The 62088-nt window shown below is 42.1% G+C and overlaps 6 protein-coding genes across 13 annotated transcripts in view; 4 read left to right on the top strand and 2 right to left on the bottom strand.

Moving 5' to 3' along the window:
* The first annotated feature begins 1523 nt into the window (after positions 1 to 1523).
* sh3gl1b (SH3-domain GRB2-like 1b) lies at positions 1524 to 18111 on the top strand. Of its 2 annotated transcripts, XM_024003834.2 has the most exons (10): positions 1524 to 1702; positions 10073 to 10141; positions 10853 to 10925; positions 11123 to 11266; positions 11362 to 11495; positions 11635 to 11793; positions 15349 to 15452; positions 16000 to 16139; positions 16393 to 16437; positions 17681 to 17969. In XM_024003834.2, the coding sequence occupies exons 1-10, from the start codon at positions 1658 to 1660 to the stop codon at positions 17872 to 17874; spliced, it is 1107 nt and encodes a 368-aa protein (XP_023859602.1). In that variant the 5' UTR covers positions 1524 to 1657; the 3' UTR covers positions 17875 to 17969. The 2 variants fall into 2 exon arrangements, with proteins under 2 accessions (XP_023859602.1, XP_023859604.1); XM_024003836.2 differs by lacking the exon at positions 16393 to 16437 and having other exon boundaries at positions 17681 to 18111.
* A 2433-nt stretch (positions 18112 to 20544) lies between these two features.
* On the bottom strand, positions 20545 to 27094 carry mpnd (MPN domain containing). 6 transcript variants are annotated; one of them, XM_070447557.1, is made up of 15 exons: positions 26677 to 26763; positions 26460 to 26569; positions 26076 to 26144; positions 24626 to 24828; positions 24198 to 24419; positions 23885 to 23996; positions 23689 to 23770; positions 23505 to 23601; positions 23316 to 23388; positions 23112 to 23188; positions 22821 to 22989; positions 22639 to 22709; positions 22451 to 22540; positions 21439 to 21531; positions 20545 to 21161 (listed from the first exon to the last, which is right to left on the bottom strand). In XM_070447557.1, the coding sequence occupies exons 3-15, from the start codon at positions 26077 to 26079 to the stop codon at positions 21075 to 21077; spliced, it is 1380 nt and encodes a 459-aa protein (XP_070303658.1). In that variant the 5' UTR covers positions 26080 to 26144; positions 26460 to 26569; positions 26677 to 26763; the 3' UTR covers positions 20545 to 21074. The 6 variants fall into 6 exon arrangements, with proteins under 6 accessions (XP_070303658.1, XP_023859596.1, XP_023859595.1 ...); XM_024003828.2 differs by lacking the exon at positions 26460 to 26569 and having other exon boundaries at positions 26749 to 26867; XM_024003827.1 differs by having other exon boundaries at positions 26460 to 26742.
* Positions 27095 to 27167: 73 nt separating this feature from the next.
* On the top strand, positions 27168 to 41428 carry LOC111975520 (signal-transducing adaptor protein 2). The gene is made up of 14 exons (XM_024003829.2): positions 27168 to 27646; positions 32589 to 32660; positions 32803 to 32922; positions 33005 to 33061; positions 33808 to 33965; positions 34119 to 34250; positions 34455 to 34524; positions 35122 to 35224; positions 35404 to 35502; positions 35845 to 35916; positions 36022 to 36096; positions 38609 to 38677; positions 40432 to 40575; positions 40760 to 41428. The coding sequence occupies exons 1-14, from the start codon at positions 27554 to 27556 to the stop codon at positions 40807 to 40809; spliced, it is 1314 nt and encodes a 437-aa protein (XP_023859597.1). The 5' UTR covers positions 27168 to 27553; the 3' UTR covers positions 40810 to 41428.
* A 113-nt stretch (positions 41429 to 41541) lies between these two features.
* Positions 41542 to 49333, bottom strand: LOC111975518 (fibronectin type III and SPRY domain-containing protein 1). Its single transcript, XM_024003821.2, has 12 exons — positions 49165 to 49333; positions 48091 to 48186; positions 47775 to 47906; positions 47043 to 47144; positions 46696 to 46718; positions 46128 to 46249; positions 45747 to 45956; positions 43939 to 44037; positions 43666 to 43819; positions 43240 to 43574; positions 42810 to 42898; positions 41542 to 42694 (listed from the first exon to the last, which is right to left on the bottom strand). Exons 1-12 carry the CDS (start codon positions 49177 to 49179, stop codon positions 42584 to 42586), a joined length of 1488 nt encoding a protein of 495 aa, XP_023859589.1. The 5' UTR covers positions 49180 to 49333; the 3' UTR covers positions 41542 to 42583.
* An 839-nt stretch (positions 49334 to 50172) lies between these two features.
* Positions 50173 to 54968, top strand: LOC111975946 (uncharacterized). Of its 2 annotated transcripts, none has more exons than XM_024004618.2 (5): positions 50173 to 50272; positions 50512 to 50889; positions 51061 to 51105; positions 53023 to 53124; positions 54342 to 54968. In XM_024004618.2, the coding sequence occupies exons 1-5, from the start codon at positions 50185 to 50187 to the stop codon at positions 54542 to 54544; spliced, it is 816 nt and encodes a 271-aa protein (XP_023860386.1). In that variant the 5' UTR covers positions 50173 to 50184; the 3' UTR covers positions 54545 to 54968. The 2 variants fall into 2 exon arrangements, with proteins under 2 accessions (XP_023860386.1, XP_023860385.1); XM_024004617.2 differs by having other exon boundaries at positions 52984 to 53124.
* A 6662-nt stretch (positions 54969 to 61630) lies between these two features.
* LOC111975866 (semaphorin-4E) overlaps positions 61631 to 62088 on the top strand; it is a 6129-nt gene continuing 5671 nt past the window's right edge. Inside the window, exons 1-2 of the mRNA XM_024004526.2 lie at positions 61631 to 61836; positions 61989 to 62088. The exon at positions 61989 to 62088 is cut by the window's right edge and continues 43 nt beyond it. Coding sequence (XP_023860294.1) covers positions 61728 to 61836; positions 61989 to 62088 — 209 coding nt within the window. The 5' untranslated portion in view covers positions 61631 to 61727. The remainder of the gene's footprint in view (positions 61837 to 61988) is intronic.

The following is a 62088-nucleotide window of genomic DNA, read 5'->3' as shown; positions in this document are numbered from 1 at the left end:
TTAAAAAACGTGTAACAGTATGCATTTTTTGTCAGGCAGGATCATACATCACTGGATGAGAGAAAATGTGACTTGGAAGTGTGTCTATTGAACAGCTACTGTCACAAGCCGGCTCATAGCCTGTGACAAAAATGAGGGGACACGAACAACAGGTATAGGCCAATTTAAAAGTGTTCTTTATTATAAACAAACTATTAACTTAAACTAAGAAAAAGGAATGAGGTGTGGAAGTATCATGATGTAAGGTGTATGTAAAGTGCATGGATGCGTGAATATGTGTGTGTGAACATGACTGAGTGAAAACTATGCAAAACTACAAAGGAACAAACAAATCATGAGCATACCTGGAGGAGCAGAGAGAGAGAGAGAGAGAAGTGATTAGTGACAGCTTTATACCCTGAGCCCAGGTGGCTCCAATCACTCACGACCCTCCTCTGCCTGCAGGAGGAACCGCCCCCTGCACTGCAGAGGAGGAGCCGTGACACTACCAAAAAGGGAAGTTCATCATAAATATTCATAGTTGATATTTCTGCTTATTCTATCTGTGTGTTTACAGGTCTATATTTCCAAGATGCATGAAGATATTCTAATGCTGTTTGTTTGTGTATGTAGGGTAGACAGCTGAATAGTTGTATTCCACATATGAGCAATATCAGAGATTGCAATATTGAGTTACATGTGTTTATGTGGCGCACCCCCCTCCAGCCAGGCATTATTCTGCACTGTTTTAGTTTGGTGGGTGTTTTATAGCAGATTACAATAGCCACAACATGGATGGTGATACTATATGTGTTTTTGTCAGGCATGACCATACAGCACTGAATGAGAGCAAATTTGACTTGGGAAGTTGTCTATTGAACAGCTACCAGCAATATTGGGTTACATGAGCTTATTTGGTCCACCCCACAATATCTATCAATTTAACCACTTTTGCAGTAAAATATTTTCACACAACCATCCATTTAATATATGGGAGACCTCAGAGATATAGAAAAATATGGTTCTGAATGGAATAAATGGAACGGTATCAAACAGAAACATTTGGAAACCACATGTTTGACTCCATTCCAATTGATTCCATTCCAGCCATTACAATTAGTATGTCCTCCTATAGCTCCTCCCACTAGCCTCCACTGCTCAAAATGTATCTCAAAACTAGCCTAAAAGTGCTTGAGACAACAACGCACGTCTAGAAAACCATCGAAGAACACTTCTGCCACCCTGTGGGGGGTGGAAAGTGAACATAGAACCTATTGTATTGATTGGCCTGTTCCTCTTCTGTGCGATAGTGGGCGCTGCGTACTTGTTTATGGAGAGACCATCTGCAAACTGTGGAATGTGCAGTGCAGGGATTAACCGCTTGGTGCAATTTTGCAAAAGTGTACACTGTGTGGATATGCTCATAGCTACGTATTACTAGAGGCTTTCAATACCTATCTGCATTTATAGAGATCTGCGTGCTTGTACAACCGCGGTTCACGTTTGGGAACCGCATGAAATCCTCGTTGACGTGGTCAGCAATCAGACATTTGGCGTCTCCTGACTGAACGACGGTAGCGCAATCTTATGACCACGGCGTACTAGTTAACAATTTTGCGTAATAGCTAGTTATTCTCAACTTTAATTTACTGCAAAATTGAAACAGTCCGGCTCCAAGATGTCAGTAGCGGGCTTCAAGAAGCAGTTTTATAAAGCCAGCCAGGTTAGCGAACAACTTTCCTCCCCTCAGAATAACTGTTACTGTAGCTAGTAAACATAGCTAGGTAGCATGTGGCCAGCTAGTTAACTTATCTAGTTACTTTTTATACACTTCTGAAGTTCTGTAATAGTATTTGTTTGCATGTCCGTCTATAACTAACACATTGGTTTAAATAAGTATTAACTAATGTTATAGCTATAACGTTAGCAATCAACGGGTTCAAGATAAAGTAATAGTTTGCTAAATTAACTAGCTAACGTTAGCTTGCATTTACTTGTATGCGTGTCTTAGCGGGCTAAATAGTTCTCTTGATAGTTATTTAGCTACTTCCCTTACACACTAGTTAGACAAACATTCTTAAGAAAAGAAAATAGTAAGCTACCTATGTCATTATGATTTCATTTGCCTTTCATTTGATTTAATTTGCCTTTCAAAATAATGCCTTGATAAACTTGACAGTTAAGTTAACGTTTAGCCAGCTAATTAGCTACTTTTTGTGTGCTTAGAATCACCAAGAAACACCTTTTTCAGGTATCCAATCCTAGTGCACAGCTGGGATACCTAGTCTCCCGTTAGCTACACAGTGCATGTGTCAAGGCTTTCACTCAACAGGCATGCTAGGGGTGGATGCACACCTTAAAGTAACACATTTGTCCTACAATGCCAGGGGTATTCAACTCTTGCCCTGCGAGGTCCGGCGCATGCTGGTTTTCTGTACTACCAAAAATAATTAATTGCACACAGTCTGGTGTCCCAGGTCTAAATCAGTCCCTGATTAGAGGGGAACAATGGAAAAATTGCAGTAACTGTCTTCGATGTCCAGAGTTGTTTGAAGGCACTAGGTTATGTATGCCCTGGGGATATTGATTTTGTGTAGCTTGGTGTTGGTAGTAACTGCCTTGTATGGCATAGGAAATCTCTTTTATAAAAGTATTGATCAAATAATACATTTTTACACATTGTTTCTCTTCTGTAGTTAATTTCATTTTTTTTTTTTTATCCTCAGTTTAGTTGGAGCCCTCCCTGTCAGATCTCAGTTCTGGTTGCTGATTATTAAAATAGACTTTTGAGTCACTCTTCCTGCTGATCTCTGCAGAAAATCCATTTGCTTTCTACCCCGACTTCCTGTTAGGAGCAAGTGTAGATCCCCGTAGGCGAGAGAAAGTGGGAAAAGAGTCAATCCATTGGGAAGATGGAAATAAAGTGCAAGAGAAAATGGAGAGGCAGAACTGCAGTGTTTGTGTGTGCATGTGCATGTTTTACAGGGGGTGAAGAGAGATGAACGAGGCAATGCTTTCCCAGATTGGATTGGACTGCAATGCAGTTGCAGTTTCTTGCCAAACTCCATAGGAGTCAATAATGCCAGATGACAACAATAAATTACGCTCCCCTGCAAGGCACAAAATAACATGCTTATTCAGAGCATGCAGGGACGTTACTACCAATGATGGCATGTGATTGGAAATAGGCCTAATTGTAGGATTATTATTGTTTTTTCAACAGCACTTTTTTCTGCTCTTATGGAATGCAGGAAGTTGGCTTTAGATAATATGCAGCACCCCACACGCCCATGTTTTTTTAACTTACTGCCCCCCTTACTTTGACACATTTCCAAAACATGGCCTAAACGTTCAACTTGTTTACACACATGCACCATGTATCATAGATAATACTTAATCTGACTTAATATCTGAATGAAATGCCTTTCATTGTCCTGCACTAGCAGCATACTTTGCAATATGTACAGGGAAGTTGGTGGGAATGTTAGAGGAAATGGTGGGTCAGAGTGGAGTCTGCAGATGGCTGATCCTATCATATTCACTCACAAGGGAGTGGTTAACTGAAGGATCATATGCAGCTCAAAAGGTTAAAGGGATACTTCAGGATTTTGGCAGAGGCCCTTTATCTACTTCCCCAGAGTCAGATGAACTCATGGATAGTATTTTTCTGCATAATCTCACATAGGTCTATTAGCAAAATACATACTTCATGATCCAAATGTATAGGTGTATCATGTCTATTTTGCCAGCAGTGTTACGAAGTCCTTCACTGCCTTTTCCCTTCAGGGTCAGTAGGGCCAGTGTGTGATCCATTCAGGTGTCAGACAGTTATGAGATCTTTTTCTATAATGTTGTGTAAAAGGAGAAAGCCTGGCAGTGGTTGGCCCATTGTTAAGGAGGCAGCTGACTCACTACAGCTGACTCACAGCTGTCTCTCTCCCAATAAATTACAATCACACCATTCTCTGTAAAAGAGATGCTATTTTCAGGCGTCAGTGTTGTGCTCTCCTCCCTCGTTATCTAGCTAGCAGTAGCCGGCACGTATGTGGCCTTGTGTGTTTGCCTCACTGCATAACTAAAATGTGACTACATTTCTCTTTGTGAAGATTTCTATTAAATAAAGCTACCGCTATATCTTTTTCAGGAGGAGATTTACGCGTTACTTTCAAGACAATCTGTGGCGGTTATGTAGTTTTTAAATATATACTAAATATATAAAACATTCAGCTGTAGGGTTACTTTTTCAAAATGTATTTTTGTGAATGTCTTTTTTATATTGTTTTTATTCAAATGTATTTTTATTTTAAATATATATTTTTTTACCTTTTATTTAACTAGGCAAGTCAGTTATAAAAAAAATATTATTTACAATGACGGCCTACACCGGCCAAACCCGGATGACGCTGGGCCAATTGTGCGCCGCCCTATGGGACTCCCAATCACAGCCGGTTGTGATACAGCCTGGATTCGAACCAGGGTATCTGTAGTGACGCCTCTAGCACTGAGATGCAGTACCTTAGACCGCTGCGCCACTCATTATTCCCCTCAACATATTTTAGGCCTATGAAAGCACAGCCACCATCCATGTTTTGCCACAGTAGCAGTTTTGTGGCTAGCAAGAGCTGAACACACCATTTCCCCACCTGTTGGTGTAAAGCAAACACATTTTTATGGGCTAACACCATTGCCTTAGACACTGATTTTATTAGCTCTTGCACTGTCATTGTGGCTCCTCTTCGTCCCCACTCAGATTCCTCTATATGAGTCACTTTCCCCATCCCTCAGTCAGTGGACTTTCTACCCCAGATACTGTGTATGTTTAGATGATCCATTCTCTGGCTTACACGTTATGTGGGGAATCGGTAGCGCGGCATGCACAGGAAGTCAGCACTCTATTTGCTGGGTGTCCATTTCTACTCGTCAGATCTGACACTCACTGTAAAAGCAGTGTACACGTCTGTAGCAACAACTGGTACTATGAAGTACATACACTGAACAAAATTTAAAACGCAACATGCTAGATTTTACTGAGTTACAGTTGATGTAATTAAATCAGTCAATGTAAATTAATTCATTAGGTCGTAATCTATGGATTTCACATGACTGGGAATACAGATATGTATCTGTTGGTCACAGATACCTTTTAAAAGATATGGGCGTGGATCAGAAACTGGAACATGCTGTTGTACACCTTGATCCAGAGTATCCCAACCAAATGTTTCATATTTTGGTGTACAGATCCTTGCAACATGGAGCCATGCATTATCATGCTGAAACATGATGTGATGGCAGCAGGTGAATGGCACGACAATGGGCCCAGGATCTTGTCACAGTATCTCTGCATTAAAATTTCCATCAATAAAATGCAGTTGTTGTCTGTAGCTTATGCCTGCCCATGCCATAACCCCACCGCACTCTGTTCACAACGTTGACATCAGCAAACCGCTCGCACACGTCTGTCATCTGCCCGGTACAGTTTACAGTGGATTCATCCTTGAATAGCACACTTCTCCAGCGTGCCAGTGGCCATTGAAGGTGAGCTTTTACCAACTGAAGTTACGACGCCGAACTGCAGTCAGGTCAAGACCCTGTGGAGGAGGACGAGCACACAGAGTAGCTTCCCTCAGACAGATTCTACAGTTTGTGCAGGAAATCGGTTGTGCAAACCCAGAGTTTCATCAGTTGTCCGGGTGGCTGGCCTCAGACGACCCTGCAGGTAAAGGAGCCGGGTGTGGAGGTCCTGGGCGGGCGTTGTTACACGTGGTCTGCAGTTGTGAGGCAGATTGGAAGTACTACCAAATTCTCTAAAACAACATTGGAGGCGGCTTTTGGTAGAGAAATTAACATTAAATTATCTGGCAACAGCTCTGGTGGACATTCCTGCAGTCAGTATGCCAATTGTACGCTCCCTCAACTTGAGACATCTATGGCATTCTGTTGTGTGATGACAATTACACATTTTAGTGTCCTTTTATTGTCCCCAGCACAAGGTGCACCTGTGTAATGATCATGCTGTTTAATTCGCTTCTTGATATGCCACACCTGTCAGGTGGATGGATTATATTGGCAAAGGAGAAATGCTCCGTGCGTATGGAACATTCCTGGGATCTTTTATTTCATCCCTTGAAACATGGGACAAACACTTTACATGTTGCGTTTATATTTTTTATCACCCCCATGTGGTTTGTATTAATGGGCACAGAATGTACCAATCGTGTCCTCCCCCCTGAAGTATATAGGTGTAACTCATTTTTAACTGTTTCAGTAAGTAAAACCAAATGCTACATCATGTCAGTAAGTTTACTCTCACCAACCTCACTTTCTGTGACTATAGTGAATGTTAATCAAATCAAATGTTATTTGTCACATGCGCCGAATACAACAGGTGTAGACCTTACAGTGAAATGCTTACTTACAAGCCCTTAACCAACAATGCTTTAAGAAGTTAAGGAAAAAAGTGTTAAGTAAAAAGTAACAAATCATTAAACAGCAGCAGTAAAATAACAATAGCGAGGCTATATACAGGGGGTACCGCTACAGAGTCAATGTGCGGGGGCACCGGTTAGTCGAGGTAATATGTACATGTAGATAGAGTTAGTGACTATGCATAAATAATAAACAGAGATTAGCAGCAGCGTAAAAGAGGGGTCTGGGTAGCCCTTTGATTAGCTGTTCAGGAGTCTTATGGCTTGGGGGTAGAAGCTGTTAAGAAGCCTTTTAGACCCAGACTTGGCACTCCGGTACCGCTTGCCATTGTAACGGATGTGAAATGGCTAGCTAGTTAGCGGTGGTGTGCGCTAATAGCCTTTCAATCGGTGACGCCACTTGCTCCTTGAAGTAGTGGTTCCCCTTGCTCTGCAAGAGCCGCGGCCTTTGTGGAGCGATGGGTAACGATGCTTCGTGGGTGACTGTTGTTGATGTGTGCAGAGGGTCCCTGGTTCGCGCCCGGGTCGAGGGGACGGACGTAAAATTAAACTGTTACATTGATGCCTGTCTCTTATACACATCTAGATGTGTATAAGAGACAGCTCCGGAAAGGGGGGTGAGTGTAACGGATGTAAAATGGCTAGCTAGTTAGCGGTGGTGCGCGCTAATAGCGTTTCAATTCAGTTACGTCACTCGCTTTGAGACCTTGAAGTAGTGGTTCCCCTTGCTCTGCAAGGGCCGCGGCTTTTGTGGAGCGATGGGTAACGATGCTTCGTGGGTGTCAGTTGTTGATGTGTGCAGAAGGTCCCTGGTTTGCGCCCGGGTCGATGGGACGGACGTAATGTTAAACTGTTACATTGATGCTGTTGACCCGGATCACTGGTTGCTGCGGAAAAGGAGGAGGTCGAAAGGGGGGTGAGTGTAACGGATGTAAAATGGCTAGCTAGTTAGCGGTGGTGCGCGCTAATAGCGTTTCAATTCAGTTACGTCACTCGCTTTGAGACCTTGAAGTAGTGGTTCCCCTTGCTCTGCAAGGGCCGCGGCTTTTGTGGAGCGATGGGTAACGATGCTTCGTGGGTGTCAGTTGTTGATGTGTGCAGAAGGTCCCTGGTTCGCTCCCAGGTCGGGGCGAGGTGACGGACTAAAGTTAAACTGTTACACCATGCGGTAGCAGAGAGAACAGTCTATGACTAGGGTGGCTGGAGTCTTTGACAATTTTTAGGGCCTTCCTCTGACACCGCCTGGTATAGAGGTCCCGGATGGCAGGAAGCTTGGCTCCAGTGATGTACTGGGCCGTACGCACTACCCTCTATAGTGCCTTGCGGTCGGAGGCCGAGCAGTTGCCATACCAGGCGGTGATGCAACCAGTCAGGATGCCCTCGATGGTGCAGCTGTAGAACCTTTTGAGGATCTGACGACCCATGCCAAATCTTTTCAGTCTCCTGATGGGGAATAGGCTTTGTCGTGCCCTCTTCACGACTGTCTTTGTGTGTTTGGACCATGATAGTTTGTTGGTGATGTGGACACCAAGGAACTTGAAGCTCTCAACCTGAAGTTAGAACAGTCCTACGGAGCCAGAGGGTATCATGTTTACCTCATACATACCACAGTTTATTACTGTAATCTAAAGGTAGGCGACCTGCTGCACTCACCAAGGTCCTATAGCCTAATTAGTCTACAATGTGACATTTGCACAAGGAAAGGCTTTCAATGATTATCTCTCTCCCAGGGCTGAGAGGTAGAAATGCAAATAGCCTATACTCCTCTTGTTAGAGTGAAGCCCCTCAGGCAGTGGGACAGGAGTAGTGGGTAGATGTTGTGCCTTGCCACTGGCAGTGTATGCTGCAGAACCGTCCCTTTGTCCCCACAGGCAGTTGTTTTTCTCCTGGTCATAACTGGGTTAGCTAGACCTCCCTAACATATTTAGGACTGACATGGCAGAAGGGAGAGAAATGTAGGCTACTTGAATGCCAAGGAATTTCCGGTAGCCTATGGGGAATGAAAAAGTATTCAAGCTCTTGGGATATGATGGGGAAGTTTTTAAACTGGGATGTCAGAATACAGTACGTAGCATAAAAAATGTTGAATGTGTATCCTAAAGTTTCTTTATAAAAGAGTGCATATACTTTCAATTAGCATAGCGGTGTACGTCACTTCAAAAACATTTAGGTATTGTCATTATAAAAAAATTACAAAATCCAGAAAGGGGTAGAATCCAGATATACAGTTTCCCTGTATGTTTTGTAGGGTGGGGACGATACCAGTATTGCGAAACTCGTTAGTGTCATGGCAAGGAAACAAAACATGAAGCGGATTTAACATCTTTAGAATAACAGCCCTAATGTTGGAAACAAACATCATTCAGAGTCACATGTATTTATATTCCAAGCTATAGCACACAATATTTTACATACAGCAGGTTTTTAAAGGACCAAAGAGTTTGGTCAGCTTTGTGTTTTAATTTTTGCCATGAAAAACTATTACAACACAGGTATCAAAGCACTGGCAGCTAGATTCATATGAAATCATATCGAGAGAGTGAAAATGTTATTGCATCACTGTGATGTTATGGTGTCATGGTCATCATATGGTACTTGCAGCAGGTCAAAGCTGAAATTGAGTTGGAATGTTGACGTTACTACATACTGTATTGTAGTCCCCCTATATATAGCCAAGTAGTGAAGTTGAGAGACATTTTATGAGGGAGGAACTGGGAAGCAAAACTGAGGGAGAGAAGTGCGGTAGAGAGAGGGCTTCTTTTTTTGTTGTAGGCCCTTTATCTACTTCCCCAGAGTCAGATGAACTCGTGTATACCATTTTTATGTCTGCATGCAGTTTGCAGGAAGTTGCTAACTAGCGTTAGCATGCTAGCAGATACCCATAGACTTCCAGTCATTATGCTAACGCTAGTTAGCATTGGCTCGCGACTACCTCTAACTTCCTTCATACTGGGCCGAGAGACATAAAAATGGTATCCACTAGTTCATCTAACTCTGGGGAAGTAGATATAGGGCCTCATTGCCAAAAGCCTGAAGTATCCCTTTAAAGTGCAGACATGTAAAGCAGTCTTTTTCCATAGGGGGGTAGATAGTGGGAGAAGGTAAACCTGTAGGCTACATTTAATGCTGGGTGGCCTGCACGTATTGGTGTCTTACACAACAAGTTCCAACATGTTGAACTGAATGTGAGAAATGTCCTATATCTGATGTTTACAGTTATGAGGTGATTCACTACCCTACGTACATGGTCGTTATAGAGGATCAAATATATTGTACAGGATTCCAGCATCTGGTCCTTTTACTGTATCGACATAATTCCACCTCAAATTCTGTACTGTAGGCTCCAGTGATTTACAATTGTCATATCCAGACAAGCCTGTATTTATTTCTGCACGGGTGTATCAGTGTGAGAATAAAGAAGAACTCTACTTTTGTTTCCTAGAGGGTTGTTTGATGGTGTCAGTCAGTACAGACTGATGTCAGTTAAGATTCAACTGTTACCTTCACGATTAGAACATTACTGTGTGAATGGCGGAACTGGCCAGCTGTATTTTCTGACAGCGTAAGAAAACGATCACATCTGTTGAGGGATCTTTCTGATTCTCTCTCAAGAACGGCATATGTATTGTGTAATAATGACGCTTTTCTCTCCCACTCTCTCTGTGCAGATGGTCAGTGAGAAGGTTGGCGGTGCAGAGGGAACGAAACTGGATGAAGACTTCAAAGATTTGGAAAGGGTATAATGCCTCTGACTGTACATGAATTACCGTTACCTGAAGTAGAGTAGTAAAGTTAGAATTCTATATATTAGGCAAATATATTTACAGGTTAACAGAATGGCATCAGGACAAAGGCTAATAAGTTAACACAACCAGACACACGTAGCCCAACAACACAGTGCATGAATAGATATGCCCTACAGTGTTACATAATGCAGTAGTGATGATGTTAATAATACAGTCTCGTTCACCTTACTTGCATATGACCATAGAGTCTAGACAACCATGCACTAGAAGGGAGTGTTGCATCATGCATAGCTGTGGACTGAAGTGAAGAGTCAGCTGTTAGTGAGCAGTCTGTTTGCACGCTGTGACAGTATGTCAGCATAGTATTCATAGGGGAGCCCTGTGAATAGATACATAGAGTGGCAGCGCACCTGCCTTTGCTGCTTCAGCCAACTGTCATGGAGTCCAGCAATCAACAGAAAAAGACGTCACTTAAGTGGTCTATTGTACACACCTGCACTGAATGAACTTTGGTTGTTTCACAAAGTCAGTTTCATTTAACAGTACAATTAGCGAAGTGACAATATTTCATCATCTTTTTCATTGCCTATTTGGAAACTAGTCTCATCGCAAATAAAAGATTTGGAAGAAATTAAAGGAAAGACATTGTGTTCCATATTTCGTTGTGGTTGTTAGTGACGTCCCCTCCCCTGTGTTTTATAGAAAGTAGATGTGACCAGCAAGGCTGTGGTGGAAGTCATATCTAAAACCTCAGAGTACCTGCAGCCTAACCCAGGTAAAGCAATGGACCAGAAAGGGATTCTTAGTGTCTTAATTAGACCTTCAATTAAAATGTATAGAAAGTGTGTAATTGGTGGTAAAAAAATTGATTTTGTACTATATCACAGATATAAGGTAGCTTGAACACAAGTCCTATAACTGCCACCTCTCCATCCCTCCCTCTCACTGTCTCCCTTTCTCCATCCCTCTCAGCGTCACGGGCAAAGCTGTCTATGTTGAACACTGTGTCTAAGATCAGAGGCCAGGTGAAGAACCCAGGCTATCCCCAAGCTGAGGGCCTGCTGGGAGAGTGTATGGTCAAGTACGGCCGGGACCTAGGGGAGGAAACCAACTTTGGTACGTTGTGTCTGTCAGTGCATAGATGGTATCTGTTTTGTGGAGTGGTGAATTTAATCACTTGTGACTCAGCGTCTGCTTTCGCTCTGTGTCAGGTGGGGCTCTAGTAGACGCGGGGGAGACCATGAAGAGGCTGGCGGAGGTGAAGGACTCTTTAGACATCGACGTCAAACAGAACTTCATTGATCCATTACAAAACCTGTGTGACAAGGACCTCCGAGAGATACAGGTACTGTATCACGTTACACGCTTATCTATCTGCTGCTAAAACCCCTGTCTTTGCCATCTCTCTAGTTTTAACTGAATGTGAGTTACATCACTCTCCTCATCTACCCAACTCTTCTCCTCTTCCTCCTCCCGTCCCGCAGCACCATCTGAAGAAGCTGGAGGGAAGGCGTCTGGACTACGACTATAAGAAGAAGCGCCAAGGGAAAATACCAGATGAGGAGCTGAGACAGGCCCTGGAGAAGTTCCACGAGTCTAAAGAGGTGGCTGAGATCAGCATGTACAACATACTGGAGACTGACGTAAGTAGTACCTGTCCGTAGGTGTGGGCCTGTCCCTTGATAACATTCACAATGTCAATGGGAATACCCAGCCTAGCATCAATCTGATGTTTATGATTTCATTATCGGTCTGATTGCTCAGTGACAGAGACCAGTTCCGTTGGGGGCAAGCGGTGCCATCTATGGGCTAAAGGTATTTTGTTCAATTAGATTTACTGTTTAAATCCACACTTCTCCACCATAACAAGAGTGTCACCTGCAGCATGAACCAACTTAGGTCAACATGAAATATCATCTATGTACAGCGTTAATCAGCTTTGTGGCCTATGTTAACTGTGGTTATCCCTACTCGCCCTTCTCTGGAGGGTTTAAAAAGGGTGTCCAATCAAAAACGCATCTTTTGACCAATGAGTAAAATAATGTTAATAGATAATCCTCTAAGAAAACCAATGGTCCTAACCTCTTGCTTGGCTACCCAGACTCCTTGCTCCTGCCAAACGCTACGCCATGCCCACGGATGTTAGTTGCTTCTCCGTAGTGAGTCATGATCTGAGTCCCGACACTTCACCAAATGTGAACACATTCGAGGCCGTGATTGGTCCGGAACCGATGTGTTGGGCCAGAACACAATCGCTGACGACTTTGTTTTGTACAACACCCCTCATCACCACAAATGACTTCAATGGTGGCAGTCTTAGACTAAAGTAATCTGAGTATACAAAACATTAAGAACACCTGCTCTTTCCATGACATAGACTGACCAGGTGAACCCAGGTGAAAGCTATGTTCCCTTATTGATGTTGTTAAATCCACTTCAATCAGTGTAGATGAAGAGAAGGAGACAGGTTAAAGAAGGATTTTTAAGCCTCGATACAATTGAGACAATGATTGTGTATGTGTGCCATTCAGAGGGTGAATGTGCAAGACAAAAGATTTAAATCCTTTGAGCGGGGTATGGTTTGTGTCAAGAACTGCAACGCTGCTGGGTTTATCATGCTCAATAGTTTCCCGTGTGTATCAAGAATGGTCCACCACCCAAAGGACATCCAGCCAACCTGACACAACTGTGGGAAGTATTGGTGATGCCTACAGTGCCTTCGGAAAGTATTCAGACCCGTTTACTTTTTCCACATTTTGTTAGATTACAGCCTTATTCTAAAATTGATTAAATCTTTTTTTTACCTCATCAATCTACACACAACACCCCATAATAACAAAGCAAAAACAGGTTTTTAGAAATTTGAGCTTTTTTATAAAATATATAAAACTGAAATATCACATTTACGTACTATAAGTATTCAGACCCTTTACTCAGTACTTTGTTTGGCAGAGATTACAGCCTCGAGTCTTCTTGGGTATGACGCTACAAGCTTGGCATACCTGTATTTGGGTAGTTTCTCCCATTCTTCCGTGCAGATCCTCTCAAGCTTTGTCAGGTTGGGTGGGGAGCATTGCCGCACAGCTATTTTCAGGTCTCTCCAGAGATGTTCGATCGGGTTCAAGTCCGGGCTCTGGCTGGGCCACTCAAGGACATTCAGAGACTTGTCCCAAAGCCACTCCTGCATTGTTTTGGCTGTGTGCTTAGAGTCGTTGTCTTGTTGGAAGGTGAACCGTCACCCCTGTCTGAGGTCCTGAGCACTCTGGGGACGGTTTTCATTAAGGATGATGCTGCCACCACCATGCTTCACCGTAGGGATGGTGCCAGGTTTCCACCAGACGTGACGCTTGGCATTCAGGCCAAAGAGTTCAATCTTGGTTTCATCAGAACATAGAATCTTGTTTCTCATGGTTTGAAAGTCTTTAGGTGCCTTTGGCAAACTCCAAGCGGGCTGTCATGTGCCTTTTACCAAGGAGTGGCTTCCGTCTGGCCACTCTACCATAAATCCTTGATTGGTGGAGTGCTGCAGAGATGGTTGTCCTTCTGGAAGGTTCTCCCATCTCCACAGAAGGAACTCTAGAGCTCTGTCAGAGTGACCATCTGGTTCTTGAGCACCTCCCTGACCAAGGCCCTTCTCCCCCGATTGCTCAGTTACCCGGGCATACAGCTCTAGGAAGAGTCTTGGTGGTTCCAATCTTCTTCCTGTACCCCTTCCATGTGTTCTTGGGGACCTTCAATGCTGCAGAAATGTTTTGGTACCCTTCACCAGATCTGTGCCTCGACACATCCTGTCACAGAGCTCTACAGACAATTCCTTCAACCTCATGTCTTGGTTTTTGTTCTGACATGCATTGTCAACTGTGGGAACTTATACAGACAGGTGTGTGCCTTTCCAAATCATGTCCAATCAATAGAATTTACCACAGGTGGACTCCAATCAATTTGTAGAAACATCTCAAGGGTGGTTAATGGAAACAGGATGTACCTGAGCTCAATTTTGAGTCTCATAGCAAAGGGTCCTCTTTTTTTAAAAATATATAAATTAGCAAATAGTTATTAAAAACTTGTTTTCGCTTTGTAATTATGAGGTATTGTGTGTAGGTTGCTGAGGATTTTTATTTATTAAATCCATTTTAGAATAAGGCTGTAATGTAACAAAATGTGGAAAAAGTCAAGGGGTCTGAATACTTTCCAAATGCACTGTCAATCTGGCTTCTATACAGCCWCTGCATGACAGACAGCCCATCTCAGTATGGAGCAGCAGTTCCACAATGCATGTAGACCTATCATCTCATCATGGTCACTTTTTTTCTTGTGACAGGTAGGCCTACATTTGCTGCAGATTAGCCTATGTTGCAGTAATTTACCCATCCAACTGGCTTTAGGGAGTCACCTTGTTTTTTAATTGTAAAGAAAATATATTTTTTCATTGCAGCTGCAGAGTTTAAAAACAGCCTATCACTCGAATATTGTTGCTTTAAATCAGTGCAAGCGCGAGGACTCTCGTGCAGTCAACTCCATTAAAATAGCATCCAAAATAGATAATCCTGTTCTAGAGTGATACAGTATATAGCCCTACATATAGATGTCCTAGGCTACCTCTTTCAGGTAATACATTCAATGCAGTATTAGCCTTTTATATTAGGCTAATTAATGATGGGTTATGCATAATAAGCTTCTAACTTATAGCCTCTGTCTCTTGCGCAATACGCAAGCTCCTGTGCTCTGCTGGCCTCTCTCATTAAATACCGCTCTTTAGCTCTTGGAGTACCATGTAGAAAAGGCTAGACTAGAATAGCTTGCTGGAAATAATTTTTGTAGCATTTCTTTATTAGGTTACGACATTAGGTTAGGTTTGACTTTTTGATATATATTAGAGAAAGATCACGCTGAACGATTCAGAAGATGAATAATCATATTTGTCTTGGTAAAATGTATTTCATAACTTTTTGTTTATCTAATTTACAGTACTGCTCTCACTTACCATTAGACAGATTACACATTAACCACAGTGTGATACTGGGTATCCAGGGGAATGCCATTGTTATTACTCATGTGTGTATCAAGTGTGACCATGGGCTGGGTCATTGTGCGTGTATCTCTGTGTACGTGACTGAGTGCATGCTTGTATCTCTGTTTGTGTGTGAGTGTGTACAGTCAGTAACCATAGCCTGCTCTCTGTGTGTGTCTCTGTGCAGATAGAACAGGTGAGCCAGCTGTCGTCTCTGGTGGAGTCCCAGCTGCAGTACCACAGACAGGCCACACAGATCCTGGATGAGCTCTCTGACAAACTGAGGGACAGGTACATAATGCAGCAGCCTCCATCTCTATCCCTAACCTTTCTTCCCTGCTCAATCACTGCAAGTTATGTGTCCAAAGTGTCGTCATACAGATACAGTAGGCCCACTCACCAACCCCTTCTCCCTGTCTAGTCATAACAATCATGTGTGTCCTTTCCATATCTGTGTCAATGTGTTCTCCTGTGAATCTGAAACAACACATTCAAGGCCCTCAATCACAGAGCGTACAGTACACACTGGTTGACCTTGTGTACATTTTGAGTTCTTGATTTTTTACAGCCAGTAAGCCTACTTGCCTAGCAGTTAAGAGCGTTGCGACAGTAATTGAAAAGGTCGCTGGTTCGAATCCCTGAGCCGACTAGGTGAAACATCTGTCTGTGCCCTTGAGCAAGGCACTTAACCCTAATTGCTCCTGTAAGTCCCTCTGGATAAGCGTAATTGCTAAATGACAAATATGTCAAATGTTCTATTTTTAACATTGAGTCAACAAACAGAAATGAACTTTGGTCTCTGGACCTGCTGGGTTGATCTAACTCTCTTTCTCTTCAGGATGAACGAGGCCCAGAACCGACCACGCCGCGAGTATACGCCCAAGCCCAAACCCATCTTTGACTTTGGAGAATGTGACAACCAATCAACCAATGGTGGCTACACGACCTCCGTTGCAACACCATCCTCCCGCAACTCAGGTAACACAGTTGGACCATGCTACCTACAGTGTACATCAGCTCATCAAAGAGAAGGCCATTTATTTCAATCTTATTCTACTACTGCAGCCAGTTTTGAGGTTCACTCACACTGAGTCTGCAGTGTAGTATGACTGTGTGTTTGTTGAAGGATGAGGTGTGCGTGTGTGGAGATAATGAACAGGAGGGGGGTGCTGTCAGCTGGTTGCCCTTGTTTCCTTTTGACCTTGTTTTTCTCTTCCTATGACATCATCAGAGCTACACTTCCTCCACGCCAGATTGTCATTTCAGAAAACCAGATGTGAGTCAGAGAGTGAGAGTGTTTGTCAGAGAGATGGCAGCCAAGCTACCTGTATGAAATGGTTGATGCAATACTATCAGTGAGCCAAGTGTCAAATCAAAAAGCTCTCGACTTGGAAGTTCTGTGATTGAACTGATCCATCATCTTGTACACATGATATTTGAGAAATGTATAATTTGATTTGGTTCTTCATTGGGTTTGGTTGTTTCTCTGGTTTAAATGTTTACCAGAATTGTTTTTAGATATGAAGCCTAGAGCTTTTTGATTGACACCATTTAATGACCTGCAGTGAATGCAATAGTACCATTGGACTAAACCCACTCCATATTGTCAGCTGGATCATTGTCACATACAGATAGCTGGTGTAACTGTAAAGCTTATTCTAGATGATACTAACTACATTCACCGTCACGCTGGTAAATAAACGGGTTGAATAAGGATAGAGATATGATACATCTTTGGGTTAGTTGTATCTCTGGAAGTCTCCTAGATTTATGGGGAGGGGATGTGTTGTGTTCAACAATGAAAGTGAATCTCCCAGGCAGAGACTGTGATGGATCCCTCCCCATATCCACTGTACCATGCCCTGTGGGGTAAACTGACACAAAGAGGAAATTGTTTTYAGACAAAAAGCCTGGTGTGTGGATAGAGCCATGGCCATGACTGCCTGAGCTCTGAGAGAGAGGGAGGGATGGAGAGGAGGAGCAGGGCAGTGTCTCACAGAGAGGATGCAAAACATTGGGATTGGGACACCCATCAGTGTGTGGTCAACTACTTTTGCGTGTGTGTTGTGAGACTGACCGACATGTGTGTTCCACTCTATGAGTCATAGACAGACTTCCTGTACCCCTCCAGTCCTAGCCACTGTAGTCCCCCAACCCTTGCAGGCCCCAGCTAAGAACAACACAGGACTATATGGAGGGGGCCAGGTCATCTCTCCATCACTCAGCGTCTTGTCTCTCACTAACACTGTCTGAGCCTGCAGTGTGATAATATCCCAGCCCAGCCACCCAAATACTCAAACTGCAGTGTGAATCACAAACTAACAAACAGGGTGCCGTGTGAACCTAAAACCACAATCAGTCTGACACTGTTCCAGCTCTGTCAGCCAGCCGAAAGAAGGAGGGAGGGACAGAGAGTGGACATGGGACTGGTCTGCCAGGGATGTACACTCTTTCAACCTTCTCTCCCCCTGTTATCCACCCCTTTCTCCTCCTCTCTTTCTCCTCTTTCTGTCATTCAGTCTCAGAACAGCCGTCCTGTAAGGCCCTGTTTGACTTTGACCCAGAGAACGAGGGAGAGCTGGGCTTCAAGGAGGGCGACATCATCACCCTGACCAATCAGATCGATGAGAACTGGTACGAGGGCATGCTGCATGGTCAATCAGGATTCTTCCCTCTCAACTACGTGGAAATCGTCGTCCCCCTAACACATTAAGGAGTGCTGTACAGAGTACATGAGAGAGATGGAGGGAACGGGAGAGTGAGGGAGGGAATGAGGAGCCAGTTAACAGATTATAGAGTCTTTGTCCTCATCTTTACCATCATCGCCATCATCACAGACGTACTTGTACTCTTTGTCACTTTGTCATCTTGACGTTTGAAGGAAGGACATTGGAAGATGGTGGTTTCTCGCATTCCAGTTTTGAGAAAGAGAGATTTGAATATGACCCCCGCTGCCCCCCAAGCAAAAATAAATACGGACAGACGGACACAGACATGAAGAACCGAACTAAATCAGACTTAATGTTTTAAAGTAATGTTTTCTGTCAACCACAGATATCCCAATAGAAAGGGAAGTTTCAAATGAAATGAATTTAGAATTGAAAAGTTCAAAATCAATTATTTAACGTTAAATTACATACAGGTAAGCAGCAGAATACATTTACATCGGCAGTTTAGCTGGTTCTGACTCTGTAAAAACTGTACAACTTGTAAAGCCTTACTTGCATAACTACAGACATTTTTTAAGTAATTTGTCACATTCAAAGTTTCTGTAGGTCCCACATTTCAGTATGGACTCTGGTGAATACTTGAGTCCCTATTTCCAAGGCAAGTATGTCAGACACACTGCAACTGCACAGCCTTTCCAAATGATGGATTTTGACTGGACGTCTCTTGGAGCCCCCTGCCGGCCAGGCTTAGACAACCACTCCCCTCCTCAGTAAACAACTACAGTAATGCCTTGTAGTTATGATCCATTTACAGTCAGTAGATTTACAACGCTATGTACATCCTGTATGCCTGAGCCACAGGAGAGCTTGAAGGGCCTCAGTCATTGTTTAGTTTTGCAATGGTGTGTATTTGATTTGTTTTGGTTTCAGCCTTGTTTATTGTTTTTTAATGTACAGCTAAACTGTTAAATTGCACCTTGGTCCTCAAATGAGATTTTTGCTGTACGTATGAGAGCCTGTAAGTTTTGTTTAGTTATAGGCCTCTACTGAGACAGAAGCCCCTGAGGAGAACACTAGACCCAAAGTCAAACACTAACATTTAGAAGAAACCGCTTTCCCCAGGGATGGGCTTCTGCACATTTAGTGACGTTAGCAACATACGAAGCCTGTGTGTTTTACTTTTCCTCGCTGTCTCATCATCTGTTCAATAGAGGAAACACATGCCACATAGAATAGAGTACATGGTGTTGGGTTTTAGCTGTCATAGTACCCGTCTGTCTGTCCCAGTGCCTCCATAAATGACAATGCTGCTGGCGGCGTTGTGTGTGTGTGTAACTGAACATCTTTTGGATCAGTAAATCCCATTCATTCACGTCAGTCACTTTCTTCCTGTATTTAGTATTATTTACTACTCCGTTGATTATCATACTCCTCGCTGGGTCTCTTAGGATGGGTTGGGTTCTATTCTGGAGTTGGTATGTGTGCTGCTGGACAGGACTGCATAGGGCGTCAAATACAGTAAATACTGAATGAGGGAAAGACAGGTTAGTGATGCAGAACAGGACAAAAAGGGAAAAGGAATAATATATAGCAGAAGTCTTATTTTATTTGTGATGATTGTTCTGTTAGGAAAAGCCCCTACTACCAAGATGCATACTATCAGCGCTAAGAGACCCTCCACAATTGATAGTTGTGGAGGCGATGTGATTGAGTCGCACTTGCTGCAGTGCACTCTTTCATTCACATATTCCTCTCCCCTCAGTGTTGAGGTCCAGGCTACTTTCAATGGTTATGAGTTTAAGCTACTCTTCTCTGCTCCAGGCTGCTCCCTCCATCCACCACTCTGCTCTGTCACAACACCTCACTCTGGTGTTAGATTTCTTCCATACGTTTACAGTCCTGCTTGTAGTTCATTTCAATGGGAGAGTGGAGTGATGGACTGGTTAAGAGCAACTTGGTGCTGACAATCACACTAAACACAAGTCCAGAACCAACAGAGAATCCATAGTTAGGGGTGCTTCAGTGCCGTTGGGAAAGGAAGGAATAATACTACCAACCAAAATAACCAAGCTACTTACAATGGTCATACATTTCTGTACCAAGGGTTCTGTTGCCATTTCCAGCCTTGGCACTTTGCGGTGTACATACATTTGTGCATGTCTTTGTGTCACACTACACTTTTTAAAAAGGGTTATTTCTGTCTAATCAGTTGGAGTACCAGAATTCTCTTTAAAAACTAAAGGTCGTTCTTGCATTCAATAGTATTATTTTTTATATACGAAACCTTAATACTTGTTATTAATCTTTGCATGTAGGTCTATTCAATACATTGTAAATGTATGTATTTTAGTTGAAGCTTTCTTTTTACTTTTGGTATGTCATTTTAGTATGGTATGTCAAATTTAACTGCAATATCTTGTCATGTATTATCAAAATATTTGTACTTGCTTTGTCTCGTTTCCCCCTTCTACCATCTTTGTATAAATAAATGGAGAAAAAAAAGCATTCTGCACTGAGTGTATGGAATGTTTTGGTAATAAAATGCTCAACTTATACTGCCTGGATGCCAAAATGTTAATGCATGTAAAGAGGGTGGATTTTACACTAATGATTATTTTTACCTTTGTTTTTGGCTTGTAATGTTGAATAGGTTGTTGGGACGAAAGTTGGCCGTGTAGCTCTTTCCAAAGCACCAACACAGACAAACACAGAAGTAGTTCCAGTGTGTGTTTTTAATGTATTAGGTATTCAGGGGGTTCAAAGGATTGTTCACATATTAGTACTAACACATGTCACAGACCACAGTTTAGATAAATACACCACAGGTAATAGAGAAGAGGAAGATCCTTATATCCATGTCAACTTCTGTAACAACAGTCTGACGTCAAGCACTGGCAGCAGATGCTAGGGGACACATTCACAGCACGCACATGTCATACTGTACAAACATTGTCAGTGATACAGACCTCAGTCAGAAAAGGCCATGGAGAGCAGTACACTCGCCCTCCGGACTCAGGAGTCACCATCTCCTCCGTCAGGACAGTGCACATCCAACTTACAGTATGCCTGAGGTCAGGGCAGCAGTTGAAGTGCCACAGACAAAGGGCAGAAATGACAACCTATTCTCTGTAGAGCCTATTCCCCATATAGAGACCTACAAATGTAGTGACCTATATGGGGAATAGGTTATTTGAGATTTTCATTTGAAGCCAGTGCATACACACAACCTTGTTTCTCCTCCAGCTTAGTGTGTGTTGATGAGTTGGTTGTAGACATGCTCCAAGATCTGAGAATAGGCCTGGTCTTTGGGTGCATGGCCGCTCAGAGAGCCCTGAGGGAGAGAAACCAAACCGGTGAGGAGGAAATCTCTGTAGGACATATCCCAACTGGAGATAACATGTATGACCTGAACTTCACACAACTGTAGATGTCAATGAGAGATTTGTGTGATCATTTGGATAATGCGCACTGATCACAAGTTAGCATCTGGCCTTAGATGAAAGGCCAAAAAGCATATAAGGAATTAGAATCATTTAATAGGATATCTATGACAAAAAGTTAGTTGGTATGCAGTTTCCTGTTGTTAATGAGTTCTTATATGAACAGACCTTGATTTTGTCCATCATGGTGGTATCAGGACACCAGAACTGATGGAACTGCACCAGGTCAGGGGCTGCCCTGTAGAAGTCCACCAGCAGCATCTGTGGAACAATAATTGAACATAGAACAGTGACAAAGTGGCCAATGTCCTACCACTGAATTTATTTGCATAGGTATGGTTACTATGATTATAACTATACTGAACATAAATATAAACGCAACATGTAACGTGTTGGTCCATGTTTCATGAGCTGAAATAAGATTCCAGAAATGTTCCATACGCACAAAAAGCGTATTTCTCTCAAATGTTATGCACAAGTTTGTTTACATCCCTGTTAGTGAGCATTTCTCCCTTGCCAAGATAATCCATCCACCTGACAGTTGTGGTATATCAAGAAGCTGATTAAACAGCATGATCCTTACACAGGTGTACCTTGTGCTGGGGGTAATAAAAGCCCACTCTAAAATGTGTAGTTTAGTCACACAACACAATGCCACAAATGTCTCAAGTTTTGAGGGAGCGTGCAATTGGCATGCTGACTGCAGGAATGTTGACAGAGAATTTAATGTTAATTTCTCTACCAATTTCTCCAACGTCGTTTTATAGAATTTGGCAGTACGTCCAACCGGCCTCACATCCACAGACCAAGTGTGACCACGTGTAACCATGCCAGCCCAGGACCTCCACATCCAGCTTCTTCACCTGCGGGATCGCCTTAGAACAGTCTTCCGGACAGCTGATGAAACTGAGGAGTATTTATTTCTGTAATAAAACCCTTTTGTGGGGAAAAACGAATTTTGATTGGCTGGGCCTGGCTCCCCAGTAGGTAGGCATAGGCCTACTCCCATTCCCATCCGTGGCTGCGCCCCTGAACCAGTCATGTGAAATCCATAGATTAGGGCCTAATTTATTTATTTCAATTGACTGATTTATTTTGATCAACTGTAACTCAGTAAAACCGTTGAAATTATTGCATGTTGCGTTTATATTTTTCTTCAGTATAAGTTTGCGAACAGTACCATCTCATTCAGGACATCACTAGTTAGGAAGTTATCTTGTACATAGGTCACCTCCACCGCCACTGGAATGCCATAGTCATTGGGCCTTTGCTGTGGATGGAAGAATGGTGATAAGTGTTATAGACGTTTACCTTGTCTTAGAGGAATATGTTCTTATTCATTAAGGCATGTACTACCACTGCACTCACCTCAGGGGGTGGCACTACCCAGAACGGTGTTATAGTGGACGCCACACCCTGGTTCCCATGGTAATAGGGGCCTAAAAATCAGGGGCACATTTGAATGTTAGTTCAATGTCTGGTTATTTATTTTCATTTTCTATATGAAAAGTTTTTTCCCCATTGGTGCCAACTGATTGCCCAGTACAGACCACAGATAATGCCCAGGCAGGGCTGGAAGCCATTACTGCTCCCCTGGAGCCTCAGCTGGTGGTCCATCTGAGAGTCGATGTCCTGCAGGGATGGCAGGGCGGGGCCCCGAGGGTGACTGTGGTACCAGCCCACCAATGACAGCCCTCGCATGAACAGATTCTGGCAGATCTGTAAGGTAATTGGAAGAAGAGACCATTTGTATTTTACACAAACATGTATGATTGTATCATATTATGGAATTTACTTATGTTGATCCACATCCTGGTATTAGCAGTGTTAGTAGGGCTTACCTCTTCTTCAACAGCAGAGGCCGAATCTCTATCTGCCAATCGTGTACGACAGGGAAACGCTCTTAAAACTGTCAGAACTGCAAGCAAAGGGCACAACAGACAGGTCATGCACATCATACATGTTGAAGATCGTTACTGTAATGTCAGAGGGGAAGTACAATGTCCTGTTTGCTCACGGTCTCTGCTTTTATAGGAAATACTCACGTTGTGTGTTAGTGTCCCATCGTCCTCCGAGGTAGCCCACCACCTCACTGGTGGTCAGGTGACAGTGGAAATCCTGAGGGCACACAATCACGCTTTTGTCAATTTCCCCCAATAAGACAGATTCAAGCTGTAGCCTACACCCCGGTTTCACATTTCCTCTCTTACTACCACTGTGTGACTCATGCTTACCATGAGAAGCAGCACGTTGCTGGATACAGCAACATTGAAAGGCTGGAACCTGTTAATGGCTGAGAAAGCTGATAACTCCACCAATGTGTGTGGATCCCTGTCGATATACAGTATGTGTTTGATTAGTGTTGAAGCTTACTTGTATGCATTACAGTGACATAGGCTGGGATGAGCACAATTATACCTTGCAGCATCCCTGGTACCCAGAGTGCAGTATCTGACGGGGATTCGCTCTCTGTCTCCTCTCCTGGGCACAAGGCTGATATCTGTAAGAGAAAGCACATTAGATGCATCTATCCCTTTCCCATATCACTCTCTACTATACACAGTTAAAATTACATAATGCCATTTCTAGAGATTCTTGGTGGATTTAATCTCACCATGCAGCTCAGGTTTGTTCTTCCTGTTCTTGTCATCTGTCGGCACTGCCGTCTTCCCCTCTTCCTCCTCCTCATCTCCCATCTCGTCATCTTCTCCCTCGCTCACCAGGCTCTGACATCACAGGAAGAGGGAGGGTGTGAGATGCTAGTATTCATACTAACAGTCTTCTACAGCAGTTCTCTCCCTCTTTCATCGTCCCCTTTTAGCTTTTAGTTCCCGTATCAACAAACCTCCATCGCTTCCTTTTACTACCCCTCTTTTCCACCCTGCTCTTTTCCTCCTCACAACCATCCATCTCTCCCTCCTTCTCACCATGTCTGCACTGGGCTGATACTTGTGCAGCCAGCTGGTCTTGTACTGCACTAGTTTCTGGCCCCGGTAGCGCACCGAGGCCCATCCACAGCCTGACTTCTTGGCAGGGTTGACCAGGCGCTTGCAGTGTGTGGCCCAGGCACTGGGAGAATTGAAGATCTGCCCCGTCTCCACCCAGCGGATCTTCCCATCATTCAACAGGTCGCCTACAAACTTCTTACCCTGGGGAGAGAACAGGTAGAGAAGGATGCAATTAGGCTTATTACATATGTAGCGTTAGTAATAACCATTATTACTAGATAGTGTGTGAACATGTATTTTCAGGTAGTGTACATTAATCTGTTATTACCAGAAAGTGTATAAATATCTACTGTTATCTTATTACCAGGTAATGTATAGACATCTACTATCAACTACTGTATTTTTACCAGGTAGTGTATGGACAGCACTCCATCCCCAGGCTCAACCAGGCCGTCCTTCAGCAGCACTCTCAAGGTGATGCCTCGCCTAGTCAGCAGGGAGCCACGCCCTGAAGGGGTCCTTAGATCAGACTCCTCTCCTCCACTCAGCTCCTCCTCCTCTTCCTCTCCTCCCTCCTCCACCACCTGTGGAGACAAGGGTGGCTCAGAGCCTGAAAACACACACACACATTAAATGTTATGTATGATGCATTTGTAGGCCATGTATACAATAGAAAGGTGACCTCAGAGAGAGGAACCACTCTTATTACAATGTAACAAAAACATGTCCAAATGAAAACATGATAAGGTGCCATGATTTTGACATGAAATGAAGAACCAAAGATGGTCATTAATCCAAAATAAGATATTATATCCTTGAGTCCAACAAAGGATTCCCTCTAAATAGCTCAGAACAGGGCAGCATGGCTGACCCTTGAATGTACACAGAGAGCTAACATTAATAATATGCATGCAAATCTCTCCTGGCTCAAAGTGGAGGAGAGATCGACTTCATCACTACTTGCTTTTGTAAGAAGTGTTGACATGCTGAATGCACCGAGGTGTCTGTTTAAACTACTAGCACACAGCTCGGACACGCATGCATACCCCACAAGACATGCCACCAGAGGTCTCTTCACAGTCCAGAATAGACAGACTATGGTAGGTGCACAGTACTACATAGAGCCATGGCTACATGGAACTCTATTCCACATCCGGTAACTGATGCAGATAAAAATACACCTTATGGAACACACACAGGCACATAAGACACACACTCTACACACAAGTACACATGGAGTTTGTATTGTAGATATGTGGTAGTAGAGTAGTGACCTGAGGGAACACACTTAATGTGTTGTGAAAAGTGTTATGAAATGTAATATTTTAAATTGTATATAACTGCCTTCATGTTGCTGGACCCCAGGAAAAGTAGCTTCTGCCTTGGCAGCAGCTAATGGGGATCCTTAATAAATACAAATACAGGGGTCATGACATCTGAGGTCAAGAAGTCACCCACTGACGCACATAAATTACTGTCACAGTTTAAATGTAATAATAATATGTAGGACATGTTACATTTAGAGATGTTTGACATAGCTAATTAGTTGCCACTTGTGATAATTGTGATAGCCCCTAATTAACGCTGGAGCCTTTGTGAGACACCTTCCTTTTGTATGGTTAGTAAGAAACCAAAAACGCAGAAGAAATTCCATAGGGACAAAAGAATAGCCTTCTGATTTGATCTCATTTGCTATTTTATTAATTACCACTATTAAAAGTAGATTAAATATGTATGCGCTTTGTTGTTGTTTTTCTGGCCATTGGTTATTCTGCAATTCTCCGCAACACGAGGCCTGCTGCTCGAGATTAATTTCACCGAGTATTATAATTAAAATCACTATTTTATCATTCTCACCCATTTCTCTGAAAGCGTCGGAGAGCGGCTTTATTTCCAACTCCGCCAAGAGGTTTTCTTTTCGGGCCACTTTAGAGCAATGCACAGAATAGGTTCAATAAACACAATTCGCCACACTGGCTGGCGAGCTATTATTCAAAAACATAAAATGAAGGCGTCTGTATCTGCAGTGTAGTTTCCTTGTTGTGTTGCTTTAATGTCAATTCCCCTCCCCTTTCTTTCTCTCACTCCCGTCCTTGTCACTCTCCCCGTAAACAAAAGCGATGTTTCTTTGATCCTATGTCTCCTCGGCTACTATTCGGCTACTACTATGCAATGTCCACTCGGTATCGGACATAGTTTGTTATAGTCAAAATATATATTTATCTATAAATTAGTAATTACATGGTAGAATTAGATCATCAGTTTATAAATTCCTGCTTCCGGAAAGATAGTGTCGCTCGGTGCTTTGAGACAGCCGCTATGTACGTGGCCAGTCAGTCCATTCGATGATTCTAGCAAAGAGAAAATAATAAAAACATTTAATTGCTGGCATTTATAAACACGTACCACAAGTAGCCAAAGAGACATTTACAATCAAACATATGTAAAATAAGTTAACCTTGTACAAACCGCATCATCCCTAGCCCTTAATTCCCCTATATTTAGCCACTAGAGAATCTCCTCCTCTTACAGTCAGTCCCACGCTCCCCCTCGTCTCTTTCCTCCTTTGCGAGGTTCCTCTATCTCGAAAAGGAGCAAATTACCGAAACAAATCCTGTGGGGGGCAGCAAAACCTCCACTTACAAGTTAACCTTCACTGTGACAATAGATCTCGCCAGCTTGTAGCCTAGTTCTAAAACCCGGAAATGAGTTACCTCTGGTTTGTTCAGCCATCCCTATGGGGAACATGAATGGGGAAAGAATAGGGTTTTGGGATAAACGCTGAAAATAAGCTCTGAGGTTAACACAGGCGTAGGATATATTGTACGCGTTGAGTTTAGTAGACTAAATAAGTAGCCTAATTAACACTTCAACTATAGTGAGAAACTTTTTTTTTTATTACGGTACTTTCCTGCACTCACCGAAACTTTTTTGTAAAAACGTCTGTGCGCTTCCTCGTCTGGAAAAATGGGTATGGCCCAATGTGAAATAGACCAATGATGAGCGTTTAGCCAGCAGTGGGCGTGTTTTGGCGACAGACACATGCCTCAAGTGGCACCTGTAGTACTCTACGGACAATTCTACAGAGAGAGCAATTGTTTCCAGTCAAGAGAGGAACGCCAGATGATACTTAAGCATATAACAATAGCTTCTCCAAATTATAGCTGGACGACCAACCAAACCTCGTGGCTTTTCTCTGACAGGGACTGTCGATTTCATATGTTATACATTTTTTCTCTCTCACTTCAAGCCATAAGTCCACCCAGGTGTTGTTTAACCAGGAGAGCGGGGAATCACTGTCCCCGTGCGTAAACTCTTCGTGGCACTCGGCACTGATGGCGGCGACCAAGCGAGCTGGGCGACAGCGCGAACAGCTTCCACACTGCTACTACGAAGGATTCCTGGAAAAAAGGTCATTCGAAGACAAGGTATAAGGATGTTGCTACATTATGTAGTAGTAATTCAATACACTAGGGTCAGACAGGCTTCAGGTGTCGAATAAGACACCACGAAATAATCAAAAATATACTTACTGTAGCATGTTTGCACAGATCTATATGGCTGTGTGCCTACAAACTAAACTTCCAAACACTTCCTACCCAGTTACGCTTACACACAGGTGTTCCAGCATGCTAGCTAGCTAATCAGCACAGGTGGCACTTGTGTGTTTTCCGTTAACAACCTCGATATATGGTCCTGTGGGAACACTAACCCTATAAGTGAGTAGTAATTTAACATTTAGGGGTGGGTATAACCTTTGGAACGTTTCAACAGGAATCTGTTCCAAAAACGGCATCAATTCACCTAGAAAAGTAGCTACCGAATAGGCATCAAATCACCACGTAGCTTTTTCTTAAATGTTTGTCTGTAGGGAACGAGGACAGACATGTTTCGGAATAAACGTGGTGAGTGGAAAAACATAACGAAATAGCCCACTCCCTACGGACAATGGACCTGATCGGACAGCTCAGAGCTTCTGCTCTTTTCAGTCCATAAAAACAAATGGATTGGTGGAAGAGGCAGGCCAGGAGCAAGGAAGGAGGGAGGGTGTGGTCAAGCAAGGCATCCCCCGAGGCTAAATGCCCTACGGTTTACCGGTATCATATTCTGCCGCTATATAACTTTTTGTATGCGTTGTTTGTTGTCAAGCTTGTTATTGTAATGGAGCAGGTCTCGAACACTCGACCTTCTAGCCCGTAGTCCAGCAGTCGATATCCACGCTTATAAACCCAGGGTCGTTAAATTATATACGAAGTTTTTGGAACATATTCCTGTTGGAACGTTCCAGAAAGGATACCCACCCTCGTGTTAACGTTCAGAACGAGCGTCCAGGCGCTTAACAAAACAAGACTGTATAATGGACAAAGCCATCGGTCATGGGGCGGTAGGGTAGCCTAGAGCGTTGGACTAGTAACCGAAAGGTTGCATGTTCAAATCCCCAAGCTGACAAGGTACAAATCTGTCGTTCTGCCCCTGAACAGGCAGTTAACCCACCGATTAATCTGCCATTTAAATAAAATAATTTTTTTATTTATTTGTAATAATGACAATTGCAACAATACTGAATGAACATTTTTATTTTAACTTAATATAATACATAAATAAAATCAATTTAGCCTCAAATAAATAATGAAACATGTTCAATTTGGTTTAAATAATGCAAAAACAAAGTGTTGGAGAAGAAAGTAAAAGTGCAATATGTGCCATGTAAGAAAGCTAACGTTTAAGTTCCTTGCTCAGAACATGAGAACATATTAAAGCTGGTGGTTTCTTTTAACATGAGTCTTCAATATTCCCAGGTAAGAAGTTTTAGGTTGTAGTTATTATAGGACTATATCTCTCTATACCACTTGTATTTCATATACCTTTGACTATTGGATGTTCTTATAGGCACTTTAGTATTGCCAGTGTAACAGTATAGCTTCCGTCTCCTCTCCCCTACCTGGGCTCGAACCAGGAACACATTAACAACAGCCACCCTCGAAGCATCGTTACCCATCGCTCCACAAAAGCCGTGGCCCTTGCAGAGCAAGGGGAACAACTGCTTCAAGGTCTCAGAGCGAGTTACGTCACCGATTGAAATGCTAGTAGCGCGCACCCTGCTAACTAGCTAGCCATTTCACATCGGTTACACCAGCCTAATCTCGGGAGTTGATATGCTTGAAGTCATAAACAGCTCAATGCTTGAAGCACAGGGAAGAGCTGCTGGCAAACGCACGAAAGTGCTGTTTGAATGAATGCTTAAGAGCCAGTCTGCTGTCAGACTGCTCTATCAAATCAGACTTAATTATAACATAATAATAATAGTTGAGTCATCCGCATACATAGACACACTGGCTTTACTCAAAGCCAGTGGCATGTTGTTAGTAAAGATTGAAAAAAGTAAGGTGCCTAGACAGCTGCCCTGGGGAATTCCTGATTCTACCTGGATTATGTTTGAGGCTTCCATTAAAGAACACCCCTGTCTGTTAGACAGGTAACTCTTTATCCACAATATAGCAAGGGGTGTAAAGCCAAAACACATACATTTTTCAGGCTGCAGACTATGATCGATAATGTCAAAAGCTGCACTGAAGTCTAACAAAACAGCATCAATTTCTCTCAGCCAATCATCAGTAATTTATGTAAGCGCTGTGCTTGTTGAATGTCGTTCCCTATAAGCGCGCTGAAAGTTTGTCGGTTTGTTTACTGTAAAATAGTCTTGTATCTGGTCAAACACACATACTCGCTGGATGCGGAGGGTTAGGAGTGTATTGCCCGCCAGGGCTGGGCGGTATACCATATTTTACAATACCATATTTTACAATCTAGCGGTATTGATGCACGGACCGGTTTGGGTTTTTACTTCACCTTCTATAACGGTATTTGAATGTTTGGTTTGTTAAATGTGATACGCGTGTGTAATGTCCATTTGCATAGTTTACTCCACTACTTGAGTCATTCCTCTCCGCTCTCTCTCTCTCTCTCTATGCCGCTTTCCACACAGACCTAGTCCCACCCCCTGTCACTCAAGGAACGCATTTGTTGTTGCTTGACCACAAGACCCTTTCGTTTAGTCTGCATGTTCAATGTAGCATATGCAACAATGTTGATGACAACGATGCTGTTTCCACTTTGATCTAATAGAAGTCCACAAGCGTTCTATAATTTCAATATTAGTTTGTGTTTCTTACATCTGCAAACAGCTAGTTTGTATTTTCTTAGCAAGTTAAGCTAAATCATGTTAGCTACTAATGCTAACTAGCTAATAAAAGTACTGAGTCAGAGCAAACGTAGCTAGCTATTACAGCCTAATACCAGTGCTGGTGGAGGCCTACATCAGCATGTTGTTTATGCAACAGTATCTTCTAAAACAAAGAGGACTAGGTGAAGCGTGAATATCTTAGCTATTGAATAAAGATTTAATGTAGCCAAAGTTTGTAGGGCCCCCTGGGAAACAGGGTAGGAACCAAAGTGATGTTCCATGTCACAATAACTCATTCATGGCATTTTCGTTCGTTGTCATGTCAAACAACACTGTATTGAAAGTGCCCACTATTCATTATATTCTAGAATAAACATTCTATTTCCATGATTCCAAAAGTTCACCTAAGTGTTTTGATCTAAATCGCAATTGTAACATTTGTTAAAAATAAGGTCTTGTTTTTTTGTCCATATTGTGGCAATGTAGAAATTATCTCATGAGTGCAGGAAATGCAGAAATTGATGGAAATGCAGGAAATTATTTTAGGTTGAAGTTGAATTGAACAGTATAAAACAATCAGAATGGAGAAAGACCCATTTGAAATAATTTTGAATATATGTGTTGCCACCCTAGGGTCACGCACTATTCATAAAGAAAATGTAGAACTTTTATTAATCAAAAACATAAAATGCTGTCAAAAATTAGAAAAATACCATGAGATGATATTTTTCCGTATCGCCCAGCCCTATTGCCCGCTAGGCTACTTACGTTGGGATGCCAAAGACCAGACAACATATACTTTGTCGAACCTTGGGGCTATTGTTGTTGACTGGGGAAGAAGGGCTGATCCAGATGAGTGATTTACATCTCACTAATGTGTGGAATGAGCCTGGGCCACTACTTGAGCAAGCTGGAAACTCCCTGGAGTTTCCTGTAATATTTCCTATCGTCATGGTACACAAAAGCTTACATGTTGAGATGTCGGGCAATTCCATGGTTACGAAATTGCACTGATACTTAGATTTTTCACTTAAAATGTATGCCAAACAAAAAACATTGATTTAAAAGTTTAACAAACCATAGAACTCTATGCTAGTGATGGGGGGGAGGGGGAATAAATAGTAGATATCAAAATATTATTTTTGATATATTGTATCGTTTTGACTAGCAATATTATTTTAGCGGTAGTTGCTGGAATATTGGAATATTCCTGGGTAACTAACACAGAGAATGTCTGCATGCCGGCTCTAGTATGTGTGCTATGGGTGGAGCACACATTATAAATGGTTTCTGGTAAATTGGGTGGTTCTTTGGACTTTGTTCTCTCTGAAGGAGCCACGGGATGTCAGAGACAGAACTGGTTAGACTACTTATTGCCACAAGGCATTACGTTTGGAGCAGGCTGGTGTAACAGATTAGATGATTGACAGGTCTTTATTATTATTTGCTGTATTGTCCGATTAGAGCAATGGGCCGGGCTTCAGACATGACTGGACAGTGTTGGGGCTCTAATAATGGCATCCTGTGATGATATGTGGTTGTTTTCCTAATTTGTCATTCAGCCTGTTTTGTTCTGTTATCTACTACCAGAGTCGTTCCATTTCATTTCAGCAAGCGAGGTTACCCACCATCTCAGATTGTTATGAAATTGTTTCTGTAGTTAGAAACAGGTAAGATTGTTTCAGGAATGCCATTATTTTGTTGACATTTTCTCTGAGAAATGAAGCTAATTGATTGCACCCAAATTGACCCTTTTTAATTAATAAGATTCAGATAATATTAAATATAGTACCCAAGTTCTGAAATGGACCAAACATCTTCCTACCAATGAGAAATTCATGAGGAATCCCCCAAAATGGTCAAAAGCCGCCCACGATGTGGTCATCTTCATAATTCAAGCCAGTCCTGTCACATAAAGTTAGGCTTGATGGGAACTAGACACGGTCAGTCAGTTCAACAGGATTGACATGAATTACACTGGGAGAACGATTTTCAACAATGTTATGTGCCACTTTGTGTAGACTGGTGACTCAAATGACACAACTCATTACACGTAACTATACTGACATAAACTGGAATTCATTATCTATAGTTCATCTCATGCAGTATTCTTGTAAATCTTTATGGTGTTATACAACGTGTCATAGCCATTGTCTGTCTTCCGCCATCTCTCTCTGTCTTTCTAGGCATCTCGGAGACTATGGACATGCTTGTGTGGAAACATTCTTTTCTTCTACAACAACACCAATGACAATTATGTGAGTTAACTGGAATGGGCAAGAGAAGGGGCCTACGATGGGACAAGTGGGACATCAGATAGAGGAAAGCTCAGTGGTCGATGTATTGGGATGGTGGCCACTCATTTGTCACTGCATACTCATTTGTGTGCGTTTTCAACAGTATGTGGAGAAACTAGAGCTCCGTGGCATCATCTCCTTGATGGATGACTGCAGTCGGGACAGAAACCTGGAGGCAGCCAGACTCATCCTGCGCATGGAGGATGGGGAGATCAAAATCACTGTAAGGACATGGATGACTATTTTTGTTTTGCGTTACTATTGTTTTATTAATGGTTTAATGGGTTCTCTCCTTCACTCTACAGGCCCCAAGTCTAGAGGCTCGAGAACTATGGAAAGGTTTCATCTACTCTGTAGTTGAGGTTAGTGAAACATGATACAGCTAATTCACTATCATACCACATATGGCTCAGTAGGCTAGTTTTCCTGGTAAGTAAACTGAGAATAATTTATTTTATCTCATGGTTCAAGCCCAGTTTATCAAGCCCTGCTTATCTCCAGTCTTGGCAGGGATTATAATAAAATGTATCAAGTCAGTTATTATAAATTCTTGTTATTTTATGCCCCATTTCTCCCCAATTTTGTGATATCCAATTGCGATCCAATCACGATCTTGTCTCATCGGGGCAACTCCCCCAACGTGCTCGGGAGAGGTGAAGGTCGAGTTATGCGTCCTAAGCCGCACTTCTTAACACGCTCACTTAACCAGGAAGCCGGATGAAACAACCCCAGGCTGTAATGACGCTCCAACACTGCGATACAGTGCCTTAGATCGCTGCGTCACTCGGGAGGCCCCAAATCACACTTATGATTGCACATTTTAATTAAGCCTGATCTTTCTCTTTCCTACCCTATTTTTTCACTTTCGTCTTGGCTTGCTTCCCATCTCTCAAGCTGTCTGTCTCACTGGCATGCGCAGACAGTATAATATCATGCCATATATTTATTGGTGTTATATAATTATCTGTCTGTGGGGAATTTGATGAAACTGCATTGGTAACAATGGCATAATGGCACACAGCTTAGTCAATATTGCCCCAAACATTTCCAGTGTTTCATGGCCTTTGGTCTAAATGATGGTAAATACTCCTTGTGTCTCTCCCTCCAGCATTCAGTGCCAAGCTCACTCAACCTGCTGCCAGGCCAGATCCACATGATGAGAGAGACGGTAGAGGCCGAGAGGGAGAGACTGAAGACCCTGTCCCCTACCCCTGCTGCAGCATCCAGCTCCAAACTTTACCTCAGCCTCGTAGGGGACATGCCTGCGTGAGTGCCCTATATGTATATTAGAAATCTATGGGACAAAAGTGCTGGTAGCCGGAGGTTTACACTGGGCTGTTTACTGGTGTCTGGCTAGCTCTGTTTGCCCAATTTTATTCTACTGTTCAGATGTGTTATATGTGGATGTTCTATGTGCAGGTGTTTTCAGCCCGTGTCTCGTACTGAGGCAGAGATGACTTTGGAGAGACACTCTGACTGTGGGAACCTGCTGATTCGGCCTAGCAGGGATGGCGCCTCGTTGGCTGTCACCACTCGACAGGACCTCAATGGGTACCCTCCCCCATTCCCCTCAATTCCTGACAGTGTTGTCTACAGTTCAATCAAAGAAAATACACGTCACATGATAGTTTGATTAATAGTCCATGAAAGCAACACATGCTGAATCAAGTGAAGGAAAGCCTGTACTTATTTGTTCATGTGACAGATTTCTTCTAATTAATTAATGTGCCACTCATTGATACTCTCTTCTGGCAGGTCTGTGTTCAGACACTATCGCGTGACCAGGAAACATGACGGAGGATACGCCATCGATGTAGATACTCCAGTGAGCGTTTCAAAGGGATTCCTGAATCATTATTCCTGCTTCCTTGTTGCTGAATACACCTGCTTGTCCACTGCCACACACAACACTTTAAACACAATACTTTAAAGAGGTTTTATTTGTATAATAGAACATAAAATAATCAATTTAAAGTTATTTTCTTTATGGCAGTTAACTTACACTTTTCCTCATTCTAAAGTTATGAATGGGAATTCTCATTATGACCCTAGAGAGGCATTGAACCTCAGGTTAACCCAATGTGAGGGAGTGTTAAGGAAGACATTGATGAAATATTCTGCTGGTAGTCACAGGACAAACAATAAGATTGTCTTTGCCTGCCCCTGTTTTCTCCTGAAAAACAGACAAATCAATCACTGTGATAATACATCTTACATTTATTGGTGCTTTTTGATGTTATGACCTGCATAATAGCTTCGTTCTGCTTTAGCCAATCTCTGAGCACTTTTCTCTGATTGCTGGCACAGAGTGCGTGGTAAATGTTTCTCTAAATGGGCCATATTGACAGTGTTTTCAGCTGTTTCACTGTATTTCCAGTATGAGGTGGTGTGTGCAAAATGTTAATGATGGTTCTGCCTGTAGATCTTCTGTGCCACACTGCATGATGTCATAAACTGTCTGGTGGACAGGACTAATGGAACTCTGACACCCTTCATTATGGAAGGACCGTACGAAGAGAGCATCAGTAAGACGGAGCACACAGCACTTACTACTGCGCTCTTTCATTCGCTTATACATTCTCTTTTACATTCTTCCTCATTCTCCCTGTTTTCCCCTCTGTTTCTGTTCATTGTCCATCTTGAGTTAAGTATAGCTCTGGCTTATCAGTCATGGTCATAACATTCATGCCCTCTGTCTCCCCAGCGTTTGTTCAGGCAAATGAGGAGAATGGAGAGAGTCTGCAGTGTGTGCCCAGTACTCCCATGCACCCTGTGCCAGTCCCTGCTCTACCTCCCAAACCAGGTATACATACCTCCCTTACTGGGACCTCCTTGACCCTGTTAACAAACACACCCACACCTTTACAATGTCGCCAAATGCACTTGACCACTTATAGCTCTCATTCATATTAGGAATTAGAGGTAGTTGCCACTAACAACATTTTTTACAAGTAGACAAGACAGATAGTCCATTTGCGTCATGTTAGACTATCTGACGTAAGACAATGGGAAAGGATCTGATCCCAGATCTACTTGTCAACTTCTATCTCAAGCTTCAAATAATGAATGTTTTGCCTTAGTAATAAACAGATTCAATGAGTTATGCTAAAGAAGAGAGAAAAGGAATATTGTGTTTTAATCCCAGGTCCAAGGGGGCGTGTACCAACTACAGAGCCTGAGTCAGATACAGGAGTGAGCCTTGACCTCAATGATACCCGTGAGTACTATCCTCTGTCCCGCTCCCCTCTTGTCTTCAAACACACTTCAAGTATGATTTAATTTCTCACTCTCGGTTGCTATTCTTGTCTGTGTGCTTTTCCAGAGAAAGAAAAGAAAGACACTACTTTGCAGCCTGCTCACCCCTCTCAGACTCCTCCCACACGCTTTCGTCTGCCAAGTGAGTCCCACTGTCTTAACTACTGGTACCGTACTACTCTAACAACTACAGACCAAGGTTATTGTAGTAAACAAAAAATAAAATTGGAAAAAATACTTTTTAGTAAACTGCAGTGGTGGAAATAGTACCCAATTGTCATACTTGAGTAAAAGTAAAGATGCCTTAATAGAAAAAGTGAAAGTCACCCAGCAAAATACTACTTGAGTAAAAGTATTTTTTTTTAAATGGCTTTAAATATACTTAAGTATCAAAGTAAATGTAAATGCTAAAATATACTTAAGTTTCAAAAGTAAAAGTATAAATCATTTCAAATTCCTTCAATTAAAGACAGCACCATTTTTCTTTTTTATATAAGGATAGCCAGGGACACTCCACCACTTTACAAACAAAGCATGTGTTCAGTGAGTCTGCTAGATCAGAGGCAGTAGGGATGACCAGGGGATGTTCTCTTGATAAGTGTGTAAATTAGACCATTTTCCTGTCCTGCTAAGCGTTCAAAATGTAATGTGTACTTTTGGGTGTCAGTATGGAGTGAAAAGCACATCATTTTCTTTTGGAATAAAGTAAAACATAGTAAAGTGCAGAACCAAAGTAACTACTTAAGTAAAAATACTTTGAAGTACTACATAAGTACTTTACACCACTGGTAAACTGAAATAAAAATTGTAAAAAATTTAAACTATACTGAAACTTCTCTTTGACTATAAAATAAAAAACATCAAATTGCTCAGTTATTTTTTTAATATTTTGGCATTTTTTGGCAAATCAAATAAGGTTTTCAAGCTATTTTGTTTTTTGAGCTTCTAATTCTGGCAGGTAAATGCTGCCAGTAGATGGCAATGTTTCAAATAGGCCAAGCTTGTGTATCACTCACTAGCTATCACCAGAGAGGATGAGGCGAAGCGAGAGAATTATATCTGCCCAAAATCTTTCCCTGCAAGATAAGCAGACATGTTTGCATGGAGGTGTATGAGTGTCAAATTACGTGAGGATTATTTGGTTAAATAGAGTAATGTTTAGGTTGTTTTGTCCTTTGAGGAAAAACAACTTATTTGTGCCTGTTCACATGTGTATCTGCCCTCTCATTGGCTTGAATGGTCCCACCTGATCTCGTCTCCATCTTTGAGGACATGTATTTTCATTGTTAGAGCTGTTACTTGAGCTATTATATTGACAAGATGTTCATCTTTGCTATCACTATCTAACAGGAAAGAAATGCGAAGCAGAGACTGTAAAGAAAGCAATACACCCTCTTTTTTTTTTTTCTTTTTTTTTTCTGATCAGGGCCACTCTGGTCTGCTTATTGCCCCCACCCCACTGAGGGTGTTCCCCAGAGCTAAACTTCTTGCTAGCTATTTATTTCTGGTTGGGGCAGTGAGCAGACTAGTGTGGCCACGCCCCGACCAGAAACATTTGCCAGTGAGCTGTTTCGCAATAAGCAGAGAATGGTTGCGTCCCCCTGCTCAGATGGTGCATGCATCGACAAACTATAGGCCAAGGTTCTCCATCCTTGTTCCTGGAGAGCTACCTTCCTGTAGGTTGTCACTTCAACACCAGTTGTAACTAACCCGATTCGTCTTAATCAACCAGCTAATTATTAGATTCGGCTGCGCTTGGGGCAGAAATCTATAGGACAGTAGCTCTCCAGGAACAGGGTTGGAGAGCCCTGCTATAAGCCTACAACACATATATGATCCTAGCCTCCCATCCATAGGCTACTTTCTGTCTCTAACACTGAAACTAAATATAGAAATGTTTTTATCAAACTGAAACTAAATAAAAATGAGTAAATCTGAAAACGAACTGAATATATTGGACTCGCTAAATGTACAGTAGCCCTTATCTAGCTAAACACTCATTCATATAACTCTGTGAGAAGCAGAGTGAAACTGCAACAAACACAAAAGTACATGTTTTCAGTTACAGTAGTATAGAGCACAGAATGTCTTCCACAATAACTGCACTAAATGTACGAAATAAGGAATAAGAGTACTCAATCTAGAGCCGAATATAAAATTGCTAGAATGCAACTGTATGCTTGATATTGCTCAGCTAGGTGTCCCCAGGGAGATATAGTGTTGAAGCTAATGCAAAGTAGCTAACAGCTAACTCAATTTTCATGTTTCTGTAATTATGTGAAACATTTGTCATGTGTTAATAAACAAATTTACTTACAGACATTGTCATACAAAGCTTATAAAGGATGTTTAAGGATTGTAACTACTGGCACATCTTACACATTGCTTCACTTCTGAAATTGCTTTCTGTCACATGACACAAACAGGTAAATTCTACTCTGCTGCACTTAAACTGCCTCTAGGGGGTGCTAAACAACTAACAGGTCCAGAACACTGAATTTTTAAATAAACTAATAGAAATGAAGACAAATATATAAAATCACAACTATAATAACCTTGCCTCAGCCATTAACTGAAATATATTTAATGAACTATGTACTTGAAACAAACATATAGAGGAGCAAGGTTTTGAAACATTGTGTTTTATGTTTTAGTGATGCCCCGTCAGACCCCCCATTTGCCCCATCAAACATCTCTGCCAAGTGAAGTGCTGCTCAGCTCTGGTGAGCAGCCTATTTGCTTGCCCTCTGCTGTCTTGCAAAGACATTTTTTTAAAACATTGTTTTCATGGTCTTAGTAGATACAGGGCATTTGGAAAGTATTTAGACCGCTTGACTTTTTCCACATTTTGTTACGTTAAAGGCTTATTCGAAAATGGTTTAAATATATATTTTTCTCCCCTCATCAATCTACACACAATACCCCATAATACCAAAGTGAAATCCGTTTTTTTTTATGTTTGCAAATGTATTGAAAATGAAAAACAGATCTTATTTACAGAAGTATTCAGACCCTTTGCTATGAAACTCGAAATTGAGCTCCGGTGCATCCTGTTTCTATTGATCATCCTTGATGTTTCTACAACTTGATTGGAGTACACCTGTGGTCAAGTCAATTGATTAGACATCATTTGGAAAGGCATACACCGGTCTATATACGGTCCCATAGTTGACAATGCATGTCAGAGCGATAACCAAGCCATGAGGTCAAATAAATTGTCTGTAGAGCTCCAAGACAGGATTGTGTCGAGGCACAAATCTGGGCAAGGGTACCAAAACATTTCTGCAGCATTGAAGGTCCCCAAGACCACAGTGGAAGAAGTTTGGAACCACCAAGACTCTTCCTAGAGCTGGCCACCCAGCCAAACTGAGCAATCGGGGGAGAAGGGCCTTGGTCATGGAGGTGAACAAGAACCCTATGGTCACTCTGACAGAGTTCCTCTGTGGAGAGGGGAGAACCTTCCAGAAGGACAACAATCTATGTTGCACTCCAGCAATCAGGCCTTTATGGTAGTGGCCAGACAGAAGCCCTCCTCAGTAATTAGGCACATGACCGCCCGCTTGGAGTTTGCCATAAGGCACCCAAAGACTCTCAGACCATGAGGAACAAGATTCTCTGGCCTGATGAAACCAAGATTCAACTATTTGGCCTGAATGCCAAGCGTCACGTCTGGAGGAAACCTGGCACCATCCCTACGGTGAAGTGTGGTTGCAGCATCCTGCTGTGGAGATGTTTTTCAGCTGCAGGGACTGGGAGACTAATCAGGATCAAGGGAAAGATGAATGGAGCAAAGTACAGAGACCCTTGATGAAAACCTGCTCAGGGCCAAGGTTCACCTTCCAACAGGACAACGACCCTAAGCACACAGCCAAGACAACGCAGGAGTGGCATCGGGACACATCTCTGAATGTCCTTGAGTGGCCCAGCCAGAGCGCGGACTTGAACCCAATCGAACATCTCTAGAGAGACCTGAAAAATAGCTGTACAGCGATGCTCCCCATCCAACCTGACAGAGCTTGAGAGGATCTGCAGATAAGAATGGGAGGAACTCCCCAAATACAGGTGTGCCATGCTTGTAGCGTCATACCCAAGAAGACTCAAGGCTGTAATCGCTGCCAAAGGTGCTTCAACAATGTACTGAGTAAAGGGTCTGAATACTTATGTAAATGTTATTTATTTTGTATAAATTTGCAAAAATGTCAATTGATGAGGGGAGAAACTATTTAACATGTCATCATGTCATCCATTTTAGAATAAGGCTGTAACGTAACAAAATGTGTAAAAAGTCAAGGGGTCTAAATACTTTCCGAATGCACTGTATCTCATTTTATAAGGCAGTCGACATGCAAATATTTTTTTTTAAATACCTATCATGGCACCCTGAGGTGTTTTTGTCTTGTGTGTTTATTTTTTAGGCTATCCACTGAATCTTCCCTTTGGGAATCAGTCAATGAAATTGTTCTCCCTTGTGTTGTAGGACCTGAGAGGAAGGCCCTGATGCCACCACTGGTGCCCTCTGTTCGTACACCTCATACCTCCCACTCGACCTCCACAGATACCCCTGACACCAGGTTGAGAAGCATCACTGTGACTTCTGTCCCACCACACGCTGTGGCTCAGAGTAGGTCAACCATTTTGATTTCCTTTTTTACTATCTCGTCATTTAGAAGAGTTCCATCCATCTGGAATATGATTGAGAGGTAATTGCTCAGGGAACTTGTTGCGTATGTATTGTTGAAATATAAATTAAACCATTCCAAAGTTAAATTCTTAAATGCTGGTTTCTTGACTCTTGTTCCTTTCAGCCATATCTGAGGAGCTCAAGTTGAAGTTGGAGAAGAGGCGGGCGCAATAACAGTAACCTCTCCTGGCAGCTTAGTCAACCAGCAAGTGGAAAAACCTGCTACAGCAATGGCTTCACAACAAAATGGGGACACTCAACATTCTACTACTACTGCCCAAACATGTCACTTTCTCTGGTAGACAGAGACATGGACCGTATTTCCCTCTGTCAGACGCAGCCTCTGGGCTACTCTGGCCGCCTCCTTCCCTGGGCCGGGTGCCTGGGTCTCCCTGTTCCTTCTCAGCTGGGCTGTGTATGCTCAGACTCTGAGATGAATGCCTTATCGATTGCTCCTTCCAGTATCGCTTCATCCAAACCAGACACTAGCAAATTTAACAGACTGTAAATCGGCATTTAATTGTCACGTTCGCACCACGGTTGTTTTGTATATTTGCACACTTATTGAAAAAGTCTAACTAGTTTTTTAATATATTTTTTCATGTAATCCAATAGGCCTACAGTATCAATTCTAAACCTGTCAGTGTTTTTGTTTGTCGTTTTTTGACATGCTACGGTATTCTATATTTATATCGCTATACATTTGTCTCTCAATTCTACAACAGACTTTTGTCAAAGGCAATGAAGCCAATGTTGTCTCCTGAATGAAATAAAAGGAGTCACCGGAATTATATCCTGTGTCTATTCTTGTGAGAACAGAGTTGATCTGATATCTTTGAAAATGTAGTAGTCTTGAATTCTGAAATTTACTTCTGGTCCTCAATGTACCAACTGAGAGAAACACAGGGCTGTCTTACTGCTTTATTAACTGTGTGTGACAGACATACATACTGTAGTGTAAAAATTAAAGGAACATATTTACATTGTCAAATGTTTTAACCTGTGAAGTAAAACATATTCTCCAGTGGAAGCTTTAAAGCATTGCAGGTTATATTCATATGATGCGTACCATCAACATGACAAAAATGTAGACAATATTTAAAATAATAGCACCCCAGCACTGGGTTTCGACATCAGGTGACATGAATAAGGACTGGTGGTAACATCGGTAAACACTTGCAGCAACAACATCTCAGAATGTCTCTCTTCCAGGTAGTCCTCACCCAGCTCATAAAATGGTTTCTCTCCTCACTTCAGGTGGTGATTAAACGGTGACAAGTCAGGGCGACACATGTTAGAATACAATATTCAGACCCTCTGACCCATACCAACCCTTCCRCAAAATCCAATCAGCAGTACTGTATTTCCATCTGTGTCTCCACTGGTCCACACAGCTGCTGGTGATTTAAGAATTCAATACATTAAGTAGCAATAAACTACTTAAGACTGTAAGCAGGTCGTTTGTAGCAAAAGTTATTTGGGTTATACAGGTAAATTAGGTGCTTCTGTACTGAGAAACAACTAGCAAAATAAGAGGCAGAGGATCCATACATTCAGTATGTATTAATGACTACTGTACTACAACCACGTTATAGGGACTGTTTTTAGTTGCATTGGGGTCTGTCTGTTGCATTGAAATATTAACATATATTGTGTCTAGCTCCTAATATATTGGTAACTGGTTTATCTTCATTTGGCCTTTGTTGAATTAGGGATATGAATTAAATTACTTTATGATTCACTCCTGATACCTTGATGAGGGCACCTGTCTGGGAGTGTAGTGAGCTGATTGGGATCAGGCAGAGTAGGACCCATCACCCCAGGCAGGTGTGGTGTGTATTGTGGGGGTTTGGGTGAGCAGCGGCAGCGCTGGGACCAGTTTGAGCTCCTACCACCACACAGCCTGAATGGGGTAAAGTTCTGCTGCAGCGGTTGGTTCTGGCTGGGTCTAGGTGAGGCTGGTGTTGGAGCTGCTGGTACCACTGTTCTTCCTCTGGCTGCTCTGCACAGCACTGGGCACCTGCAGACCCGTCTGCACTGAGAAACTCCCATTCCACACCTGTAGGGGGAGATAGAGCACATGCTTAACTCACAGGCAGGATTTATCTAAGATACCAGTAGTGGTTTCATAACTTTTTTGCTCTGTGAGCCACCCAAAAATCTAAGTTCCTCACCGAGAAGGCTGGTATGACAGGCTGTGTGAACTTGGTTCTAAAAGTGTGCATCAGTGTCTTGGTTCTGGCATTGTAGAAAGACAGTGCACCTGGATGGAGAGAAAGGTAATGTCACGAATGTCCCAGTACTCTAACGCAACTTGAAATTTGATACAGCAGCATAGCTAAGGAACACAGAGTGGAAAGGGGGATACCTAGTCAGTGGTACAACTGAATGCATTCAACTGAAATGTGTCTTCCAGACTAGATACAGACTGCAGCCACTCACTAGTGTTCATTTGATTACATTACCCAACCCATTCCTGGTCCAATCCTTAATTCAGACCAATTGAATGAAGTAGAGATAACAACGTGCTGTATGTCAGTGAGTTAAGTGATGCTAACTGGATGGAGGAAACCTACTACAATGGGAACAGGAGATCCATCTCACCCTCCTCGTAGTTGCAGTAGACCCCTATGCGGTCCGGGATGGGACAGTCCAGGGTGCGGGCCTTGTTGTTGTGCTTGGCTGTGAGGCTCTGCTGCAGCCAGTTGTTCAGGTGGATGCACCATGATGCATTGCTCTTCCCCAGCTGGTCAAAGCGGCCCAGGTTCCTCAGGGCCAAGCCCACAGCGAACGCTTTGCTTTCCTTATCGAAACGCACCTCCCAATACTGCTGGCCTGCGTCGATAAAAGTGTCTCCCAGTACAGTGTAGGATTCAGCCGTGAATCGGTCTCTGCCGACCCGAGCAGATGGCACTCTCTTAGGTGAATTCATGGCTGTCCTAGGAGAGGAGGCCACCAAAGTTGAATATCGACTTTCATTCTATACACTGTTAAGTGTGCACAAAGGATTTGTCAGAAAGTGTTTCTGACCTGGCAGGTGAGTGCATTGGAGATTGGTTGGTTCTGTTCTTGTCCTTGCGGATGTCCTGGACAACCTTCCCCCCGCAGCTGTCCCACTCCACACTGAGGTCCTCCACCTTCAGGTTCTGATGAGCCGAGCCTGCATCCAGCTTGAACAGGAAAGCTGCAAGGAGAGGTGGAGAGAGTGTTTTCTGACTCATTCTTATCTTGACATCATTAGGACATTAAGGACAATCAGCTACATACATTCTCCCTGTGGAAGACTATGTTCAGTTCACTCACCATGTGTCTCCAGTGTTACAAGCTCAGAGAACTCTCCTGCCACAGCCTTGTTACACGCCTTCACACGGAACGTCATGTAGTGTGTGTCGAAGCGAAGCCCTGAAAATACATAATAATAACAATGATAATGAATATGATGGCTACTTGATAATTACAGTTGGTAAATTAGAGTCACTGTATTATTCCTAGGCTACAGCATCCAAAGACAGGCCTTTTTTCATACTACCCTCTACCCCAAAAGTATTGGGACAGTGACACATTTGTTATTTTTTCTGGCTCTGTACTCCAGCACTTTTGATTTGGAATGATACAATGACTATGGGGTTAAATTGCAAACTGTCAGCTTTAATTTGAGGGTATTTTCATCCATATCAAGTGAACTGTTTTGAAATTACATAGTCCCTCCATATTAGGGGACCAAAAGTATTGGGATGAATACACTTAAATAATGTATTGTATCAATTTTATTGTAAATATGAATAGAGTGTTTCTAAACACTTCTATATTAATATGGATGCTACCATGATCATGGATAGTCCTGAATGAAATTGTGAATAATGATGAGTGAGAAAGTTACAGACATACAAAAATCACCCCCACCCCCAAAAATGCTAAACTGTTATTGTAATGGTGAGAAGTTAGCATGTCTTGGGGGTATGATATTTGTGTGTCTGTAACTTTGTCACTCATCATTATTCACGATTCATTCGGGACTGTCCATAATCATGGTAGCCTCCACATTAATGTAGGTAGAAGTGTTTAGAAATGCCTCCCGAGTGGCGCAGCTTAGATTCTGGGTTCGAGTCCAGGCTCTGTCGCAGCCGGCTGCGACCGGGAGACCCATGGGGCGGCGACAATTAGCCCAGCGTCGTCCGGGTTAGGGGAGGGATCGACAGGGATGTCCTTGTCCCATCGCACACTAGCGACTCCTGTGGCGGGCTGGGTGCAGTGCACGCTGACACGGTTGCCAGGTGCACAGTGTTTCCTCTGACACATTGGTGTGGCTGGCTTCCGGGTTAAGTGGGCATTGGGTCAAGAAGCAGTGCGGCTTGGTTGGGTTTTGTTTCGGAGGACACATGGCTCTCGACCTTCGCCTCTCCCGAGTCCATACGGGAGTTGCAGCGATGAGACAAGACTGTGACTTCCAATTGGATACCACGAAATTGGGGAGAAAAAGCGGCAAAAAAATAAAAAGAAGTGTTTAGAAACATATTATATTCCTATTTACAATAAAAGTGAGTCCAAAATAACACAAAACATTATTTACCATTCATTTCTATTGGGCACAAAATAATCTGCAAATGCATCCAACAAGTTTGTAGAATCACAATCTTGATCTAATAATCATAGTGTGTTAGGAATATGGGACCAAATACTGAACTTTTGACTACTTTAATACACATAAGTGAATTTGTCCCGATACTTTTGGTTCCCTATAATGGGAGGAATATGTACAAAAAGTGCTGTAATTTCTAAACAGTTCACCCGATATGGATGAAAATACCCTCAAATTAAAGCTGACATTCTGCAGTTTAACCTCATAGTAATCAAATCGGAACTGCTGGAGTACAGAGCCAAAACAACAACAAAATTGTCACTGTCCCAATACTTTCGGAGCTCACTGTAGTTTATTGTCCACAACCTGGCTCAACCCTAACCCTAGCTTTATGTTCACACCCTGGCTCAAACCTAATCCTAAACATAATCCTATTTCTAACATTAATCCTAGTTTCATGTGCACATTCCGGTTCAACCCTAACCCTAGCCATAACTCTAACCGTTACTTCTCTTCTCGAGTCAACTCTTACCTGTAAGGGTGTACTCGGTCTCGCGGATGCCCTCCACTACCATCCATGGGTAGTCCTCTCGGGCGTGGGGCTGCCCCTCATGGTTGGTGCGGCGGTGTTCCAGGTCATAGTGGTCTATCTTGTTGTCGGGCTCAGGCAGAGCCCACTGTACCGTCACCGTGTTGTCACACACCTGGCACTCTGACACCAGAATCTCTGGGGTCGCAGGCACTGGGGAAGAGAGAGATTAGGTTTATTGTCCTACTCATATGTGACTACCAGCCACAAGTGAAAGACAAACTAACTGTACACATACATGGCAGCAGTATTGTATTTCAAAAACCCCAATTCATATTAACTACAAAGTTCAGTTCTTAAAGACATGACAGTTCACAGACTGACCTGGGAGGAACTTGATGGCCTGCAGCATCTCCCTCTCTTGGGTGAAGTCCACCATCATGTGACTCATGCTGTCAGTGGCTTTGGCTTTCAGCGACAAACGGAAGGCTGGGGCCATTGTCACACTGCTCTCCCACAAACAAAAACACAGAGAATGAGACATGCCTCATTATTCAACCCACTGAAGAACTGACGGGACACATTAGTTAGTGAGTGTTGTACTGTAGTACTACTATAACTAATCACTACACAGAGCTAAAATACCATACTAACTACTCACAAAAACATTAATGAATCCCGAACTGACATACACAAAACATACAAGCTAAACTGACACTGCCAGAGAGGGGATAGACTGGTGCATGTGCCATGAGGGACTGACACATGTTTGAGACAGAGAGGACAGGTGAGGTGAGGGAGAAAAGGCGGAGATGAAATGCCAGAGTGGTGATGAAAGAGCGTGCTACAGAGTGATTGTATCGAATCTATATTTTGTTGGAAAGCATGTGGGTGAGCAGATGGTTAGGGAGTTAAGAAGATACTCTGAGAAATGGGCAGCAATGTACTATACCTATCCTTAATGTCTTTGGCCGCCTGGAGAGAAGCAGAGAGGGAAAGGAAAAGGAAATGAAGGAGATACGGACAAACAGAGAACTGAGTTGCAGCCACATCCTTACAATAAAAACAACACATCTGTGTTAATAAGTTGACACACATCACCACGAACCACATCAGATCAACATACTGTACTGCTTTACAATAAATGTAAATAAAGATAAGAAACACGTAGTAACTGTGTTAAACCAACAGTCATGCCACTAAAACCATTATGAACCATTATGGATATCCTCACGCTAAATACCAATGCCAAAATATGTAAATGAAAGTTAGGTTGTAGAAAATTTTGCCAACCGTTACCTGAGTGAAGTCGTCTGCTTCCGAGGAGCAGAGAGTCTGATTGGCTACCTCCAAAAGCTCCTCGGAACTCTCCAGGGCTTTGGAGCATGCACTCAGCTGACTCTGAGAGAGAGAGCATGCATGATATATCTAATCACAGTCCAGACACTGTTTCCTTTCAATATAATGAATGTCTTCTATGCTGTATTGTTTCTTTCCATCAGAGGAAAAGTTCATAAGAAAAGTTATTTGGGTTGAATAGCTTTGAATCACTTTCTTTTTCAGTTAACCTACTGGAAACTGTACAATATATCCGTTTGGCTACCCACTCACATAATCAAGCACAGAAGGATGCAGTGTAGTGATGTCATTACAAAGCTGCCCCTGCCGTGGCTTTGTCTGACTGACTGACAGTCAGAGGCTAAGAGATAAAGCAGGATTATACACAGACACAATAATCCTCTAGGAATAATAACGTTGCGAACCCCAACACACACAGCCTTTCATGGCAACATTTCTTTCATAGCAACTCTGAATCGGTCTTCACAAAAAGTTCACCCAAATTGTGAGCCTGAGAATGAGTCACGCTACATTGATCATAAGCTGATCTTATGATCGGATAGCCTGGAGAAGTCATCAAAATATTGTTCCAATGTTGAATGTTGATGACTGAAATCTTGAAAGCTCAAGAAAATGCAAAGCAAAAGCCTGTAAAGCCCTTATCCAGTAAAAGCCCAATAAAGCTGAACTGACCTGTAGCTCATAGGTGCGGCTGGCCCTCTCCTGTTTGATCCTGGTGACCATGCTGTCCTTTATATCGTCCAGTACTGAGTGGAGGGAGCTGAACTCTGTCTCCAGGTCCTCCTGGACACGGCTGGAGTTACCCTGCAGGGGTCAATAGAGAAGGAATCAGTGCACTGATAGATACCATGTACATCCAGCCAGTCCGTCTGACTAGTATGCCACGCCATGCCAAATTCATAAAACCATGTGTCTATTGTGTTGTGCACATATCCTACTGTCAGGCTGTCATCTTAATGTTAGAACATCCAGACACGTTGTACAATACCTCCAGGTTCGCCAGGCTCTGTTTCTGACAGCAAATGAAGTTTGTAATCTCCTCATTCTTCAGGGCCAGGGTGGTGGTGATCTTACGAAGCGATTCCTTAACAACATACAAAAGCTTATTAAGCCTAAGAATATATTAGAGAGAACATTATTACATATCACATTGGACCAAGTTCTCAATACGCAGAATATAACATTTCCTTGAGATGCCTTGCTTCAAGARAACACATCAGTAGTGACTCCTAACAATACTAGCGTACATTTAAAGAAGTAAGGATGAATCATAAATGGTTAGTAGGCTACTTAGTCCCCGAATCTCTTCCCAGTAATTTCCACTTCTGTGTAAATTGTGACAAGGGCGGCATCTTGCTACATAACCATAAGGATACGCATCCATCATTTAATAATGTGTCTCCTCTCCAGTGGTTAGGTTTAACCCATCATAATACACTAGGCACCATGGGTACCCTATCTCTGCAGCAGCCAAGCTAAATTCAATATGATACTGATTTAAGAAGATCTAGGCAAATTATGTTAAACATTTCCACAGTCCAGTCCCACGCCCGTCAGGTTTATAGAATCATACACTCCCAGCCCAAGAAGCATTTAATATGCTCCTTCCTGCGAGAGGCTATGCGCCAGGCCCCAATAATAGGGATAATGCGACACACACTACACTTATTGCAAATCGGTCAAAACTAAAAACAGACAGCTGTTAATGTGTCTTGGACTGGTATGCATTTACAAGTTAAATCAATAAAGACTATTCTGAGACCTCGTTAGTCGCAGTTTTTCTCGCGCACGAATTGGAGTCTTCTTGGCGGAAAGTGATGCTCATGTGCATCGAATGTTTGATGTACTGCAAATCTTTATGACGACGCGCCTCCGCGAAATACGCATCGTCTTTTAAATCAACTAAAATATGTAAACATACAACGTTGTATTAAAAGGACAGAATACAATCCAAAGATATATAACAGCAACAAAGTCCCGGTGCTTCGCGCTACTCCCCTCTCTTTGTACGCCCTGCGACCGCAGCAAACACAAAACACCTGTTCGTCCACTTATATCCTACCTTCTGATCTCCCATCTTGCCAGACCAAGAAACCGGTACCGGTGTATCAGTAATTATAAAGGCTATTCGTCGCCGTCCCCTATTTTTGGTTTATTTGCAGCACACTCTACTGGGCTGGTACTGATGCTGCCGGACTGCATTGCATCTTTCGTCCAACGCCTAGGGCCGTAGTGTGTATTGCGCAGACGCAGTAGAGAACTCTGGGTATTGTCGTTTTTATGTGAAACATTGTTTCCAGTCTGTTTCTGGGGGTGAAGGCTATGCGTTTTCCTTTGTAAATGAAAAGCAGCTATGGAGAAAATGCAAATGATAATTAATTTAAAAGGCCTATTTCATATGCTAAATGGTATTCTTTAGTTTACCCTCAGGGTTTCCACCAAATAGATTACATAACACGTGAGGTTTTTCATGGTTTAGTAAGCTGCCTGTCCTGTGTTTGACCCCTTTCTTCTCCCTACCATAAGAAGTGACACATTTTAATGAAAAGGAAAAGACACAATGTGTCATCAATGTTGTTTACTCATTATCACATTATACACATTCTGTGTGGGTTCATCTTCTTACTTCATTGTTCATGACACTCCAAGCTGATAAACTATTTAAATCAGAAACTTTGCATGGCTATTTGATCTTAGTATTGTTTTATGACCGAAAGTCACACGGATATTCTAGAATGATTGTAGTGGCGAAGTGAGTTGACACGTTTGGACCAAAACCCCAAAACTCTCGGAAGCCCTTCCAGTTTCTCTGAGCCATACTTACAATATGCCCTTGAATTGCACAGTGCACACCTACAGTACCAACGTTTGAGGACACATGTGACTGCAAGACAACTATGTGTGTAGAGTTTAGTAACTCAGCAAATGTTGTTTTTAATGTAGTCTACCACTCTTTGTAGTTATATGTGCATCCCCCATCACCCCTCAATGTCTGGTTTCAGTATGTGGTAAATGTTGAGCACTTCCTTCCACCCACACATATAGAGTCCTTCCTCATCTCACTCAGGAAGGTACTGTAGCTATGACATGTGGGGACACACTAAGAAGCCCACCATTCAGCCATAAAATGGGCATCTGGAGAAAAGTGACCCTCTTGCTGTTTCTTATAGGTAGGATTACTATTCCTTGCTCTTCAACTCATCAATACATGGTTTAAATTTGACTATATAATTATTTATTTATTTAACCTTTATGGTCATACAAACATTTGCATTTGCTTTTTGCAATTATATTCATAGCTCATTGATTTTCCTTAGCTTTTTCCCTGATCTGTACTCACACAATCTCTTGTTTGCTTCTAAATAATCAAACAACTAATCCCTCAATTGTGTGCATTCTCTTGCGACAGGAACGTTGGTGAAGCCTGGTCTGAGCACTGTGATCCTGGATCAGCCACCAAGGACAGTGGAAGTTCATCTTGGTTCCTCTCTTACCCTGAACTGCAGTTTTATGCCCCAAACTCGTGTCACGGTGAACTGGTATTTCAGCCCAACTGGCCTCTCAAGCTGCAGCTCCAATACACTGCTGAACAGCAGTACCCATTCGGCTGACAAAACTGTGAAGCTGGATGCTGGGGGTCATGTATCTAAAGAATCTAGAAAGAGTTGGTCCAGATTCATTCTTAAAGATGTCACATACAATAACAGTGGATGGTACTTTTGCCAAGTCTCAGTAGAGATTCCCGTCCTTCAACAAGCATGTAGCAAGGGAACTCAAGTTAATATATGTAAGTAGAGAAGGGAATCCATTTTTATCTCATTCATCAGTCTCTGTGAAATGTTTAGAAATGTTATGATGATGAGTCTTACAACAGTATCGTCAGTAGCAGCACTACGATTGTTACTGAATGATATACTGTAAATATTCAAAAAACCTCATTATGGTCTTTCTATTGCAGCGGACAACCAGATGAAAAGTACCACTTATACTCCATTGATGACAGGTAAATCCTCCAAACCATAGGCGTTTTCACTGTGTGTATGTGAGTGTGTGTGTGTGTGTGTGATGCGCGGGTTGACTCAACCTGCAGTCATCGCGGGCAGATTTAGGGTCATAAAATATTGGGCGGGTTGAATAAAGAGAAAACAATACCTTAAAAATCCATAAATGTATAATTATTGTGCAATTTCATTGAGGCTTTTATTTCATTATTTTAGGTTACCTGGCATTAGTGCATAAGCCTAAGCTTTAGAAACTAACTGTATATGTGAAATAGCCTACATGCCAATCGCCAAATGCTTTTGGGAACAGGCAGAAAAAGTTGACGTCGATCCATCAAGGCAAAAAAAAAAGTTAAATTCAGTAAGAGAAAAGCTGCGAAATGGAACATTTAAAATAAAGAGAAGGGAGACCCAGAAAATAAATGTTTGGGAAAGATTTGGTGAAGTGGTAAAAGAGGATGATAGCATGTTATGAGATGATTGTGTGATGGTTGCGCTATACAAATTCGACAGTCACAAGACTGTTTTTTAGMTTTTTTTGTTATTGCATTTTCTTCCTGGTCCCTAACCATCTTTGCTCCTTGAAAGAAGCAGAGATCACAGAGAACTTTGCTGTTTGTCAACTAGATCAACCTGGACTCATAGACTTGACATAACGTAGTAAATGTAAATCTGGGACACTCAAATTAGTATGATATGTTACATTTGGTATGGTTACATAAGAGGTGTGGTTAAGGCAAAAACAAAAGTTGGGAGGGTTAGGGTTAGGATTAGCTAACATGCTAAGTAGTTGCAAAGTAGAAAAAAATGTGTAGGTAGTTGAAAAGTTGCTAATTAGCTAAAATTCTAAAGATGTCCGTGATGAGATTCAAACTCGGAACCTTTGAGTTGCTAGACGTTTGCATTATAAAAAAGGTTGTGAGTTTGAATCTCATCACGGACAACTTAAGCATTTTAGTTAATTAGCAACTTTGCAACTACATACTACTTTTTTGCTACTTTGCAACTACTTAGCATGTTAGCTAACACTTCCCCTAACATTAACCCTTTTCGCTAACCCTAACTTGAACCCTTTTAGCTAACCCTTCCCCTAACCCTAACCATAACCAATTAGCCTAACTCCTAGGCTTAACACTAACCTTAACCCAAACCCCTAACCCTAGACTTGCTAATGTTAGCCAGCTAGCTAATGTTAGCCACCTAGCCACGTAGCTAGAATCCATAACATATATGTTTTGCAAATCGTAACATATACTATGTTTTGCAAATTCATAACATATTGTACGTTTTTCAAATTCGTAACATATAATATGAATTATAATTTGTAACATATCATASGAAATGGGTGATGGACATACACAAAATAATACATCCATAAGAAATGTAACATATCCTACTAAATGGACTGTCTRGGATTTATGTACAAAATAATATACAAATGTTCTGAGACCAGATTGACTAGATTGAAGCATTAATTCTATCTATTTATGACATTATTCTGGTGAGCAAGGGTTTATTTAGTCTTTTAGGGTAGCATATAATGACAGAAGAGAAGTTGACTAACAAATAATCTACCAAAATGTCAGAAATTATAAGCAGAAGCCTATCTAAATCAGGCAAAAAAATCTGGCCCCAACTGTAAAAAAAAAAAAACTGCTATCTTTGACAGCGCATTTTCTATATTAGCGGGTTAGGATCGTGTGCGGGCCTCAGATTTTCACTTTACATATAATTGGGCGATTGCGGTAGTGTTATTAGCTATTGCGGATGGGTAAGGGTGAACAAACAGCTAACCTGCACACCACTAATGTGTGTGTTTGTGGGTGAGAAGATGTCGAATGAAATAACTGGTGTTWACCCCCTCCTCACCCTCCAATCAGTAACTTTGTCTCGCCCTTCCAATCGGGGTCTGCTTGTAGACTGGAGGCTGTGGGTAGCAGTGGGAGCAGTGAGTGCCATACTTGTCACACTGCTAGTGGTCATCTGGATCTTACTACAACGAAGGGAATGCAAGAGCAGAGGTACAAGACAGTTTTTGTTCCAAAAATATATTTACCTAGTATACATACTTTGAACTTAATTTCAAACCAGATCTTGTGACCTAAAGCAGAGAGGAGTAGTTTGTAGAGGGGGAGGATGATCAAATCAAATTTTATTGGTCACAGACACATGTTAAGCAGATGTTATTGCGAGTGTAGCGAAATGCATATGAAACAGATGAAAGAAAGCTCTGTAATATATATACAGTTGAAGTCGGAAGTTTACATACACCTTAGCCAAATACTCAGTTTTTCACAATTCCTGACATTTAATCCTAGTAGAAAATCCCTGTCTTAGGTCAGTTAGGATCACCACTTTATTTTAAGAATGTGAAAATTCAGAATAATAGCAGAGAGAATGATTTATTTCAGCTTTTATTTCTTTCAATTGCTCCCAACGATGAACCAGACTTGTGGAGGTCTGCCATTTTTTCTGAGGTCTTGGCTGATTTCTTTTGATTTTCCCATGATGTCAATCAAAAGAGGCACTAAGTTTGAAGGTAGGCCTTGAAATACATCCACAGGTACACCTTCAATTGACTCAAATGATGTCAATTAGCCTACCAGAAGCTTCTAAAGCAACAACATAATTTTCTGGAATTTTCCAAGCTGTTTAAAGGCATAGTCAACTTAGTGTATGTAAACTTCTGACCCACTGGAATTGTGATACAGTGAATTATAAGTGTGTTAATCTGTCTGTAAACAATTGTTGGAAAAATTACTTGTGTCATGCACAAAGCAGATGTCCTAACCGACTTGCCAAAGCTATAGTTTGTTAACAAGAAATTTGTGGAGTGGTTGAAAAACGAGTTTTAATGACTCCAACCTATGTGTATGTAAACTTCCGACTTCAACTGTATCATAGCACTGAGAGAGAGAGAATAAGAGAGAGAGAGACATGAAAAAACAGCAAGCCTTGTGCACTCATTTACAGAGCAGCTCATTTTCACAAAGTGAGGTCTGCTCGTTGAATGAGAGAGCAGGTGGTATGTGGTTAGAAGCTGTGAGACAGAGCGACGAAGGATAGGGGAACATCTCAGGTTCATTCTTTGTAGCTTCTCAGCTGTGTCTTGTCCTTTCTGCCCAGTCTACGACCTTCTTGACAGTGCAGGCTGCTGAGCAAGGACAGTTAATCAGATGTGAATATTTGTTGGTGTGACAATGACTTTGGAGTATTTTTTTCTCTTGTGTATTTCCAGAAAATCCTATCTATTCGAATATGCCTCCACCAAGATCTGCAATAAAACAGCCCTCTCTGCATCCAGGAATACAGATYGACAACCAGAAGATTCCTTCTCCTTTAAAACACACCAGGACCCCAGCCACAGCCCATTACAGCGAACATGTCAGGACCCCAACTCCAGCCAGGGCCCATGACAGCAAATACAGCCTAAAATTCTAAGACTTTTTATGYTTCCAATTAATCATATTTCCTCTACTGAAACTATGTCAGCAAATAATTTGTTATCTCGTGTTTTGTGAGTGTAGTCTGACTTGGTCCTATCCTGTTCTATTACATGAGCTATCACTTTAGTATGTTTTCTTTCGGGGACTGCTGTTGATTAATTCTCCAGCAATTGGCATGCCATGGTAGCCTACTAAATTCGGAGAAATTATTGTTGTGTAAATATTATGCTCAGGGTCATTTAAAGTTCTTCAAGTTCTATAAAGCGTAATTTAGCAATAAGGAAAATAAGTGCTATTTTCTGGAATTTACAGTATATTGTATCAGTAGCCTTTGTAAAAAGACTGGACAACACACTGTGGGCTTGAAGGAAATATCTACAGCTGTTAATAGTGCATTAATTAAATTCCATATTTTAATATTTTCTTGCAATTGTTGTGTCAAAATTGTGAACCAATACTATGTGACTGGCAATTGTGCTATACATGTATGCAAGGACAGAAACATACATCAAGTTCGTTTTGGACAAAGTCTTTAAAATGATAGCCTACTAGACGARCACTTCAAAGGTGTCATCCTAAAAACAGAGCAAATGAATCAGTCTAATGTATCAGTCAATCAACGTCCATCCTTCGAAAATAGAAAAACATGGTCACGTGATACTTTGCCCCAGCTAGGTACTTGTGGRGCTTTCAAGACAACTGGGAACTGTGACCTTCAGGTCGGAAGTCGGAGTTCTACAAATATGCCCGAGTTTCCAGCTTGGAATTCCGTGTTGGATGACCATTCAAAAGATTCTGCCCAGTCAGAGTTCGTTTTTTCCTAGTTGTCTTGAATGCACTGTAGTAGGAAGTGGAGATTTCCGAGTTCCCAGTTGTTTCGAATGTGGCATTGGTAGAGACGAATTTCATGGGATTATCGCGCTAACGTGCACACTAGCCAGCAAACTTTACAAGTGGAGCCGAAAGATAATATCGATGTCAAATGGAAGATACTTTGGATCAATTTCTAACGGTGTAGACTGAGAATAAATATACCTGTTACAGGTAAGTCATGTAGGCCTATTGGTATTTAAATTTTCGCGAGCAGCATTTGTTGGGTTGTTCTTCATGGGTGAGGTCAATTTGTAACAAGTGAAATTATTCTCAGCTAACTAGCCAGCAACCTTGGTAGCAGGTAAAGTGGTGTAACAAGATTATTATAAACGTCATGCACTCATTTTAGTGAACACCTTTGGCTATTTTTTATGTGTAACGTTAGTGATTTTCACCTGTCCTAATCAGTAATAATTTAAGAAACTTCCATATTAGCCCGAATAAAGTAGTGTTATAGCACGTCCTTTTTATAACTCACCTTTCCCACCTGTCATTACTTAAATTTCTTTATCGGAATCAGAAATGTAATATTTTACGTCTGATTTATGACATAGTCCAGGTGTGAGGTTGAATCAACAGCTGCATCACAGTCAAGTCGGAAACATTGACCAGCTGTCCTAAAGATAATTATGCAATATGTCCTATTAATTATAAGAGAAGTGCTTTCAATCTTGTATTATATGGAACCTATTTTTGACTAGCTGTCCACTGTTTTTAATCTATTTTCCCAAAGATGTCATCATCACAGACTGACATTAAATATCTGAACAATAAGCTATATTTTCAATTTATTTTAAGACTGTTTACATTGTAATAGGGAAATGGGTTTATGTCAATGAATATGTAATTAACCCATTAAACATATTGCATAATTGGTAGAATGCTCTATGTTTATGTAATCTGCCCATAAGAGATTTAATGAACATGTTGTCATTGTTGTGTATTATGGACACYCAATTGCACTGGGATTTGACACATGATGTCAAATCCCAGTCCAATTTGTACGCTGCATAACAGCTCAGAGGCAAGAAACATTTGTGTAAATTCTCTAAATCAATAGGGATTGATTTTACCAGTGGAAACTCATTGGACATGACCAGCCTGGTATGCCAATATTCCTAGTGGCAAAGTGGGACCTGGTCAATTAAATAGTCAATGTGTCAGTTGGCAGAAGTTGGGTATTCCCATGAAACTGTAAGGAGGAGCCTCTGTGAGCAGTCTGAGATTTGAAGGAGTTCATATTTTCCTTTGTCTCCCAGCTCATGCTGAGACTTGCCCATGATGTGTTTGTGTAGGCAGCCTAGCCATGCATGTTTCACTGATTGTGCTCCATTTGTTAGAACAGGGCCTAGTAAATAAAAGGTTGTCTGTTTATACTCAAGACATTGTATAAAATATTGTTATAGCCTATATGAAGTCCCCAGTGGCTGATCTCACTATTCATAACCCTGGTCATTCATAACCCTGGTCATTCATGGTAAAAAATGTTTTTCAATTAGTTGTATTATTCCAGCTAATTAACTTTATCACCCTAATAACACATCTGGTGGCCCATTGTCATCCTGATAAAATTATTTATTTTAGTAATCTGAGCTAGTGAAAACATAACCTTGTCCTGAACTGGGTGTGTTTTTTCCACACAATGGTGTTTCACAACAGTGGCTATGACACAAGGAGTGTCAGAGGTGAACTCCCAGTTTCCTGTTCAAACCCAYTCCCATGGAACACACTGTCACTGCCATTCACTGCTCTGGTCAATCAGTTACAGTACAACTCAATTCTGGGCAGCAGTAGCCTACAGATTAGGAGAGGGCATTTTTGCTCAAGTCAAATGTAGAAGCTCTAAGGCCCAGGCCCTATTCTCAGACCATCTGCACCAAATCAATCTCCAGATTATGAAATTGGAGTGTCAGTACAAGTTTGGGTTTTAGTATTCTGGGGGCTGCCATTTCAGGTCTGCCACAAAGTACACATTTGGAATCCCTTTGCCTAGTCTAGTGGAACGCTACATATTGAACTATGCCAGAGGTGATTGAACTTAATATCCACGACTAAAAATATCTTAATGACAGGAGAGTCCAGAACTGTTTAGAGAGCGTGGCGGTCTTGACCCCTGTTTGATTCCTGTAAACCTTTTCTGGCTGAAATTGTCTGATCACCTCCACATCTCTTCTCACTTAAGACTTTCCTGCTTTTTACAGGTGGCCTTTGAACCCTAATCCTTTCCAACTTTTCTCCCTCTAGGCCGATAGTGTTGACACTCAATGAATGTCAATGTCATTGTCGCTATATACAGTGCCTTCATAAAATATTCAAACCGTTTGACTTATTCCACATTTTGTTGTTACAGCCTGAATTCAAAATGGATTAAAAATATATATTCTCACCCGTCTACACACAATACCCCATAATGACAAAGTGAAAACATGTTTTTAGAAAATCTTGCAAATTTTTTGAAAATAAGGGTTGTGAATACTTTGCAAAAGAACTCACACCCCTATGCTATGACACTCCAAATGGAGCTCTTGCATTCAATTTCCTTTCATCATCCTCTACAACTTGATTAGAGCACCTGTGACCAATTCAATTAGACATAATTTAGAAAGAAACACACCTGTCTATATAAATTCCCACAGTTGACAGTGCATGTCAGAGCAGAAACTATTATACCATGAAGTTCAAGGAACTGTCAGATCTCCGAGAATTGTGATGACGCATATATCTGGGGAAGGATCTCCATCGTTGGTAAATGGAAAAAATATGCGACTACCCAGACTCTGCTTAGATCTGGCCGTCCGACCAAACTGAGCAAACAGGCAAGAAGGACCTTGGTCAGGGAGGTGACCAAGAAACCAATGACCACTCTGATAGAACTCCAAAGTCCCTTGGCTGAGATGGGAGAACCTGCCAGAAGGACAACAGTCTCTACAGCACTTCACCAATCTGAGCTTTATGGGAGAGTGGCCAGACTGAAGCCACTCCTGAGAAAAAGGTACATGACAGCACGCCTGAAGTTTTCAAAAAGGCACGTGAAAGACTGAGTGCATAATCTTTTGCCTTGAGTCAACAATTGTACTATTTGGCCTGAATGCAAAGCGCTATGTCTGGAGAAAACCAGGCACAGCTCATCACCGTCTAACACCATCCCTACCGCGAGCATGGTGGTGGTGGCGGCATTATGCTATGGGGATGCTTTTCAGCGGCAGGGACTGGGAGACTGGTAAGGATAAAGGGAACAATGAATGGAGCCAAATACAGGCAAATCCTTGATGAGAACCTACTTCAAAGTGCAAACGACCTTAGACTGGGGGCAAAGATTTACGTTCCAACAGGACAATGACCCCACGCATACAGCCAAAGCAATGCTAGAATGGCTTCAGAACAAGAATGTGAAAGTCATTGAGTGGCCCAGCCAAAGCCCAGACTTGAATCCCGTGGAAAGACTTGAAGATCACCGCCATTCACCGCCGCTCCCAATCTAATTTAACTGAGCTTGAGAAAATCTGCAAGGAAGAATGGGWGAAAATCCCCAAAATCAGATGTGCAAAGCAGATACAGACATACCCAATATGACTCAAAGCTGTAATTGCCACCAAAGATGCTTCTACAAAGTATTTACTCAGTGGTGGGAATACTYTTATAATGAAATATTTCTGTATTTCATTTTCCCAAAATGTTTTTTACAAATGTTTTCACTATGTCATTATGGGGTATTGTGTGTAGATCAGTGAGAAACTCTGTAATCCATGTTGAATTCAGGCTGTAACACAACACAATTTGGAATAAATCAAGGGGTATGAATACTTTCTGATGGTATGATATTCTGAGTGTACAAAACATTAGGAACACCTGCTCTTTCCATGAGACTGACCAGGTAAAAGCTATGATCCCTTATTGTTAAATCGACTTCAAACAGTGTAGATGAAGCCGGTTAAATAAAATAAAAAATTTGCCTTGAGACAATTGAGACAGGGATTGTGTATGTGTGTTATTCAGAGGGGGAATGGGTAAGACAACATATTTAAGTGCCTTTGAACGGGGTATGGTAGTAGGTGCCAGGCGCACCGGTATAAGTGTGTCAAGAACCTCAATGCTGCTGGGTCTTTAACGCTCAATAGTTTCCCGTGTGTGTCAAGAATGGTCCACCACCCAAAGGACATCCAGCCAACTTGACACGTGTGAGAAGTATTGGAGTCAACATGGGCCAGCATCCCTGTGGAATGCTTTTGACACCTTGTAGACTCCATACCCCAACGAATTGAGGGCAAAAAGGGGTTCAACTCAATATGAGGAAGGTGTTCATAATGTTTTGTACACTCAGTGTATACCAAATCAGCAGGTAGCCTACTTTACTCATTTAGCCTACCCTCAACATCTGCTATGTAGGTGAATTGCATCAGTTATGGAGCTGTCGATTGTTGCTTACTGATTCAGGCATGATGCAATCAGTATTAAAAAATGTATTCAAATTGATAAGTTAAATTGTACAAATTATATAACTTGGGCTTTGCGTAGTTATAAATTTCTAAAGTTTGTTATATAAATCCTCAATCTGGTTTCACTGGCTGTACTAGAAAAATTACCATTCATCTCCATTAAAAGAACTCGTCATCGGAACTCATACATCATTTGAAAGCAACCGAAAAGTGAGGGTGGTTGATCATGTGAATGGATGTGGCTTAGGTGACATAAAAGCTTCACGAATCAACAGCGTGATGTGAATAGTGAAACCAGACTGGAGGGCCAGTGACATCATTTGACGACGTGTTTAGAATTGACTCGCTCAACTTGTTAAGTGTTTCATTGTTGGCCATAAAAGACTAAAAACACCAGGAACTCCAGGAACTCAACTCCAAGTGATTTTAATTTCGGAAATCTGTTCCCAAGTATTCCCACGCATAATAGAGAGACACGTGATCGTATACAAATGTAAGCAAGGTTTGAAATTATGTTTTGGTCAAATATTATATCTGTTTGGGCTTTTTGCGATCAATTTGCAGTCTACAAATGATTTGTAATTATGTTCCGGCCCCCTAAACATCCACTTAAAAAGTTGTACCGCGGCTGAATTTAGTTGATGATCCCTGTTGTAGGCATTCCTGCTTGTCTTCAATGCTTGAAAATATCTGTCAAACACAGTGAATAACAACTTGTAGTCATTCAAACCAGCTGTAGTGCTTAACTGTAGTCCCCCTCGCCTGAGGCGTAAAGTATGTGTGCTCTCCCTGCTCTGCCAACAGTTGAGCAGTCGCTAGCATGCACCAGCTCGTTTCTGTGTTTTTAAAGTAACAACAAGGAACCAGCATCTGTTGCAAGGGGCAATTTTTTTTTTGTCTGTTTAACAGCATTTCTGTGTTTTTGATCTTCGAAAGAAATAAGTCCTCAGTGTTTTGTGTTGCCTGTCATGGATAGGGCCCTAGGATTTTRTTGTGCACGTGACCTGGCTTGGAAAAACTCTGCATGGGCTCTTGTTTAGTCTAAAGGACAGTCTAAGGACAGTCTACGCAACGGATCCAACGGAGGGTCGTTTGTGTAGCTCTCTACATAATTCTTAGTACTTTTGTACTCTGTTTCCGTAGACTGAAATCACTGTGGAGAGCCCTTAACTAGGCCCCAGGGTTTGTCCTGGTCAGGTCAGGTCTTATGGTAAGGAAAAACTCAAGTGCTCTAGTCATAGGAGCAGAAGGGATCCAACCCAATTATTAAAACCAGTGAATCACAGGAACCTCTGAGTGTTAAATTAGATCATCAGTGTGATTTGCATGCATGCCCCAACCTGAGCATATTCCCAGCTGCTGGTATCCTGGTAATCAGAAGGAAGCGGCACATACCCAGGTCCTTATCATTGGGGGCAGACAGACAGGAAGAGAGAGTAAGGGAGGTGGAGACCTCTTAATTTCTTTCTTTTAGCCAGTTGGATCATAAAATCAATATGATCTATATTTTGTCTGTAGACTACTTCATGCCGTCTATGTTGAGTCGCTCTCACTCATGTATTGTGTTCTCATGTCCCTAGATGAGAGCCTCAGGACCAGCATAAAGATCCCCTGAATTGGGAAGTTTGAACTACCACATCCTACAACATACTGGGACAGTATGGATTCTCTCCTGAGCTACAGTGGAGGTAGCAGCAGCGGCAAGTGTTTATGTTGGAGGCTGATACCAACATAGCTATCGACCATCAGAACACTAATACATGTCTCTCTATAGAGACATGAACTGCTGTCCTTGATCTACAGTGTGTTATTGTGTAAGCAGGACTAAGCAGTGCACCCACACACCCCCTCCCACCTGGGCACTACGCCATGTCTCCTCTCTCTGCTTTGGGTGTATTCTGTGGATTGTTCCTTCCTCTGTCTCTCAGTGAATACAACACTCACAACTGTATCCCACGGAAGAGTGTCCTTTACCAGGGTAAGTTCCTCACTCTCACTTGTCCCCTGTTTTCTCATAACGGTGTAGTGGAGTGCATCTGTTTCCTCAAATACTAAAAAGTTGGAATGAACACACACACACAGTTTGTGATACAGAGCAATCATTGAGTTTTCTAATGTTTTCCTGTTTAGACAATATGAAGCTGTTCAGAGAGGAAGGGATTTGTAACTACTCCACCATGTTGGTTCGAGAGGATTTGGGCCTGCTGCTGCTCGGGGCTCGAGAGGCTGT

This window comes from Salvelinus sp. IW2-2015, linkage group LG16, assembly GCF_002910315.2.
Source record: "Salvelinus sp. IW2-2015 linkage group LG16, ASM291031v2, whole genome shotgun sequence".
NCBI lineage: Eukaryota > Metazoa > Chordata > Actinopteri > Salmoniformes > Salmonidae > Salvelinus > Salvelinus sp. IW2-2015.
This window is presented reverse-complemented; position numbering and strand designations above follow the sequence as displayed.

What these genes read in the sequence shown, in the direction of transcription:
- sh3gl1b (XM_024003834.2), top strand. Translation starts at nt 1,658, where the DNA reads ATGTCAGTAGCGGGCTTCAAGAAGCAGTTTTATAAAGCCAGCCAG. An exon ending in GTACCTGCAGCCTAACCCAG is followed by an intron (nt 10,926 to 11,122) that starts GTAAAGCAATGG and finishes CATCCCTCTCAG; the next exon opens with CGTCACGGGCAAAGCTGTCT. An exon ending in AGGACCTCCGAGAGATACAG is followed by an intron (nt 11,496 to 11,634) that starts GTACTGTATCAC and finishes CCCGTCCCGCAG; the next exon opens with CACCATCTGAAGAAGCTGGA.
- mpnd (XM_024003823.2), bottom strand. An exon ending in GGTACCAGGGATGCTGCAAG is followed by an intron (nt 23,602 to 23,688) that starts GTATAATTGTGC and finishes GTATATCGACAG; the next exon opens with GGATCCACACACATTGGTGG. An exon ending in GTGATGTCCTGAATGAGATG is followed by an intron (nt 21,532 to 22,450) that starts GTACTGTTCGCA and finishes ATTGTTCCACAG; the next exon opens with ATGCTGCTGGTGGACTTCTA.
- LOC111975520 (XM_024003829.2), top strand. Translation starts at nt 27,554, where the DNA reads ATGGCGGCGACCAAGCGAGCTGGGCGACAGCGCGAACAGCTTCCACAC. An exon ending in ACAACACCAATGACAATTAT is followed by an intron (nt 32,661 to 32,802) that starts GTGAGTTAACTG and finishes CGTTTTCAACAG; the next exon opens with TATGTGGAGAAACTAGAGCT. An exon ending in ACTCGACAGGACCTCAATGG is followed by an intron (nt 34,251 to 34,454) that starts GTACCCTCCCCC and finishes CTCTTCTGGCAG; the next exon opens with GTCTGTGTTCAGACACTATC.
- LOC111975518 (XM_024003821.2), bottom strand. An exon ending in GCCGCACCTATGAGCTACAG is followed by an intron (nt 47,145 to 47,774) that starts GTCAGTTCAGCT and finishes TCTCTCTCTCAG; the next exon opens with AGTCAGCTGAGTGCATGCTC. An exon ending in TGTAACACTGGAGACACATG is followed by an intron (nt 43,820 to 43,938) that starts GTGAGTGAACTG and finishes CTCTCCTTGCAG; the next exon opens with CTTTCCTGTTCAAGCTGGAT.